General features: G+C 39.1%; 2 protein-coding genes and 1 non-coding gene across 3 annotated transcripts; 2 read left to right on the forward strand and 1 right to left on the reverse strand.

The window, feature by feature from the left end:
* The first annotated feature begins 1,360 nt into the window (after positions 1 to 1,360).
* Tlr4 (toll like receptor 4) lies at positions 1,361 to 21,028 on the forward strand. Its single transcript, XM_051163217.1, has 3 exons — positions 1,361 to 1,680; positions 6,546 to 6,712; positions 18,636 to 21,028. The coding sequence occupies exons 1-3, from the start codon at positions 1,591 to 1,593 to the stop codon at positions 20,887 to 20,889; spliced, it is 2,511 nt and encodes an 836-aa protein (XP_051019174.1). The 5' UTR covers positions 1,361 to 1,590; the 3' UTR covers positions 20,890 to 21,028.
* Positions 21,029 to 34,186: 13,158 nt separating this feature from the next.
* LOC127207718 (small nucleolar RNA SNORA17) lies at positions 34,187 to 34,318 on the forward strand. Its single transcript, XR_007832958.1, has one exon. It is a non-coding gene; the product is annotated as a small nucleolar RNA SNORA17 (small nucleolar RNA).
* Positions 34,319 to 61,566: 27,248 nt separating this feature from the next.
* Positions 61,567 to 61,804, reverse strand: LOC127207118 (cytochrome b-c1 complex subunit 9-like). The gene has a single exon (XM_051166455.1). It carries the CDS (start codon positions 61,802 to 61,804, stop codon positions 61,616 to 61,618), a length of 189 nt encoding a protein of 62 aa, XP_051022412.1. The 3' UTR covers positions 61,567 to 61,615.
* Positions 61,805 to 72,089: the final 10,285 nt, after the last annotated feature.

Here is a 72,089-nt window from a genome sequence, read left to right on the forward strand (position 1 = left end):
GGTAATCAAGTTTATTTCTTCTCAAGTCTCTGATGGAGTTGAAGACCAGATAGCTTAGTTTTACAATGAAACTTAGTTGTTTAGGAGTTAAGATATTTTTAGGTCTAGATAGATGTTTTAAGTTGATAATGACCAGATGTGATGGAGATTGATTTACATTCAGAATTTTACATGCACCGAGATACGAAAGGTGTTTTCTTCATTGTCAAATACGAATAGCCAAACACTAAGAATGTAATATGTATATAATTCCTGATTGTGTCATGGTTCTTCTTACTATAGGTAGTTTGTTGTATATATGTATAATAATATAAACATATATAATAAAATGTTTAATTAATAAAAATACTTACAATAAAAAAGAAAATTTCATCTCACAATGACTCATCCTGTGACAGCAATTTAATGAGATCGTTAAAATAAAACAATATCGCATGTGTCTGCCTTAATACAACATAACACTTTTAAAAGAGGTCATGGGCCAGAGAGATGTCTGCCATATGAGTCTGCCTATAATATAATAAAACTAGTATTATTTTTAAATGCTTCACATGCATGAAAAGCTGAAGAAACCAAAAACCCACATAGAAAAGCAAAAACCAAAAAACAAACAGACAAACAAACAAACTGGATGCTGTCTCATGTACCTGTAATCCCAGCACTGGAAGAGATAGAGATGGGTACATCCCAAGGATTCACTGGTCACTCTATCCAATGAATGAGCACCAGGTTCAGTTAGAGACTCTCACTCCAAAACTATGGTGGAGCTTTTTGAGTTTTCTCTCTGCTCATTAACCCACTCTTATTCTTGAGAATACTTTCCCTTTCACAATAAACTGTCTCTGTTCCTGTTTCTAATAATAATTAATAATAAGAAAAGAAGATTGAAAGCAACTAGGAAAGGCACTCAATAGGTGTGAGCTCTGGTTTGCACACACACACACACACACACACACACACACACACACACACACACACACACACACCCATCCTCTATGAGCAAACATGTACACATAGACAGGTAAGAGAAGAGATCAGAACACAGAACACGCGCTGACATCTTGATTCTGAGTTGTAGCCTTCAGCATTGTGAGAAAATACATTCCTTTAGTTTGAAACATCCCTTCTGTAGCGTGGAAGACTTAGAAGTGTAGCTGGAATAGTCTGACACCACTTTAAAAAAAAAAAAAAAAGCAGGAATGCGGATGTTCCTCCAGGCTTGTACACTGGCTAAAGGAGTATCTAGTTACTTGCCTGCATTCACCAAGCCCAGAGGTCATATGACTCCCTGGGATGAATGCCAGCTTCCTCTTGCTGTTTCTCTAACCGCCGGTCAGCAAACGCCCTCTCCTTCCTGTTCTCCTCTTCCTCCTCGGATGGGGCAGATAAATTCTAGAACAAAACCAAAAATGCTAATGTTGCCACTCTCACTTCCTCTCAGCCTTTAGGCAGAACGTCTTTCAATACAGTGCTTGCAGAGGGGCACCCACTGAGAGAGAAGAGGCTGGTGCCCCCGGGGACTCTGGCCTGCCACCGGTTCCAGTTCGTCATGCATTCTCAGGGCCTCCACTGGTTACAGAAAATGCCAGGATGATGCCTCCTTTGCTCCTGGCTGGGACTCTGATCATGGCATTGTTTCTCTCCTTCCTAAGACCCGAGAGCACGGCTCCCTGCATAGAGGTATGTGCCTTAATCGGCTCTTTTTCTGCTAGCCTCCCTTGTTTCTCAAAACTGTCCCCAGCTCAGAACTTCCTGCTGTGGGTTCTGGTTAGTTTATTTTGCACAAAGGAGCTAAACTAACCAAGAGCTCCAGAAGCAGTGGGAACAAAAAGACCCAGTATGAACAGGCAGATGGAGGCAGCGAGTGGTGTCTTGTTCCATTTATGACTTCTGACTCAGGACCAGAGACTTGAAATTCGTAAAACTGGTTTAAAGTCATTCTTCTGTGACCTGCCTAAGTGACTCCAAAGAAGTAACTGAGCCTCTCAGAGCCTCAGAGGGAGGAGGCTATCATTGGGATGTAAACTAAACAAATTATATTAATAATAAAAAAATTAACAAAACAAAGCAAAAGTCTTACTAGTGCTTACTAGAGGGCTTTAAGAAGACAGTTTCTGTGGGTACTCTGGACATGCAGCTTTTAGCAGTCATTCCTTCCTTTTCCAACTCAGATGAAAGTGGTTGTCATTTTTCTTTCTTATGAAGCATCTTTGAGGGATGGAGCAGTGGTTCAGCAGGTAGGGGCAGCTTCTGCCAAGCCTGATGACCTGTGTTCAGTTGCCAAGCCCCACAAGGTGGAAGCAGAGAATCTACTCTTTTAAGAACTCTGATGCTCCATATTTGACCACCTCCCCTTAGTGGGGAGGCCTGGTGGCACTCAAAGGAAGAATAAGCAGGGTACCAATATGAGATTTGATAGCCTATGACCATATAGTGGGGGAGGAGATTCCCCTCTGTCATAGACCTAGGGGAGGGGAACAGGGTAAAAGTGGGAGGGAGGGAGGAATGGGAGGATACAAATGATGGGATAACAACTGAGTTGTATCTGAATAAATTAATAAAATTAAAACTTAAAAAAATCAAATGTATACATCACAAAAAAAGAAAAAAAGTCCTCTGAGTTCCTAATGTCTGCCTTGGCAGGTATGTACATGCATGAACACACACACATACACACACACACACACACACACACACACACACACATACAAACACAAACACACACACATGAATACATGTAACAATTGAAAAAGTAAAAGAATTTCTTTAAAAATTGAAAGAATTGTCTAACTGGGATTTTTGGGATTCTGCAACTAATTCTAGAAGATAAAGATATGGGAGGGAGGAAGGGAAGGAGAGAGACAGAAAGAGACAGAAACAGAGACAGACAAAGCAGTGTAAAACATCAGCTAAAGCTACGACTCCCTTCCTGGTGAAATAATGACTACTGAGTAATCTGACTCATCATTATTTCTTGTTTTTTCACTGCACAGACTGGGCAATTGTCTTGGAAGCTCACAATAGAACTGGGCAAACAAGGAGGCAATGCAGGGTGAGGTAGGCCCAGAAGCTCAAGACAGGTGTTCTGAGTTAAGACTCATGGTGTTGACATAGGAGAAAATACTGTAACTTATAACAATGACTAACGCCTTGCCATCTCAGTGTCTTGTTTTCTGATTCCTCAGTTATATTGACAGAGATAAAGTTTCCAATCAGTGTCACACTGAGATAAAGTCCACTAGCCTTGGTGTCTACAGTATTCTGGGAACCCTCAAAGGCTGCCTGTTCTTTCCATAGGTCTGGTCCCAGTTTCCTTGGCCTTGTCTCTAGAGTTGATGACTAGTTTCCTAACTTACTTTCCTTTCGATAACTACACTTACTTTCTACTGTATTTGTTGTCATTGGTCCAGAGACTTGGATTTATCAAATTACTCCTTAATAACCTTTTGTTAATCCTTTGGTGTCCTGATGGTTGATTCGTCCCAGAGAGCCTTTGACTGTGTGTCCTACCCACACCATCTCTCCCCTGGATCAGCGCTCTCTTATAGTAAAATTATGAAATATTCAAATCTCCTAGTGGTCAAATAGAAAAATTAAGAAGAAGTAGATGAAGTTAGTTTTGGAGGTACTCTTTTGTGTAATCAAATATAATTCAACTGTTAAGATATTTTATATTCCATTTTTTTGTACAGAGTCTTAGACGATGAGCCATATTTTATGTTTACCATACATTTCTATTTATTTTAAGCATGTTTCACAGTTCCATTGCTGAGTGTGGCATATAGCAAACCCTGAAATATGCAGCTTTGATTTAAGGATTTATTTTTTCACTTTATGAAAATCTTTGGGTAAATGTGTGGTTTTTCTTGATAGCGTCATGTAGATCTTTGCCTTTAGCCTCATAGTATGCTTTTTCATCAGTCATATCATTTTGTATTTTTATCATTTATCCTGCCCTTTGTGTAGAATCCACAAGAGGCTAGTATCACTGCTTGCATTTGTTACTATGCACCTGGAGCTCAGTGACTGTCAACCTTCCTCATGCTCTGACCCTTTAATACAGTTCCTCAGGTTGTGGTGACCCAAGACCATAAGATTATTTTCATTGTTATTTCATAACTGTAACTTTGTTACTTTTTTAATCATAATGTAACTATGCGTAATTCAAAACAAATGGTATGTGACATCTGTGAAAGGATCATTTGACCCCCTAAATGCGTTGCAATCCACACATTGAGACCCACTGGCCTAGATCACAATATGTCTTCACTATGTATGTGTGAATCAAATGAGAGAATGGCTGCTGGACAACATCTAATGTCCATGGTCCAAGTCATCAAGTGTACAACATTTGAAAACTAATGTTGTAGGCAACACAAAATTGCCTGGCGATCACAATCTGTGAAGGAAATAAAAGGATGAGAGAAGAGTTTCTGCCTGGTATGTGACTCTATTAGATAAATTCTTTTCAAGGGTCCTATGATGAGTATCAGTTAAGCACATGTATGTGAAGGCACTGTATCTGTACAAATCCCCTGACTATGTGAGTGTTACTCCATCTCTTTTATTTTCTTCATCTTTAAAAGAGTTTTTAAATATTAATATAAAATACACAAGATCTAAGTAAAGTGCTAATAATGTGGTAAGGAATCAATACTAACCCATGATAATTAACATTAATATTTATCAGTTTCATTATAGCAAGCTTTGAGATAAGCTCTGATCATCTTAAGTCCTTTGAGAATTCTGTTGCTTTTAAATAAGAGAAAACAAAATTCACTGGGCTAAACAAAGCATTTTTTCTGAAAGAAATCATATAATTATCAAATTAGATGGAAGCTTAAGGTATAGGTTTTATAGTGAACATGAGAAAATAGATAAAATTAAGTGGGGACTGTGACAGCACAAAGCACTTGACCTAGAGTACTGTTTCCACCACTGGGATCCATGCACTCTAAGACTGCCTCTGATTCTTATACCAAGCTGTTAAAATCAATAAACTAAAGAAGCAAATGGCATTGTCAAAAAAATACAGTGGTAGCTAGGACATGTCTGGACATCTTTGTTGGTACTTTCCATGTGGCTGTAAATAATGAGGATAAGTAATTTGAATGACAATTTTATTGAAAGCAATGTACAAAAATACATGAATTTTATATAAAACTAGTAGTGTTCACTGAAGATAATATAAAAATATATGAGCAAAAACCGAAAAACTTTGTCCCACTCTCAGCATTCTTTAGTTCTTTGTATACAGTTAAGAACTCTTAAAAAAAAAAAAAAAAAAAAAAAAGAACTCTTGGGCTTCTTGCCGCATGAATTGTAGCATGTCTAGTTGCTGTCCTGAACATGTTAAGCACATGCTTAGTCAGTCATATTATTAGGACTTTATGGGTGTAGCTCTGGGAAACATTATCACAGTAAGCTTCCTGATCCTTTGGCTCTTACAATCTTTCAGCCTCCTCTTCTGCAGTGATTCCTGGGCCTTGGATGTGGGAGTTGTATTTTAAATGTATCTCTTGGGACTGGGCTCCAGAATCCTATATTTTGATTGATTGTCATTTTCTTTATTTTATTTCTTGTTGTTGCTATTGCTGTTTGAGAGCTAGTTTCTTTCTGTAGCCTTGGACACGATTGTTAGACCAGGCTGGCCTCAAACTCACAGAGAGCCTACCTCTGCCTCTCTGAGAGCTGGTATTACAGGTGTGCACCTCCACATCTGTCATTGTGGTTTTCTGTAATGGTCTCTGTTTATTGAGTGGAAGAAATAATCTTCCCCAAGGAAGAATCACACCAATTGGTGACAAAATCCAAATGGTCATCCCTGAAAATATATGTATGAATAATATTATACAAACTGAGCAGGTTGTCCTTCTATATGTCGGATTATATTTATATGCATAAATAAATATATATGTAGCAATTAATTAAAAAGATACCATGGATTTGAAAGAGGCAAAGAAAAAGGGGTAAGGGAGAATTTGAATGGAGGGAAGTGAAATGAAAGGAGAAATGATATAATCATAATCTCAAAAAATAAATTAATAATAAGAAAAAAACACCATTGTACCAAGTGGCACAGAACATCTGTTATAAAAACCAAGGTTTTCAGGCTTCAGAGTTCTTTAATACCTGATCCCATGGCTATCTCATTTAATCATATTTTTTGTAGTTGAAGGTTAACACATTGAGAATGCAGGAAATACATTTTTCTTCCTTGCATAGAGAATAAGACATTTTGTGAACATGAAGCGGTAGATAAAAGAAAGGAGAAGGATGGATGTGAGGCCATACATCTGTAATGCCAGCATTTGTGTGGGAGAGGCAGATAGATCAGTAATTCAATGTCATCTTTGGCTACATAGCAAATTGAAGGCCATACTGGGCTAAATGAGAACATGTTTCAAACAAAATAAAACAAACAAGTGAATGGATAGAAGGATGGGATGTCGACTGCCATGTGTATATGAGAGTTTCATCACCCCGTTATTTGTCTTTGTGAACATATGCAGTGGGAAAATACATTTACTGTGTGATATTTACAGGTGGAACCTAATATTACCTACCAATGCATGGAACAGAATCTCCACAAAATCCCTGACAACATTCCTTCTTCAACCAAGAACTTAGATTTGAGCTTCAACCCCCTGAAGACCTTAGGAAGCCATAGCTTCTCCAATTTTTCAGAACTTCAGTGGCTGGATTTATCCAGGTAATGAGTGAGCTATTATATGCTGCACAAAGTGAGATATTTATTTCTTACATCATTTGCACTCTTGGCTCAAAACGTAGCTAGTTTTAACTCAGCTTCCTTCACTCATTCACTAGGCAGATGTACTATTTGGTGTACATCCTTAGAGAAGCTACTTTTATTCACCAGGTTTCAGTTCGATGGAGAGGTAGATAAAAATATCTAGGGAAAATTCTACATTAAACTATGTCATCAGCTATTTACGGACCACATCTTATATGCTGCATTCTAAACCACAGAAAAAGAATTTATAAATACATAACCCATACCCCTAATTATTAAGAAGAATATATATCATCTTAAATTAGTTAATAAGTAAAAATCTTGCCCTCATTATTGAGCACATAGCATGAATCCAACAAATGTTAACCAACAGGTGTTTTACAACAGTAAGTTATGAAATATGTGTAAATAAAGGCAACAAATCGTGTTGTTTGGAAGAGGTGCTGTTTTGTTATCTGTGGGAGGGAATCACGAAAGATTTTAGATGTGAATAAGTGCAGAAGATGATTGGAATATTAAAGGTAGAATAGAGAGTAGAGAATGAGAAAAATATTACCTCTGAAGAAATGTGGGTTCCTTTCTCTGGGAGGCTGGCCTGAGAATCTGGTCACAGAGTTTTCTTCAGCCTTCTGGGGGATAGCTGAAGAAGACTTTGCCCTGAGAACCAGTCACAAAGAAGGCCTTCTGGGCAGGGAAGGAGCTCAGGACAGCTACACTCAGCCAGGGTTGAGACAATGGAAATCTATATCCCTTCCAGAGGGGAAAGCCAGATAACTGACCGACAGCACTTTATTAAAATAAAGACAGTCAAGAGTCATATAACTACATTTTAATTCACTAAGCTTAATGATAAAAGAATGACAAGGACAGAGATCTACTGAGGGAGAAATGGGGAGTGTGCTGCCAAACCTTCCAACCTCTGGGTTCTTAAACCAAGGCTACCTGAATAGCAGTAGACACAGCCAGGACACCTCCTGGGGCTTGTCTCCAGGGCATCTTTGATGTTTTTCTTTGAAGAGCCAGCTTTTGACCTCTTTTGTGTGGGTTGGGGTCTGCTAGGAACTAGCTTTTTAATGCATTTGGGTCTGGTGGGTTGTTATCAGCAGGGGGGTCCGCTCACCTCTATCCAAGCACTAAGCTTACCAGGAGGGAGTGTCTCCTCCACTTCCAGACAAGGGTCCACAAAGAAAGATGCCAAGGGTCCAAGAAAAATATCTGCTTTGGGCAAGACACAGTTGCTGACATTGTCTTCTCTGATTCAGGGCAGCATACCATTTGCCGGAACACATAAAATTTTAACCAATATTTTAGATGAGAAGTGAAATAGTGTTTATTGGTTAAATATGTTCTTTGGCAATTTTGTACATCTTAATTCCCTCTTACCCCTATTCATTTTGACTCCTCCCAACAGGTCTGCATTCTAAATTCATATCTTTTTGTTTATCCAGGTTCTCAGTGTGGCCATAGTAAGGCCTAGCTATTGGAGCCTAGTAAACTCAACAATTTAATAAACAGTTAATAAACAATGACTGTCTTTCCATAGGAAGGTCTACTGAAGGTAACTGCAAGTGTTGTGGGATCAAATTTGCAATGACTGTGTCATGCCCCACAGATAGCACCTCTTTTCCCTGTCTTATGTCTCTTACACTTCTCCTTCTTCTTCTTCTTCTTCTTCTTCTTCTTCTTCTTCTTCTTCTTCTTTTCTCTCTTTCTCTCTCTCTCTGTTATTCACTTTACATCCCACTTATATCTCCTTTCCTTCTCTCATCACAGTCAAACCATCCACCCTCTACCTCCATTTCTCCCTCCCTCACCTTCTTCTCAAAGAAAGGACTAAGTACATCCTCTTCTTTTGAGGCCAGACATGGCTATTCAGCTAGAAGAAAGTGATCCAGCAGCAGGTAACAGAGTCCATGTCAGGGATAACCACTGCTCCAGTTGCTAAAGAACCCAGATGAAGACTGAGCTGTCCATCAGTTCCATAAGTGTAGGGAGCCTGTATTTAGGCTGGTGGTTCAGTCTATGTGTGTTCCCATGGGCTTAGGTTAGTTGACTCTGTTGGTCTTCTTGGGCAGTTCTTGTCATCTCTGGGTCTTTCTATTCTTCCCCCCAACTCTTCCACAAGATTCTCATATCTCTGTCTAAAATTTGACTGTGGATCTCAGCATCTCTTTTGATACATTGCTGGGTGGAGCCTGTCAGAGGACACTTAGCTTGGATTATGTCTGCAAGCATAGCAGAGTATTATTAATAGTGACAGTGGTTGGCTCTCTCCCAGGGGTGGGTCTCAAATTGGGCCAATCATCGGTTGGCCATTTCTTTAAACACTTCTCCATCTTTATTCCTGCCCATCTTGTAGGCAGGGTAAATTTGGGGTCAAAAGTTTTGTAGGTGGGTTGGTGTCCCCTTACCTGCAATGGAGGCCATATCCCTAGGTGTTAGGAGTCTCAACTAGAGTCACCCCTTATCCTCCCAGGAGCCTGCCCTGTTGATGGTTTCCAGCTTGTCCCAGGGATCTCCTCCTACATCTGCTTCCCATCTCTCTCTCAACCCTACCTTCTTCTACCCCCACTTTCCCATAACTGGTCCCTTCCTCATTCCCCCCACCACCACACCGTCTCCCACTCAGTTTGCTCTCTTCATCTACTTCTGATGTCTATTTTATTTCCACTTATGAATGAGATTCAAGATTCCTCCCTTGGGCCCTCCTTTTTACTTACCTTCTTAGGGTTTGTGGACTTTGATATGGTTATCCTGTACTTTATGGCTAATATCCTCTTATAAATGAGTACATATCATGTGTGTCTTTTTTGGTCTGGGTTACCTCACTCAAGATGATCTTTTCTAGTTTCATCCATTTACCTACAAACTTCATGAATTCCTTGTTTATAACATCTGAGTAGTATTCCATGTGTAAATGCCATAATTTCTTTATCCATTCTTCACTGAGGGACATATAGGTTGTTTCCATTTTCTGGATATTATGAACATAGTTGAGCAAATGTCATTGTGGTGTATTGGAGTATCTTTTGAGTATATGCTCAGGAGAAATATGTCTTGGTCTTGAGGTAAAGCTATTCTTTATTTTCTGAGAAAGCACCAAATTGATTTCCAAAGTAGTTGTACAAGTTTGTACACCCAACAGCAATGAAGAAGTGTTCCTTTTACACCACATCTTGTCCAGGATGTGGTCTCATTTGAGTTTTTTATCTTATGCATTCTGACAGTGTTAGATGGAATATCAGAGTTGTTTGATTTCCATTTTACAGATGACTAAGGACATTGGACAGTTCTTTAAGTGCTTTTCAGTCATTAGAGATTCCTCTGTTGAGAATTCTCAATTTAGTTTTATGCCCCATTTTTAAATAAAATTATTTGGTTTGTTGGTGCTTAATTTTTTGAGTTTTCTATATATTTTGTATATCAGCCCTGTGCAGGATATAAGATTAGTGAATATTTTTTCCCAATCTGTTGGCTGCCATTTTGTCCTATTGATGGTGTCCTTTGCCTTACTGAAAGAAGCTGTTCTGTTTCATAAGGTCCCATTTATTGTTTATCATAGTGCCTGAGTTGTTGGTGTTCAATTCAGTAATTGTCTCCCGTACCAATGCTTTTAAACATTTTTCCCACTATTAGATTTAGTTCATCTGGTTTTTTTTTTTTTTTAAAGTCTTTGATCCACTTGGACTTGTTTTGTGCAGGGTGATAAATATGAATTTATTTCCATTGTTCTACATGCAGAAATCCAGTTAGAATAGCAGCATTTGTAGAAGATGCTTTCTTTTTTCCATTGTATGGGTTTGGGTTCTTTGTTAAAACTTAAATGTCCATAGGTATATGAGTTTATTCTGAATTTGATTCTTTCCATTGATCAGCCTATTTGTTTTTTATGCCAATATGAAGTGGTTTTTATTATTACTGCTTTGAAGTAATAATAAATCAGGGATGGTGAAACCTCGAAAAGTTTTTTGTTCTACATGGCTGTTCTCCCTATGTTGGGTTTTTATTTTTCCATATGAGTTTCTCTTTAGGTCTGTTAAAAATTGTGGTGGAGTTTTGATGGCAAAGACATTAAATCTGTAGAGTACTCTTGGTAAGATGGCCATTTTTACTATGTTAATCCTACCAATCCATGAGCATGGGACATCTTTCCATCTTCCAATAATCTTCACTTTCTCTCTTCAGAAACTTTAAGTTCTTGTCATACAGGTCTTTCACTTGTTTAGAGTTTCACCAAGGTACTTTATATTATTTGTGGTTATTGTGAAAGGTATTGTTTCTCTAACTTCTTTCTCAGTATGTTTATAGAAGAGGGCTATTGATTTGTTTTTTGAGTAAATGTTGTATCCAGCCACTTTGTTGAAGGTATTTATCAGCTTTAGAAGGTCTCTGGTAGAATTTTAGGGGGTAACTTATATATAGTATCATTCTATCTGCAAATAATGATATTTTGACTTCTTCCTTTCTAGTTTTTATCCCCTTGATCTCCTTTAGTTGTCTTACTAGAACTTCAAGTACTATGTTGAATAGATTTAGAGGGAGTGAACATCCTTGTCTTTTCCCAGATTTTAGTGGAATTGCTTTAAGTTTCTCTGCATTTAACTTGATATTGCCTCTTGCCTTGCAACATATTGCTTTTATTATGTTTAGGTATGGGCCTTGTATTCCTGGTCTCTCCAAGACTTTTATCATGAAGGGGTGTTGGATTTTGTCAAAGATGTTTTCAGCATCTATTGAGAGGGTCGTATGATTTTTTCTTTCAGTTTGTTTATATGGTGTTTTATATTGATGGATTTTTCTATGTTGAACCATCCCTACATCCTTGGGATAAAGCCTACTTGATCATAGTGGATGATGATTCAATGTGTTCTTGGAATCTGTTTGTGAGTATTTTTGCATCAAAGTTCACAAAGGATATTGGTCTGAAATTCTCTTTCTTGCTTGAATCTCTGTGTGGCTTATGTTTTGGGGTGACTGTTGCTTCATAGAATGAGTTTGATAATGATTCTTCTGTTTCTATTTTGAGGAGTACTGGTATTAGCTCTTCTTTGAAAGTCTGGTAGAATTCTGTGCTAAAACAATCGGTCCTTGGGCTTTTTTGTTTGTTTGTTTTTTGTTTTTGTTTTTGTTTTTGTTTGGGAGGCATTTAATTATGGTTTCTATTTCCCTAGGGATTATAGGACTACTCAGATTGTTAAGTGGAATTTATCAAGAAAATTGTCCATTTCATTTAAAATTTCTGCTTTTGTGGCATGTAGGCCTTTGAACTAAGACCAAATGATTCTCTGAATTTCCTAAGAATCTGTTGTTGTGTCCCACTTTTCATTTTGGATTTTGTGAGTTTGGATATTATTTCTATTCTTTTTAATTAGTTTGGCTGAAGGGTTGTCTATCTTGTTTAATTTCTCAAAGAATCAGCTTTTAGTTTTGTTAATTCTTTGTATTGTTTTCTTTGTTTCTAATTTATTTATTTCAGGCCTGATTTTGATTGTTTCTTCCCATCTATTCCTCTTTGGTATGTTTGTTTCTTTTTGTTCTAGAGATTTTAGGTGTGCAGTTAAGTTGCTGTATAAAATCTCTCCAACTTCTTTATGTAGGTGCTTAGGGCTATGAACATTCCTCTTAGCACAATTTTAATTGTGTCCCATAAGTTTTGATATGTTATGCCTTCATTCTATTTAGTCCTATAAAGACTTTAATTTCTTTCTTTATTTCTTCCCTGACCCAGTGGTCATTGAGTAGAGTTGTTCAGTTTCCATGAGTTTGTAAGATTTCTATTGTTTCTGTTGTTGTTGAAGCCCAGCTTTAATCCATGGTGGTCTGATAGGATACAGGGGTTATTTCAATCTTCTTCGATCTGTTGAGGCTTGCTTTGTAATGGAGTATGTGGTCAGCTTTGCAGAAGGTTCCATGTGCTGCTGAGAAGAAGGAATATTTTTGTGTATGTTTCCGTGAAATGTTCTAGATGTCTGTTAGGTCCATTTGATTCAATATATCAGTTAGTTTCAGTATTTCTCTGTTTAGTTTCTGTCTCCTTTACTTGTTTATTGGTGAGAGTGATGTGTTGAAGTCTCCCAGTCAATGTGGGGGTTCAATGTGTGATTTAACCATCAGTAATATTTCTTTTATGAATATGGGTACCCTTGCATTTGGGGAAAAGCTGTTCACAACTGAGACATCTTCTTGGTGTATTTTTCTTTCAATGAGTATGAAGCATCCTTCCCCATCTCTTTTGATTACTTTTGGTTGAATGTCTATTTTATTAGCTATTAAAATAGCTACTCCTGCTTTATTTTGGATCTCTTTACATGGAGGACCTTTTTGTGTGTGTGTGTTTATATGTATGTAATTGTCTGGGTTTCGCTTCTGTTGTTTTTGCTTGTGAGAAATTATTTATTTCCTGTCTTCTCTTGGGTATAACCCTCCTTGTGTTGTAATTTTCCTTCTAGTATCCTCAGTAGGGTTGGGTTAGTGGAAAGATATTGTTTAAATTTGCTTTTGTTGTGGAATACCTTGTTTTCTCCATTCATGGTGATTCTGGGCAGGCATCTGTGATCTCTTAGAGACAACATGATATCTACCTAGGCCTTCCTGACTTTTAATGTCTCTGTTGAGAAGTCTGGTATAATTCTAATAGGTCTGCTTTTTATATGTTACTTGGCCCTTTTCCCTTACTGCTTTTAATATTTTTTTTTTTTATTCTGTACATTTAGTGTTTTGGTTATTATTTGGTAGGAGGATTTTCTTTTTAGGTCCAATATGTTTGGATCTCTGTAAACTTATTGTATGTTTATAAGCATCTCTTTCTTTTTCTTTTATGATTTTATTGATATTTTCTGGACTTTTGAGCTGGAATTTTCTCCTTCTTTTATTCCTATTATTCTTAGGTTTGGTATTTTCATAGTGTCCCAGATTTCCTGGATGTTTTATGTTAAAAGTGGATATTATCCCAACACAAATGTCCTCTGAGAAACTCCACCAAGAGGCAAATTGGGACAGATGCTGGGACTCACTGCTGGACTCCAAAAGGAGCATTGAGAGAGAGAGATGGAAGAATCCAAAGGGTTCAGAAGCCCCACAAGGAGACCATAAAGGCTGTCAGATATGGATGGGGTAGGGGAGCTCACAAACTGTTGCACCAACCAAGCACAATGCATACAGTAAACCTAAACCCCCTGACAAGAGCTGGCCATTGGAGAGTTCATTCTCTATGGTTGTGGGGAGAGTGTGGACTGAGTCTGACATAAACTCTGGTGCCCCCAATTTGATTATTTTCCCTTGGTGGCACACAGAGGAAGGGAAAGTATGCTATCTGGATAAGACCTGATATGCTGTGGCCGTATGGTAGGCGAGGAAGTCCTCTTCTGTCAGAGCTCTAGGGGATGGGCAGAAGGTCTAGGGGAGAGAGCAGAAGAGGAAGGGAGGTTGGGAGTGGGAAGATACAAGTGAGGGAATAACATTCAGGATGTAATCTGAATAAAGTATAATAAATTAAAATTTTAAAAATAAGTTTTTTAGATTTAGCATTTTCTTTGGCTGATGAATCAATTTCTTCTATTATATCTTTTACTCTTGAGAGTGTCTCTTCCATTTTTTTGCATTCTCTTAATGATGCTTCTATTTGTAGTTCCTATTCTGTTTTCTAGGCTTTCCATCTCCAGTATTTTTTCAGTTGTGTTTTCTTTAATGTGTCTATTTCCATTTTCAAGTCTTGAGCCTTTTTATTCATTTCCTTCTCCTGTTTGATTGTATCATCCTATATTTCTCTGAGTGATTTATTTTCCTCTTTTAAGACCTCTATCATTTTAATAACATTATATTTAAGATGTTTTCTCTCTACTTCATGTGTGATAGGATATCCAGTGCTTACTGTGTTAGGATAGTTGGGTTCCAGTGGTGCCATATGGGTTTTGTGCTTATGTTCTTACACCGACCTCTAGCCATCTTATTGTCACTGGTGTTGGCAGACCTGAAGGTCCCTGATGGTAGTAGGCCTCTGGGATTGCAGGCACAGCTGGTGGTCCCCCTATGGTAGCAGTTCTCTAGTTTTCCTGTATGGGATCAGACCTCCTGGGATACAGGTAGAACTGGTAGTCCCTGATTGCATGTAGAGATGGGGCCTGGTAGTCTCTGATGGCTGATGGTCTTTGGGATTGCAGGTAAGGATGGGGCCCAGGAAACAGTGTGTGTAGGGGAAATGGACTACACTGCTGCTGGTAGGCTCCAGCAGGCTAGGAATGGGATCTTTCGTTTCTGTCTGTTCTTTCTTACTCAGTGTTATCTGATCCTTAGAGGATGTGCTATAAATATCCATTTTAGGGCTGAGCAGAGAAGTATTGTTCTTTTTTTCAGCAACTTGCACATCTAATAATATCTGCATTCATTACTGTTTACTATAAAGAGAAGTGACATTTGTTGATGGGTATATATATATAATTTTTACACAGAAGTCTTGTACCATTGCTAATTTAACTAAACCAAATAATCACCCTCCCCACACATCAAACATCAGGGCCATAGACCTCTCTAATTGATGTTTTTTTTGTTTTTTGTTTTTTGTTTTTTGTTTTTTGTTTTTTTTACCATGTTAACAGTACTATCCTTGGATAACCTCTTGTGGGATGGGACAAAAACCTAATCTAAGAAAGATTTGTTACCCTTAGAATAGTTATGCTGGCATTTCACCACAGGATATATCTTGCTTCGTAGACTAGCATTAGAGTTTATTGGGTTCATAGCTGGCTAAGACCATTAATGTCTTTTCTTTCACAGGAGCCTTCATGGCACCTTCCTGCTGAAATCTGACCAGCAGAGAGGGAACTTTACAGCTTAACTTCATCTTTACATCAGCGTGTTGTAATGACCATGGGCATCCTTAAATTTTGAAGTAAAAAAATACCTTATTTTTCCTGCAATGTGTGTTAAACTACAGGAGTATTTAATATTTTTATTCTAAAATTTCTTGATAAAAAAAATAACAGTATTAAAAGACTTCTGCAAAGCAGTCATTATTGTTAAAAAATTAGCCGCTACCCAGTGTATGCTGTTCTTTACTTGGGTATTGATATAGTATTTCAAAGGGGGAGGCATCAACTCTGTAGGGAGAAGCAGAATGAAACCCATTCTTCCTCCAACATTTACAACCATATGACCTGTTGCAGGTAATTTTCACAGAATCTCAATTTTCACTCCTATTAAAAGAAAATGATAAATCTCCCTCTAAGGTTAAATGTTATTAAATGATGTATGTACTAAAATTATTTAGTGCGGTTTACAAGTTTTAAAATGCTATTTTAATAATCCACGTAGATTGTACACTTTAGTTTTCTCAAGAAGATTTGAAGGAAACTAAGATAGATAGGCAGGTTAAAAAAATCAACAGAATAAACTCTTCTTAATAATGAGGACATAGTTTCTCATCCTATATAATAGAACATTGATCTACAGTACAATGTAAGAACATTCCTTAAAGACTTTGAATGTGTGCTCAGAAAGAAATCAAGTTTCTCATCCCTTACCTCACAGAACAATTTGCATTAGAGCAGAACAGACAAGCTATTCCCTGTGCCTTCCCACTGGGTGACTAATGTGTAGTAACTAAACAGGGCTCCAAAAAAAAAAAAAAAAAAAAAAAAAAAAAAAAAAAAAAAAAAAACCAATTTGAAATAGACCAGATAGTCTTCAGTTTTTCTGTAGAAACATATATGTATATATGTATTTTTTTGTATACAGCTAAGAAAACTGGGCTTTAAAGGATCTGAGTGATTTATCTCAAGTAATATTGCTTAGCTCAGCTGACTAGAGTCAAGATCACCGCTCTTGCTTCCAAGTTCAACGTTTTTTCACTCTATCATTTCATTTCTTTAAAGCTATGAGCTCAATACTATGGAGTAGAAACAGAAAAAAAATTTCCCCCATCTTCTATATATGGCAAGATATGTATATGCTTATGGGCTTTGAAATCATAACTGAAAGAGGGAACTTGAGAAAGAATAAAACTCAATTTTCTCATTTAGAAGTGGGATGATGGAAACCCAAAGAAAATAATGGGTTCCAAAGATCACACTGGGAGAGAAAGAAGCATAGACACAGCTAACTCTGGCTACGTGGCCTCCTCTACCAGAATTCTTTTTCTTATACCCCCACCATTTTTGAAATTACCATTAAATAAATAAAGCACAAACCAAAATGATTTTATTTCCTACAAATATTCCAAAAAGAATAAGAAAAGTGATAGTTATTGCACAAGTTAGTTGGGCTAGATTTGGAAACGTGTCGTTTGTTAAGTGTATCTGGCATACATCTGCAATGAAGTCTACCATGCATCACTGTTGGCTGCACATGAGTTCTGTTGTGAGCTTGCTCCTATGAATGCTATATATAGTTCAACTTACATTTATCTTGTGATAAAATTCAGAACCTTTTATTGGGCTTGTGAATCTCTATTTTATTGAAATCCACTCTGTCCACAAAATTATGTTAGTCTTCCTATTTCCTTTGTTGCCCTTCAGCCACAGAGACTGTGTTGTGGCTCATCCAGATGGCAGGCCTGCTGCCTACTATTGCTTTTGGATCTGCTGTTTACTTCACCTATTCTTCACATTCACTCCTATTTATCAATAAAATTTCCGCTTAAATAGTCTCAGTGAAGTCTGCTTTCATCCTATGAGAGAGGATCAATTCCTTTGATGTGCACATTCATGGGCCACTACCTTCTTCTTCCACAAAACTTACTCATGTCACCAATTATTAATATTTACCTGTGATAATGACAGATTTCAAATATCTAACTGTCATATATGAGTAACATTTTGTAAACATTAATGCCATCCTTGACACTTGGCACTTACAATTATTTGTGTCTTTGAAAGTGATGTTCTTCAGTCATTTATCATTACTAACAACTAATGACCATTCATATCTTCTATACCTATTGGATGAACAAGCAGGACTATGTGTGGAAAGAAATACCTAAACTTAATCTAAGGTTCTTACATATTCTGTCCAACAGTATGTGCCAAGTAGTTGATCTTGACTTGATTTCTTTATGAAGGATCTGCTGCCCTATATAGTCTGATAGTTTATCACTGTGGCCAGTGTGAAATGCTGACTCTGCAGAGCTTTTTACCTGCTTACACCATTGTCATCTGCCTTGCTTTGTATATTTGTCTCTTTACAATAACGTGGCATATCATATCTGTTTGTACTGAATATGAAATTGCTCAGACATGGCAGTTCCTGTACAGCCACTCTGGCATAATATTCATTGTCCTGGAGAAGATGGAGAAGTCCCTGTTGAGGCATCAGGTGGAGTTGTATCGTCTTCTCAGCAGGAACACCTACCTAGAGTGGGAGGACAGTGCCTTGGGGAGGCACTGTTATGATAATATAAAGTCTTTTTTTTTTTTTTGTCAACAAATATCAACTTGGATTTATTCTGCTTTCTTGTACAAGCCTTGAATTCATTGCTAATTTGAAACCAGATAACAAATTTTATATTTCTCAAATAAGTCTATGAAAATAATGAACATTTTATTGTACAGTAAGCCATTGATTTATATGAGCTCATGAGGTTTATACTTTTTTCAATTCTAAATATGAATGTAATTCCTGATTGTGTCATGGTTTCTCTTGCTTTAGGAAGTTTATTTTCTACATGTATAAGAATATAAATGTATATGTAAAAAATAAAAAAAATGTTTAATTAGGAAAAAGAGAGGTAGGAATCCTTTGGAGTGAGCCCTGGAAAGATGGGAACAAAAAGAAAAGAAAAGTATTTGTGACAAACCTTAATTATTTTTAGAGGCACAAACTGTAATAATGCTTTAATAGAAAGTCTTATTAAGCAAAAATATATAATTGGTATCTCTTTTTCCCATAGGTGTGAAATTGAGACAATTGAAGACAAGGCATATCATGGCTTACACCAGCTCTCAACCTTGATACTGACAGGGAACCCTATCCAGAGTTTATCTGTGGGAAGTTTTTCTGGACTATCAAGTTTAGAGAATCTTGTGGCTGTGGAGACAAAACTGACTTCTCTAGAGAGCTTCCCTATTGGACAACTTATAACCTTAAAAAAACTCAGTGTAGCTCACAATCTGATACATTCCTTCAAATTACCTGAATATTTTTCTAATCTGATCAACCTAGAACACTTGGACCTTTCTAATAACTGTATTCAAACAATTTACCACAAAGACTTGCAAGTTCTACGTGAAAATCCCCAGCTCAATCTCTCTTTAGATCTGTCTTTGAACCTAATTGACTTCATTCAGCCTCGATCCTTTCAAGGAATTAGGCTCCATGAACTGACTCTAAGAAGTAATTTTAATAGCACAAATGTAATGAAAACTTGCATTCAAAACCTGGCTGGTTTACAAGTCCATCGGTTGATCTTAGGAGAATTTAAAAATGAAAGGAATGTGGAAAGCTTTGATAACTCTGTCATGGAAGGACTGTGCAATGTGGCCATTGATGAGTTCCGATTAGCATATGCAAATCACTTTTCAGAGGATGTTACTGAGTTTCGTTGCTTGGCAAATGTTTCTGCAATGTCTTTGGCATATGTGTATTTAAAACACCTAGAATATATGCTTACACCTTTTAAATGGCAATCCTTAGCAATTTTTAAATGTAAGTTTAAGCAGTTTCCACATCTGGAACTACCCTTTCTTAAAAGATTGATTTTAGCTAGCAACAGCGGGGCTACCAGTTTTACAGAAATGTATCTGCCAAATGTCACATTTCTTGATCTCAGTGGGAATGGCCTGAGCATTATGAGTTGCTGTTCTTACTCCGATTTGGGAACAAACAGCCTGAAACACTTGGACCTCAGCTTCAATGGCATCATCAGCATGAGCACAAACTTCCTGGGTCTAGAAGAGCTGCAGTACCTGGATTTTCAGCATTCCACTTTAAAAAAGGTCTCAGAATTCTCAGTGTTCTTATCCCTTGAAAAACTCCGTTATCTTGACATCTCTTATACTAACACCAAAATTGGCTTTGATGGCATATTTCATGGCTTGACCAGTCTCAACACCTTAAAAATGGCTGGCAATTCCTTCAAAGATGACACGCTTTCAAATGTCTTCACAAACACAACAAACTTGACATTCCTGGATATTTCTAGTTGCCAATTGCAACAGGTGTCTTGGGGGGTGTTTGACACACTCCATAGGCTTGAGTTACTAAACATGAGTCACAACAACCTACTGTTTTTGGATCCATCTCATTTTAAACAGCTGTACTCCCTCAAGACTCTCGATTGCAGTTTCAATCACATACAGACAGCCAAAGGAATACTGCCACATTTTCCAAAGAGTCTAGCCTTTTTAAATCTTACTAACAATTCTATTGCTTGTACATGTGAACATCAGAACTTCTTGCAGTGGGTCAAGGACCAGAAGCTGTTTGTGGTGAACGCTGAACAAATGACATGTGGAACACCTGTAGAGATGAAGGACTCTCTGGTGTTGGATTTTAGGAATGCCACATGTTATATGCACAGGACCATCATCAGTGCATCAGTGATCAGTGTCCTTGTGGTATCCACTATAGCATTTCTGATCTACAAATTCTATTTTCACCTGATACTTATTGCTGGTTGTAAAAAGTATAGCAGAGGTGAAAGCATCTATGATGCCTTTGTCATCTACTCAAGCCGGGATGAGGACTGGGTGAGAAATGAGTTGGTAAAGAATTTAGAAGAAGGGGTGCCCCCATTTCAACTCTGCCTTCACTACAGAGACTTTATTCCTGGTGTAGCCATCGCTGCCAACATCATTCAGGAAGGCTTCCATAGGAGCCGGAAGGTTATCGTGGTGGTGTCTAGACATTTTATCCAGAGCCGCTGGTGTGTCTTTGAATACGAGATTGCTCAGACATGGCAGTTTCTGAACAGCCACTCTGGCATCATATTCATTGTCCTGGAGAAGGTGGAGAAGTCCTTGTTGAGGCAACAGGTGGAATTGTATCGCCTTCTCAGCAGGAACACCTACCTAGAGTGGGAGGACAATGCTCTGGGGAGGCACATCTTCTGGAGAAGACTCAAAAGAGCCCTGTTGAATGGAAAATCTTGGAATCCAGAGGAAAAAGGAGAGGAAGAAAACAATCAACAAGATACAGCAACTTAGACCTGAGGAGGACAAATCCCTGGGTCCAGTACTCATTCTGTTTACCAATACTATTATGGATTACCTCAGGATCTGCTGTGGACAGGTATCCCACCCTCACCAAGTACTACAAGGCTGGTAACATCATGGACCTTTCAGAACAGATGAAACACTGTACTATTTTAGGAGTGTGCTTTAACCAACTTGAGCAAAGAATCGTAATCTAGGAAGGAAGTCAACCCCTATCTTACCAACTGAAGAAGAGGCTAAGCGCCAATGAGATCAGAAAGGGGCATTAGTCTTCTGTTGGCATTTTGAATATAAAGTAAACCATGTACTATGTTTCAACTGTCTTAGAAGAGTTTTGGTAGTTTCAACTAGACTGAATGCCTGCTTAGTTCCTCCTACCCCACTGGCTCTTTTTGAGTGCCCCTGATTCAAATCTCATCTTCCATTTTACTTCATTTTCTTTTGTACCTAATTCTTCAAGAAAAATGATTAACACATGCTCACAGAGATCCTGGCCAATACGTAGTATGCTGTATTTCTTAAATAAAAATTCCTAATATGCTTTCATTTTTATAAATTCAGTTGTCGTATTTCATGCCATGACAATAAACTCATATCATAAATAAAATTGCTAGAGATATGCTAGGAATGTCCATATTTAACTACAATTTTTCAAGGAAGTGTGTAATATATACTCTGTCACTTTGTCACCGAGTGTCATTCTTAAATTATTACCTACTAAATTATGGATGTCACAGAGCCAGTGTTAAAAATAATTTGCTTGATAGGGATATTTTTAATATAGGGAGAATAGTGGAGAGGAGTGCCAGAACAAAAATCATAACTTGGTCATTTCTTCTTGACAATTACAGAATATAGACCCTCACATACCTAAGTGACAACACTAGATGTGCTGCAATTGATGTTCCTTTTCAATAAGAATGCTTTTTGATGGACTGGTAGATCCCTTCATAAAGTCATGAAGATCTGAGATCTTTTCCCTTCCGCTTCCCCATTGCTGGACATATTTGGGAGATGGGTGAATGTTGGGAGTATACATTGCTGCTATCACTTTATTCCAGTCAGGATAAACACTGTATATATAATGGCAGGTGCACAGTGGTGTGTGTGTGTGTGTGTGTGCGTGCACATGCGCGTGCATGTGTGTTTAAAGTTAAGGGGAAATAGATCACAGGACACGTATATATTATCGATGGGGATAGTTGAGACATTACAGAGTAGTGTGGAGGTTTCTTTGCTGCAGGATATTTGATCAACACTATCAACTACAAGACTGTGTTGTTTACAGGGGAATTTTTTCTAGTTACAGTGAGGCTCATCCACAGTGCATACCTTTAATCCAAGAGCTTTCTGTTTGAATGAAATGAAGCCAACCCTAGGTCAAGAGGCAGAAAAAGCAATCAGTTGACAGGGAGTGAACACAGAAAGAAAACCAAGCAGAGTAAGGAGAAGTCAAGAAGACGGATAGAGAAATGAACAGGATATAAAGGGAAGGACTTAAGTTTGAGGTTTTTAGCGGGAAGATGGCTCTTTCCTTTTGGGAAGCTCACTTTTGTGCTTTCTCTGTTTCTCCAAGCTAGCAGGCTTTCACCCTAGCGTCTGGCTCCCAAGTTTTTCATTGTTAAAATAAAATGTTTAAGATTTTGCCAAAAATAACATTTCATGGTAAAGGAAATAAAAATAGAAATATTATAAGATGCAGCAATAAAGATTTCCAAAATTTTTGATTTCCTTATCCATTATGGCAATGTTCATAGTATTCAAATTATGGAGACAACACACATATTCATATCAAGGTTAATACACAGAGATAGTATGATCTATCCCTGCAGTGAAATGTTGTTTGATCTCTGGAAAGAAGGAAATCTTTCTGTTTGTGACAAAAATAAAGATGGAGTTTTTTTATTCTAAGTGAAGAAGGCTAGCCGCAGAAGGAACTGGAATTTTCAAAACTTCTGATGAAGTAAACAAGGGTAGAAAGAAATGATATATAGAACAATAGAAGAAGACAAAAAAAAAGTAAGAAAGAAAAAAAAAAAAAAAAAAACCAAAAAACAGGCCTACAGTGCTTTCTTCACAATTATTTTAAACAATTTCCTTAAAAGAGAATGGAGTTAGTAGTATTAATTAAAGTGCCCTAAAGTTTTGTAATTCTCTTCAACTTGGAACATAGTCACCCAATTATTACTCTCTTATTAGTGAAATAAGGTTGCAGATCAGGAATTAATCTCTTCATTTTCCTGATCAAAAGCCCAACGTTCAATGCAGTAAACATCTTGTCAATCAGCTAGACTGCACACCAAAGGCAAGGCAACAGCCTGGACCTCCTTCCGTCTCAGGCAAACTCCTGTGCATGCTAGTCCATTGTTTTATGCATCATACTGGAAAAACAAGAAGTGAAACCCCACAATTCTCTATGTGGTTAATGCCAGTCAGGGTTTTTCAAGGTAAACTATGAATCATTAAGCAAATACATATGCATGCATGCATTATGCATGGAGTGCTTTATTTATAACCATAAAGGACTTGGGAAGCTCCCAGCAAAGTATACATGAGCAATGAGGTTAATCAGAAGTAGGAAATGTGGACAGAGGAAAGAAATGAAATAGAGATATGGAGAGTTTTAACTCGGCATTCCAGGTTTGATTCCAGAGAAACTGTCTGGAGTTTTGGATAGTGTGACTGTTGGAGAATTCCCAAACTCATTTTCAAAACTTATCAGCTGTATGACTTAGGATTCACTTGTTCGAAAGCTAGTCACCTTAAGAATAAAATGCAGATCAGTATATTAATATTTATCCCATTAAAAAGTAATAAGTAAAAAGTAAAAGTGCAAAGTAAAAATGGTGACTTTGTGGATAAGTATTCTTCTGGGACTTTCTCATGGGTAGTCAGAGAGAAGCACTGAGTGGCCTTTTTAGTGACAACATTTCTATCACATTTGTTTTCCCAGCCTATAGGATCATAGCAGTGCCTGTAACTAAAGTAGATACTTTCTTTTTCACTTGGCTTTTACTCATATGTGTTACCCGACTCTAGTTTCCTCTTGGACTCTACAGCTTTTTGTGAAATCACTGTCGGATTCCTGAAAAGTTATGTATGGACTTGAGAGTGTCCTCATATGTGTTCCTGGTGCTTTAGGGAGCCTGTGGGACACATCTCACCAGCACCTTCGCTTCCCTGGTGTTGAACACCATGCCTGAGAAAGTCATATGAAGAATAGATGACTCATTAACGCACTTTTCGTTGTTTGATGCTGCCTCCTGTAGCTCCCAGTTAAGACTCTAAAGCCCTACAAATCTTAACTGTCAATTTAGTTTTCACAGGTTTGGAGTACCCTGTCTGCCACTTGCATGGATGTTCTCAATTACTTCCTCACTTGATTTCTTGACACCATGTATTCAAACATTTTGTAGAAGTTGGAGGGAGGAGTTTTCTCTACAATAGTTTTTCTCTAGTGGACAATTTAAATACCTGCTCTCCTACTTTATTTATGATATCAGATTAAAGTTCTCATGCTATACCAATTTGATGAACATTCACATTAGGAAAATAAGGCTTCAATATTTTTATTAATACATCCAAAATACACAAGGCATTAAATACAGAATTAAAATTCCAACAGACTATATCAAATGGTTTCTGAATTGTTTTCTTTCAGTTTTATGTTAAGATTTAAATGCTACTGTACTCTTTTTTTTTTTTTTTTTTTTTTTTTTACTGTTTATAACTTCAGAACTCAAAACCGGAACTCGATTACTAAGTTTGTACCAGAGGATAGGTTCTGGGCTGAAAGAGGAGCTGTAGACTATGAAGAGAGAATTTGGAGTTAGCAACTTTCTCTGACCAAGTGTCCACACTTCAGCTCCCTTTATAATGGAATACACTCCTTTCCATGAGGCTTCCACTTATGCTAGTACATTCGTCCAAACAGCCAGGCAAATAGGATCAGCTGTTCCTGTCTTTATGGCAATTTCCCAACATTCTTCACTTGGGGATTTCTTCTGTCACATGTTTTTTAATTGGACATTCTTTCAAACCTTCATTAAATGGCCGAGACTTCACACTAGAAACCAATTCAATGAAACCATAAGGCTGATAGAATCTGAGGACACTGCTTTCTGCAATACACCTTGATATGGAATTTAAGCTAGACTGAAGCAGAAGGTATCCTTTTGATGGGAGTTTTCTAATGGTACCACTGTATCTTCTTTTAGCCTTGTCAAATTAAAGGATTCCAAGCATTTTAGTTTAGTACCCATAATGCAAGCAACGCACTGAAAGTTAAATGGTTGGAAAGTTTGTCTTATATATTTCCACCATCAGCTATTCTAGTTCTTACTAAAGAAGGAAGTTGCAAATTTGTTAATGATATGCTGAAGTGCCTTCTTTTAAGTCACAGTTCTTCTGGCAAACACAAAAAAGTTGGTCTACATTTGTATTATGGTTGTTCTATATCTTCACCTGGTAATTTAGAAAAGGGTTTCGTATCCCAATTTCGGTGTGTATACCTAGGCCTTGACAGTCATTCTCCACCCTCCACGGGGCTATTATGAAGACCAAAGAAATTGTTCCAGGAAAACTCGCAGCTCTTTATTCACTGTATTTAAGGGATACAGGCAAGAATGAGAGTGACCACAAGCCTGGCATGAAGTTGATTTAGTGGCCGGGGATCCTATAAGCTCCTAAAGCAACAGATCTTGTACATATGGTCTCAGCTAGTGAATCAACTCTCAGACAATAAGGAAAAACAGACAAGGAAGGTCAGTGATATGAAAGACACCAAGTCAAAAGTTCCTGTTTCCAGAATTTATAAAGGACAACGCCAAACATTGCTCATTTCTAGTGGAGTGGGAGCCTAGTACCCTGGAGATGTCATTCTGAGTGGAAGTTGTGATACAATTCTGGTTCTCCACTTATTTATAAGCTCTAGCTGGTCCCTGAAGTACTTAGAGTCCAGCGCTTAGGAGTGTCAGATTCCAGCACATAAAATGGACAATAACATTTTGGTAGAATTCACTTGGCTAAAATACAGAAATGGATGCCTGGAGAGAATAGATAACTTGCCCTGCATCACATAGCTTAAAATGCAATAATAATCATCATAATAAATTCCATCTGTCAAACATTTGATATGTTCCTGGACTGTTTTAATTTAATTACATAAATTGTCTTCTGATGTAGCTCTTAGCAACCTTGTCATTTCACATACAATGAACTATAGAGCAAGGCACAAATTGTCCAATTGGAAGGGGCAGAATCCAAATTGGCCTGATTTCCAGGGCTGCCAATTTTTTACCACACAATAGCCTGTTGCAATGTTCTGGCCTTTTTCACTTGGGATTGCTAGAACACTAATGGTAGAATTGTTTGGACAAGGTCAGCAACTCCCATACCATCTAGAAATTGAAGATTTTGAAAGCAGAGCATTCAGCTTTGTTTGATTTCTATGGAAATGAAGATGATCCCCCCTGTGACAGTAGTAAGTGATGAGTCTGAGTGTAAATGTGCTTTTTGGCACAAATTGTCCTGTTCTAATAGTGTTGATTATAATTATAAAATAATGTGTTTCTGAAAGGCTGCAAGCAATTCTGGGAATGACAATAAGGGTTTAGAAACAACATGGTATTTATGTGAGAAGTGTTTTGTTGAAAATTAAACCTGTGTTTAGGAGAAAGCATCATGTTGTTTGTGCCTAAGAAGCTATCACACCGTGTAATTAAATCAAAGCCAGTCAGTTACCAATTTGAGTTTTTGTCTTACATGAACAATATTGTATCACCTGTGACAAATAAGAAACACTGACCAGGAACAACCAAGCATGGCTCATTACCCAAATCCTGTTTGTCTGTCTTCTCAGGGTCCAGAAAGAAGATGGAATTGTGTGGTCAGGTTTCTCCTGGGCTGGGAATTAGCTTTGTCTGTAGTGTAAAGCCTTTCTTCCAGGCCATGCCAGGTCCTCAGTAAAGACTAGGCTTTCTGTTCAAGGGATTTTATAGGAGGCATTATCTGGAAATAGGCAAAGAGTTCAAACTCTGGAGAAGCTATCTTGACTTACATTCTTAGGAGGAAAAACAAAGTCCTTCTGTGAAGGTTGGGAAAGTCTTTGATGTTTATAGACCTCAAAGGTAGAAAAAGGTGTGAAGTGTACTGTAGTATATAGGTATGCCTCTCTTAAAATAAAATATATCATAATATGATCTCCAAACCTTTATTTTCATTGTATTTTCACAAAGGACATCAGAAAGTTTAAAGCATATCTTGCAAAGGAACTCATAAAAAAGGAAATATGTCAAGATGGGAAAGTTTACTAGGCTAAAGAATCCCTTGATGACTTTGGCTGTTTTTAATTATATATGTCATTCTGTATGTTTCTGATTTTATTAAATCTTTCTTGCTAGAAATTTTGATTAAGAATCAGAGTTTAGGAATCTGTATTTAAAAAATATTCTATATACAATTTTAAGTATAAACAGATCTGGGTTTCCTATTTTAATAGGAAACAGAAGAAAATGTACCATGTTTAATATGACCAAGGCTTTCATCCTTGAGATTTACTGCTGAGATTCATGAGCCAAAGCAAGGTCAACAGAATGGAGCACATGGCTAGGTTGAAAAGAAAAAGGTGATGTCTTACTTATCTGATGGTTTCATTGTTTTACACTGTATAGGTGATTCTTCACAATCCTATCAGATCAGACTCATGGCAAAGAATCTGTTCAGTTCTATCTGATCTTTCTCCATCTATTTAGAAGTTATAATATGACAGTCATTCACTTATCCTTTTTTCTATATTGTATATTGCCTTTAACATTCCCCTCTGCAGTTGAGATACAGCACAGGCTTATATCAGAAAAATTTCATGGTCTGTCATGAAAAAGCATCTGTTGAAAGGTTTCATTTACTGGATTATCAACCTCAAACTTAGCAATTGTAACTTACCTCTCATTTGGAAGCTCAGTATTCAACTTATCACTGACTTATAAAGATGCACCAAATGCCTTTCACTGTAAAACACTAGGATCTCCTTTTCAGACTTGCCACATAATTGTCAGTCTTCACAGGAATCCCTTTTCATTCCTTTTGAGAGGAGGCAAGGCAGTGAGCACTAACAGCTAAAATTCAGTCATTTTGCCCTTTAAACTAGCAACCCTGAGTCTTCTGGAGGAGTCTATGACTCCCCAGTGGGAAATACATGCTGAAGAAACTTACTACTTGCAAAAAACACTTTTGAAATGTACTGTGGGGATGGATCTCTGGTTAACGCTGTGCTCAGCTCACTGCAGGATCCTGCTGAGCCTTTACTCTTCATCATCTTCTGCAGCATTGGTTGTGGCCTGAGAGCCTGCACTGCTATGTGTAGGGAGCATCCCATCCTACCATCCACTGAATTAAAGGCTGTGAAATGTGGAGTTCTAGATGAAGATCAGCCACTGGCAGACTCCTTCTGAGCTTAAGTATCATATCTACAGAATGGTACACTAAAGTAGGAAAACTACTATGCAGGGTCTGGTTTGCTTGGAAATAAGATGGGTGTATTTTTTTCTTAATGGTTATGTGCTTGTTCATTCTACTTAAGATGATTTATGGCTAGTAAATAATGACATAAAAATATCTATGTGTTTATACTGTCAATCTATTAGAGGACAAAAAGGAAAGTGCATTAAAGATATGCAAATTTTTTAAAATGTGAAAGTATCACTAGTGAAACTGCCAAAGGGAAAGAAGCAACACACTCTAAGATGATGATATGCTTAAATTCGTGTTTCCCTTCTTCCATTCTGGCAGGCTTGCCTCTGAAAATTAGTCTTCTTGTCTGTAAAAATCCATCCAAGGCTGAAGTAAATTTCCATTCTCATAATATGATTCTGCAGTTAGAGTAGTCTCTCTGCCATGGACATATATTACTATCCCTATAACATGGTCTGGTACTTAGAACCTCATGGCAGAATGCAAGGAACAAAAGAGTCTTCATTAAGTAGTGAAGTATTCAAGCATTAATATTTTTCAGTCATCCATTCTTCAACTGAGGGACATGTAGGTTGTTTCCAGGTCCTGGCTATTATGAATAAGGCTGCTATGAACATAATTGAGTGTATATCCTTGTTGTGTGTTGGAACATCTTCTGGGTATACTCCAAGGAGTGGAACAGCTGGGTCTTGAGGTAGCCCTATTCCCAGTTTTTTGGGAAAGCTCCAGATTGACTTCCAAAGTGGCTGTACAAGTTTGCACTCTCAGCAGCAAGGAAGGAGTGTTCCCCTTTCTCCACATCCTTGCCAGCATGTGCTGTCACGTTAACTCTGGTGCCCCATATTTGACTACTTCCCCTTGGTGGGGAGGCCTGGTAGCATTCAGAGAAAGGATAAGCAGGCTACCAGGATGAGACTTGATAGTCTTTGACCATATGATGGGGAAGGTGTCACAGACCTGAGGGAGAGGGGTAGGGTGAAAGTAGGAGGGAGGGAGGAACGAGAGGAAAAAGTGAGGGGAAAACAATTTCTATGTAATCTGAATAAATTAATTAAATAAAAATAGTTTTCACTCCTTCCTCACAGTTTCTAGAAAGGGTTTAGCTAAGATCAGTTGAGGGGTAGTCAAAATACTATGGAAGCAGGAGTAAAGGTTCTTGGCTGGTGAATTGGTACAACTAGTGATAACTTGCTAACAAAAGTGAGTTCCTCAATCTCTTCCTCACATGTTCTTATTCTTTGCCTAGAATGTGAAAGTATTTATACAGCCATACGTATTGCAGCTTTGAGAGTCAAGTAAGACTGAGGATTCAAGAACATTCAACAGAGTGCAATTGAAATGCCATCAAGGAAATGTACCTCTTTTGCCAAACTGCAAAATCCTGGGAATACCTTCCATCATGCATATGCATTTAAAAACCTTGTAAATTAATCATCTGCACCATTTTTACAAGATTATCTCAGAGTTTAGCAGTTTTTATACTTGGCCACTTTGAATAATCTTAAGGAGAGAAATACAGTTTTCCTAAATCCGAGCACGTCTTGGACTGCTGCTTGCAATTATCCTTGTTTCCCACATTTGACATTTAAAGTGATATATCACAGGCTCTTACATTGCTAGCTATGGAAGCCCCATCCGACCCCTTGTGCCTCTCACCATCTGTGAATTCTTGTCAGCTCAGAGGAAACTCTGAATAAATTTCACCATTGGAGATTAGTGAGAGCAGAAGGCTCGGCTATATCTTTCTTCCTACTTTATTTCTTTAATGCCATCTATGATTGCCCAGACTATGAAAAGTGCACATGGGCCCAGGCCAGGCTTCCAGGACCCATGGGGACTTCCCTTCCTATGCCCTTTCAGAGCTATGCCATGGGCCTTCAGTCATTCTTCCTCCTCAACTGCTCTGTGTTCCGACTCTTGCCACTCCCTCTGCTCTGGCAGCTCTCTCATCCAAGAACCAGAAGTTCAGCTGTGTTCTCTGGCCACGTGTCACCACTATCTTCATTTCTTTATACTTATTTTTCCTGCTTAAATTTACGTAGTGTGTATGCACATGCACTCATGTGTAGACAATTTATTGAAATCAGAGGATAAAAGTATCATTTATGGGAGTTGATTTTTTTTCCTTCCACCATGTGGGTGCGAGGAATCAAATTCTGTTTGTCAGGCCTGATAGCAACTACATTGACCATGTGTCTGACCCGCTTTATGCTTTTGTGGGCACTAAGTTGGTTCTTGTTTAGTAGTCACGCATTGTCTCTGGCTTACATGCCTATCCTTCTCTTTCTCTCCCCTATTACCCTCACCCCCAAAGCATGAGATTTCACACTTCACTGTGAGTAGGTGTTTGTTGTCTCATTGCACTTTCCCTTCTCTTTCTGATTGTGAACTCCAGTAACCTTTTCAGTATGGGGTATCTAATATGTATTTTGTTTCAGTATGTTGGAAAGGGTAATCTCAGCTCTGGGAATAAAGCAGGTCTGTGCTGATTCCATGTCTAACAGTACGTGCTTTCTCGCCTCTCCTTCTGATACAGATAATATCTGCCTTTCAGTTTTCTTAGCAGATGAATGCACCGATAAAAGAGTCCCACTCTTTTTTTTTTTCCCCTCCGGGAACCTTTTCTTTCCTTTGCTCTTTCTGCTACTTAACATTTATGTAGAAGCTGATGTGCTGCTAGAACAATACAAGATGCATGTAGAAGCAGAAATAAACGTCAAAATAATGCTCCCAAAGCTTTACAGAGTTTCGATAATTTACACACACACACACACACACACACACACACACACACACACACACGTTTTATGCTAACGTGAAGGCTTTAGTGGAAATAAACATTACAGAGAATGTTGTATTCGATTTGCGATACTGTAATAATAGCTCTGCAGACAGGCCATCTTAGAATAAGAAAGGGAATTTTTAACCTGAAAGATAGCATGAGTGAAAAGAGTAAATCTGAGAAAAGGCAAGCTGAAATATGTTCATAGTACAGATCTAATAGAGAGGACAGTATAAATAGTTGTGTAGCTGCCAAGACTTGTTTGATGTCACCTGACTCTGACCTTCATTTACCATTGCTATGCCTTCACTTGTGAGCCCATGAGTCAAAGATAGTATATTGAATACTTACTTAAGCACACAAGAGAAGGAGTAAATTGTCACTCAGAAATACCATTTTTGATGGGCTAATTTTATGTAATGTGCAAAATATAACATTACTAAAAGTAGATTTAGCAGTAAGGTTTGTTTGGGGGTGGGGGCCCCAAAATTGAGTAAGAGTGAGTTTTTATCTTGATATTGATGTGAACTGGCCATGTGACACTGAAGAAATGCTAAATAAGACTTGAAAGTAATACGAGTTATTTGTTTTGTTTTAAAGACTTTCTGGGAATTGAGCAACTCCACCCTTTCCAGAAGTAGGCAAACATTCTGACCTCTTACAACATCAGAGTTGGAGAGTCACTGTTGTAAAGACTGTCTTATTGCCTGTAATGTTGCTGGCAGTTGTGTAATAGGGTAACACAATAGCTCCTTTCCCCATTTTCATGACTCAAATGTGAAGATTTGTACCGTGGCAGTTGCGCTTTCCTAAAGTAGATAATGCTGTTAAACAGAATACACCACTTAGAAGTCATCTGCCATCATTTCAGAAAACTGATTTTTTTTTCATTTTTAAAGTGGTAATCCAGATGGGAAAGGTACAGAGAGATGAAACAATTATCCCCTGTCCCAGGGAGACATGAGTTGATCTACAGGGACAATGTAAAAACTCTATAAAATTGAATGATCTCTCGCAACAGGCACATTGGCACAACAGACGGAGCAGACCATTGACATCTACCTCAGCTAGCTCTGTGTTCTTTCTCATGTCGTGAGGGTGGTGAGAGACATGGTTTGGGTCTAAGGCAAACCTGTCTGTTCCTATGCCATGATGCTAACTTTGAGTAAAAGAGTGGGGAAATGATAATGCTCATGAAAGTAGCAGCAGTGAAATGGTATCAATTCCATACTTTTGATAGTAATAATAACAGGAAATGGAGGAAAAGGATAGAAAGGAGTGAATCCAGTGGAAGAGTACTACTTAATCTGTTTTAAGTCATGTAAGTGTTTCTAAAGGCTTATATCTATGATCATCATTTTAAGCTATTTCAGAACATTTATTCCTTTCTGTTTTGTTTTGTTTTTAGATTTTACTTCATTATAATTTATTCAGATTACATTCAGAAAGTTATCACTTCACTTGTTTCTTCCCACCCTCCCTCCCTCTTCTATCCTATTTCCCTTCCCTAGACCTCTGAGAGATGGGGACCTCCTCCCTCACCATATGGCCACAGCATATCAGGTCTCATCCAGAGAGCCTGCTTCCCCTTCCTAGCCAGGCCTCCCCAACAAGAGGAAGTGATCAAGTTGAGGACACAGAGTTCATGTCAGAGTCAGTCCCTGCTCTTCCCACAACCATGGAAAATGAGGTTTACTGTGTGCATTGTCCTTGGTTTGTGCAACAGTTTGTGCAAGCTCCTCTGGGTCCAGATCGACCAGCCTTGATGGTCTCCTTGTGGGGCTCCTAAACCCTCTGGGTCCTTCCATTCCCCCATTCTTCCATACCACTCTCAGACTCCAGTCGAAGTCTGACATCTGTCCCGATCCTCTGTTGGGTGGAGCCTCTCAGAAAACATCTATTTTGGGCTAATATATAATGTCCTTAGTCCTCAGGGAAATGCAAATCAAAATGACTCTGAAATTCCATCTTATATCTATCAGAATGGCTAAGATAAAAAAACTCAAGTCATAGCACATGCTGGCCAGGATGTGGAGAAAGGGGAACATTCCTACACTGTTGAGGGGAGTGCAAACTTGTACAACCACTTTGGAAGTCAATCTGGTACTTTCTCAGAAAATTAGTAATAGTCCTACCTCAGGACACAACTATACAACTCCTGGGCATATACCCTAAAGATACTTCACCATACAACAAGGACATTTGCTCAACTACATTTATAGCAGCATTATTTTTAATAGCCAGGAATCTGGAAACAACCTAAATGTCCCTAAACTGAAGAATGGATGAAGAAACTGTTCTACATTTACACAGTGAGTATTATTAAAAACAAGGAAATCTTGAAATTTGCAGGCAAATGGATCGAACTAGAGATGATCATCCTGAGTGTGGTAACCCAGACACAGAAAGAACATTTGTTCTTTGTTCTTTCAAAAACAGGGATTTCTTCTCCAATCATAAAATATCAGAAGTAATGAAAAAATTATTAAGGCTACTCATACTAAGTAAGTGATCCAGTCTCCTGTCTCGGAGCAGATACCATGTTCCAAGCACAGTGTTTCATGTTTTATACACGGTGTCTTATTTACCCACAAAGAGAGTCCTGGAAATTGGTGGTCTTAGTGTTCTTATTCCACAGAGGAGAAAAATCAAGGCTTAGGGAAGTTGAGCTCATTTGTCCAAATGACTTTACCAGTAGATATTAGGCAATAGGATGTAACATGGAAACCTATGTGTGACAGAATGTAGAGTCTGAGATGTTACACGTTAGCTAGCCTGATTGCTTCATTCTTGACAAGACACTTGACATTTCCTGGGAGCTGAGAAATGCTATATGGATGTGGACAAAGGTTTCTTACCCTGAACTGCATGGGAATGGTTTCAGGAGGATCCATCAGCATCTTTGCAATATGTTGAACTTGAGCTACTATAATAAAGGGTTGTTTTCACGAAATAACATATATGTAACACAATGAATACCATGCCTACATAAAACTTAAAACTTCTAGAAGTACTGAAATAAGACATGGTGGAAATGTTGCCCCTAGAAGCATTGCAGGTATGGCTGCTGTGTCACATATGTGTCGGTAGGGGACAGAGAGAACAGAGGCTATTTCTAAGCTCAGTGTTCTGACCTATGGACATCTGAATAATTAACAGCCTAACATTGCCTGAAAATAGTGAGTGTGACACTACCGCCAGTCTGGAACCAGGAGGCCCAGACAGAGAGCTAGCTTGAGACAGCCACCAGTCCCATGACTGTCAGGCCTAGCAAGGCTCTGAGGATAAGAAACAAGTCACAAACTAGAAGAGCCCCACTTGGTACCATGTGACCCCAGGTGGGAGTGACCCCAATATAAATGATCCTCCCATGAGGCCATTCAGGTGGGCCAAGAAAAGAGTAAGCCTGAGACATCTACCACACTGGCACCGTGGATCTGAGATGGCCATCAGTTGAACATCAGAAGTAATAAAAATTACTAAGGCTACTTATACTAAGTGATCCAGGCTCTGAGCAGTTACCACGTGCCAAGCATGAACCCAGCCCGGTGTCATAATGCACAAACAGTCCATAGCATTCCTGAGACTACACTAGACACTTAGATACCCCAGGCGTTACTGAAAGAAACAAATAAGTGGTGGAGAAATGAAAGAGAAACAGAAACAGAAAGATATGGCTACAATGAATAGAGGCGGAGCTGGAGACTTAAGGATAGTGAGGAACAGCCTGATGTGAGTAGCCAGTGATGCCACCTGGTACCCTGATGGGATCCTGGCCTCTGCTTCACCCAGGGGCATGTCTGGGTCCATGGCCTGGTGGCAGCAGGGTGTCAGTTTCCACCAAAAGTCATGTAGATGCCTCTGGTCTGGGCTGCTACCCAGGGGCACGTTGATGTCTGGGGGCTATTCATAACTGGCCCCACCCCTCACTGGCTTCATGGGGGCATAAAAGCAGGTGAGCTGACCATAGCCAGCTGGAATACATAGGGGAGCAAGCCACACACATTACAGGATTGTGGGTGAGCCAGCCATGAGGATACTGGTCTCACAACTTGTCTGTAATAAAATAACACAGGTGATGGACAAATGTCCTCCTACCACCATCCCGCACACCACCTGTGGCAGACAGGAGAGCTATTCTAGAGGTCATCAGAGCAGGAGAGCTGTCCCTGGCCCTCACCTGCTGCAACCCTCAAGTGAGAAGGCCCTCTAACCTCTGTGCAGTGCAGTAGAGATGATGTGGGGGTTAAGGGTGAACCCACCTCTGAGGGCATTAGTGTGGGAGATCTGTCCCCCCCCTCGCATCATCTGGATAGCAGGGTAGAAATGGTTGCTGATGAGCTGGGTCCTAGGGCAAGACAGCCAGAAAGCCAGCCATCTGAGGAACTCAAATACCTCTCAGGCCCAGATCCAGGGTTTTGAATTGGTCCACCACCAACATCTACCCTATTTATGAACTTCTGGAGCACATGACGGGGAAGCCTTACAAATACAGAACCAGAGGAACTTGACACACAACAACAGGATATCTCAGAGGAGCCCCAATGAGGTTCCAGTATTGATAAAGTAGCAGAAGCAAGAAGCCTTGTACCAGACCAATGAGTTACTGAAAGGAGCATTGGCATGCAATGAAATGTGGCCAAGAGGTGTATGTGGGACACACTGTGACACACTACAGATTCCACAATGAGATTTTTTTTTCTGTTGGGGGACGGTTACAAGGGTAGAGGGCAGGTATGAGAGGAGGGGGGATGAATGAGATTGGGGTGCATAATGTGATATTCACAAAGAACTGATAAAAAAATTAAAAAAGAATAGGGGAAATATTTTAAGATATTTGTATAGGCAATGATTTTCTATACAAGACACTACAATCATATGAAATAAAATAAAAATTAAATTGAAAAAAGGATAATATCAAACTTAAAAGTTTCAGGAAACAATAACGTGAAGAGACACTCTAAAACTGGAGAAAATATTTGCTAGTTATTCGTGTTTCAAAAGCTTAATATACAGCAATATATTCATGTCAATTTAAAGTAATAATAATAAATTCAGGTCACCCAATTAAGAACAGAGAAAAAATTGAAATAATTAAAAAAATAAGCTCAGATGTTCAAAAAATAAAAAAAGGAAAATGTGTTTCATATCAGTACATATCAGAGAATGAAAACTATATTGATATTTTATTTAATTATTATTATCATGGCTGTTATCAAGACAAAACTAAAGTAAAAAAACAATAAATAAAGTAAAAATTCTACACAATTAAAGCAAATCAACCAGCAAACAAATGAGGTAAGGAAGTGAAGAGAATTATTTCAATCCTGTTGAGACTGTCAATTAATTATTTTTACTATAAAATAAGTATAGGGGTTCCTTAAAAAAAAAAAAAACTAAAATCATACTATGAAGTGACCTATCTAAACCATTCTTAGTAATATATCTCAAAGACCCCTGTATATTCATGTTTATTGTGACACTAACATAATAGCCTAGTATGGAACAGGTAGATGTCCATGTGAATGAAAGGATAAATAAAGCATGGCATTTAAACACAAGTCAGTGCCATACAATTATAAATAGGAATAAAATCTTGTCATGTATAGTGGAATGCATAGAACCGGAGAAAACCATGTTAAACAAAATAAGCCAGGCATAGAAAGACAATGTTTCATTTTTCTCATATATAGAAAGAAAATAAATTTAAATTTTAAGTGTTAGTTGAACAATTACTAAGAAATAGAAAGTTCTTAGAGGTGTAGCATACATAAGAAGAAAGCTGCATGGGGAAATAGAAGAATCCAGTGGGTCCTACAAATCTACAAGAAGAGCATTATAACAGGCGGATCTGGGCCCAGGGGTTCTGCTCAAACCAAGGACAATAAATGCAGTAAACATTGAACCCCTACCCAGATCTAGCCAATGGACAGGACATTATTCACAGTTGAGTGGAGAACGGGGACTGACACAAACTCTGTTGCCCCATATTTGACCACATCCTCTTAATGGGGAGACACAGTGGCACTCAGCAGGATAACAGGCTATCAAGAAGAGACTTGATATCCTATGATCATATACAGGGGAGGAGGCTAACTTCAGTCAGAGACATAGGGATGAGGAATAGGGTGAAACCGGGAGGGAGGGAGGAACAGGAGGATGCAAGGGATGAGATAACAATTGAGATGTAATCTGAATAAATTAATAAAAGACTATTAAAAAATGAAGAAGAAAGCTGAATGGCTACAGTCAGTTCACCCAGCGTATTGTTCACTTGGAAATGCCACAGTAGACCCCATTAATCTTTTTAACAAAGAAATTAACCAAAAGCTATTTTGCTTAATTTCTTTATCTCTACTGTCCTTCAAATGGTTGAGCTTAGCTCTCTATGTTTGGAAGAAAATTCCTTTGTGTATGCATCTCACATTATTATCCTCCGGTGTTCTGATTTTGGACATTGTAGAACATGTTTTATGTGCTTTTCCCTCACATTTCCTACATTTTATTGAGCTACAGAAATCATGTTTTTCTATACAACATGAAATCAAAAACAGTCTAGTAGGACAAAATAAAACAAGGGGGAGGAGAAAAAAACAGGGGGCTTAGAGCCTATAAGGTAGATATGCTCCGTGTTCTCTCTCTCTCTCTCTCTCTCTCTCTCTCTCTCTCTCTCTCTCTCTCTCTATATATATATATATATATATATATATATATATATATATATATATATTTGATGTATGCACATTATACACATGCATCATATAAATGTCCTCATGTAATACTGTAACAAGGACTGTGAAATCATTGCAATTACATCCTACCATGTTCATAATAAACGAGAAGTTGGGTGAAGTGAAAAGCAATCATTTTTATCTCTATCACTGATAAGTGTAGGATGTCAGAATAAATTGGAGGACAAGACTCAAGCCAGTCAGTAGAACAGGGAGACTACCTTTAGTAGCTCTCTTGGTTGTCACAGAGATTTCTGATCTTGCGACAGAAGAAAGTTAGAGTTTGAGACACTGAAATCTTATAGCTGTGTCCTATAAAACAAAAAGTAAGACCTTCAGGGCTAAAAAATGCAATCTGTTCCCTTCTGGTGAGGAGGTAGCAACTGAGAGGTCTCCTATGGCCTGACCCAACAACTTGGGCTCTACTCATTTATCTCAGTAACTAGAGCCCTGGATATTTATAGAGAGAGCTGTGATGACAACAGACAGAAGGTAATTTAATTTGAGCAAAGGCCCCCAGTGAAAAAGACAGGATGGCTTACCAAGTGGGTTGTCTAATGTATGCAACTTTTTTTATTCTTTTACAAATGCTCAGTCTTGTCACACCTCTGGTAGCATTTAGCTGAACAGTGGGGGTGGGGAGAGGAAAACAATCTAGGGCAACCATGATGAGAAGAAAGAATTCCTTTTCAAAAAAAGAAAAAAGAAAGAAAGAAAGAAAGAAAAAATTTACCTTTTAGTTTTTTGAAGGATTCAAAGAGGACAGTGAAATTCTCCTGTTCTCCACTTCCTGTGAAAGGACAAGTCATCCTCTCTTGCATCCTCTGTAGTCCCTGTAGACTATGTTAACCAGTGGGCAGGAGAGCAGGATCACTGTGATTGTAATAAATGCCTGAGCATATGGTGAGTCAATATGCACTTGCTCTCTTCTTTTCTACCAATGTACTTCCCTAGTATCTTCTGCAAGGGGCTGCTCTGTAAGCATTTTATCTGTGTGTTTACCTAAGGCTTAATCCCATATCGCTATGCTTTTGAGATACAAAGACAAGTTCACCAGATTTCTAGTCCTGAATACAATCACCTCATGCTCAGTTAGTTCTAAGAAAGTGAAACCACCTCTTAAACTTGGTGGATTCACATATTGTCATTTGAATATGAAATATCCCATACTGGCTCATGCATTTGAATAGTTAGTCTCCAAGGGTTCCTATTACTTAAGACAGGCCTTTACCTGGGCCCTAGCTGGAGGAAATGAGTCACTGGGCAAAATCTTGAAGTTGCTTAGGTCAGTACCACTTCCTGTCCTCTCTTCATTTTGAATGTAGACACCATGTGAACAGCTGACTCATATTCTTGGTGCAATGCCTTATTCACCACCCTGAAATATATCTCTTCTTACATTGTAAGCCAAACAACTTCTTTTAGGATCTATTGTTTTGTTTATTTGAAGCTAATTATACTTCATTTGATCTTTTAGATGAGCAGTGTCATTCTCTCCTGTTGAGGGTTCATGTGTAGCTGTAGCATTCAGGAAAGTCAAGGTGTATATTATCAAAGTTTGCAAAGACTAGACTTTGAAAGGGATTTAGGAGAAATTGTCTGTTTGAGAATGATAGTTTGGGCCTTGTGACATCAAAGTTAGACCTAAGACAAGAGATTATAGCAGTTTAGGAAAGGACACTACACAAGCATCAGTCACCTGGAGTTCCATGAAATAATCTTCCCTTCTCATCTTACATGCTGTTTCTTCAGCTCTAGATCCCTCCCCTTTTTGATTTCTGGTATCCAAAGCTTACTCTTGCTTCAGAACTAAAATGTCTAAGTTGCCACACTCTCTTTTTAAATTTATTTTCCAAATGAAAGTCATGGACTCTTCCACTGTTGGTGTGGACAAACGGGTCCAATTATTTCCAAGCACCATGTGCACAGGTGCTGGACTGGAAGAAATGTAGATTAGCTTGGCAGGCGAGTCTACAGGTTCCTAGTCCAGTTGGGTGGTAATTGACTGAAAGGGGAAAAACCTTCTCTAAAACAGATCTTCTCTTGTTATAGTAGCACATTTGGGTGGGGAGGGGGGGCAGGGGGGGAGGAAGAATAAGGGATATACAAATCTCAGAAGAGATTGTAGGGGTTTTCAGGGGAGTGAACATCATTGGCTGGGCCTGAGGTGCTGGTAATGCTTCGTTTGCATAGAGAGAAATGCTAGGTGCTAAGCTACATGACTACCTCAAGAATTGTGAGGGTGGAGCTGTGGTTCTGTGATCTGCTTCACCCTGGGGTGCCCGTACACCACCAAACACCAAGACAGAAAGGAAGAAGCCAGAGTCTGGAACCAATCTGTAATCCCCAGCATGGCAGAATTCTTTGTGCCTCCTGAAACATTTTTTCTAAAACACTAGGATCAGAATTAACTAGCAGAATATCATCCATGTAATGGTATATGATAGATTGAGGAAACTGCCTATGAATTATTTTTAAAAGTTGTTGCACAAAATACTGGCATAAAGTTGGGCTATTCAACATTCCCTGTGGAAGTAGCTTCCAATGATATCTCTTCATTGGAGAATTACTGTTCAGAGTAGGTACTGAGGAAGCAAACCTTTCCCTGTCCTTCTCATGTAGAGATATGGTGAAAAAAACAGTCTTTTAAATCAATTGTAATTATATGCCAAGACCTAGGTAACAAGGAAGGCAAAGGAATTTCAGGTTGAAGCGAACTCATGGGTTGAATCACCTTGTTTATGGCCCTCAAATTCGTTATCATTCTCCATTCACTTGATTTCTTTTTTACCACAAACACTGGGGAATTCCAGGGACTGGAAGATTCTTCGATGCGTTGAGCCTCCAGCTGCCCTATCACTAAACCGTGAAGCACCTGCAATTTTTTTTTTTTTTTTTTTGTTAAGGGCCACTGCTCCTACCATACAGGTCTGTTTGAAATCCATTTTAGGGGCAGGGCAGTTGGTATCTCAGCAGTGGCCCCTCTCATAAATTTTGACACCCTAAACCTGAAGAGTTTTGAGGTTGGACAATGGGCATAGCTTGTGGTCGCCCCTGATCACTTACATTAATCTGTTCCCCAGAAGCACGTACCAAATTACCCATAGTTTCAACCTTGTTTATCTTGGTATTTCTCGGACTAGTAATCTGAGTACCCCATTGTTGTAAGAGGTCTCTGCCCCATAGATTTATGGGAATTTCAGCCACATAGGGTTTCAGCCTCCCTATCTGCCTGTCTGGTCCCACACACTCAAGCCACTGTATACTTTGTTTTATTTGAGATAACTTACCAATTCTTACAATTTCTGTATAAACCTTCTTAAGTGCCCAATTTTGGTTCTAAGACTTCTGGCAAATGATGGAGACACCGGCTCCGCTGTCTACCAGGCCTTCTATTTTAACACCATTCAACTGTATAATTAACTTGGGTCTCTGATCATTAATTACTGTTTGTCAGAACACACGTGTCCCTGTGCTTCTGAATGCACCAGTCCTTTCCACTGGAGCGGCTTTGCCCTTAATGTAAGGAAACAGTAGGAGTTGAGCAATTCTATCCCAGGCATCTATTTTTATCCCCTTTTTTACACATACCATGATTTTTATTTCCTCCTTAGAATCTCCATCTATAATACTGGGATGTACAATGAAACGATGAGAAGTCAGCCCACTTCTTCCCAGAACCATTCCTACTGAACCTGAAGGCAAAGGTCCGAAAACACCAGTACTTAATTTGTAACATTCAACCTGGGGAGATAGGGTAAGAGACATGTTTGAAGTCAGATCCAAGGCTGCACTGCCTTCAGTAGCATGCATTACATCCCTAACACTCAGGTCCCATTTTCTTGTGGGTTTGTCACTTTCTGACTGGCCAAAGAAATTTGGCTGGCATTGTTTATGGGGGCCTGAGCCGATGACCCTCTCCTGCCATTTCCTGTTGTCAAGATATTGCCTTGCACATCTCTCTTAGACTGACAGTCCCGATACCAATGTTTTCCTTTTCCACAGTGACTACAGTACCCTGGGAGTCTTGGTACCGCATTACCATCATGACCAGAACCTCCTTGTTCTCTCCTGTGAGTTATGTTTTCTCCTGGGTTATTGTGCCTTCTATCTCTACAGTTTCTTTGCACATGACCAATTTTACCACAATTGAAGAACTGAGTATTATGATATCTGGGCTCTCTGGCTAAAGCTTGTCTCACAATATTATTTTGATTCTCTTGAGAGTATTAACTTGAGAGTATTAACTGTCTCATTTACCCAGTCGTCTAGTGGAGCACTTCTTTCCTTTAATAGTCTAAGCACCCTCTTACATTCAGTATTTGCATTCTCATAAGCCATGATAAGTTTTAATGTCTGTTTGTTGTCGGAATCTGCCAACATCTTATCCATAGCAAATTCTAATCTCTGTAAAAATTCTGTAAAGGGTTCCAGAGGTCCTTGGAACATTTTAGTAAATGGAATAGTTGTTTTCCCAAGTTCCTCTACCAGCTCCCAAGCTCTCAAGGCTGCCTTATGACATTGTTCAATCACTCTATCTTTAGCTTGCATTTGTTTTCTTATGTTGTATATTGTCCTTCATTAGGCAATTGATCTCTATTAATATTTATTCCCTGTGTCGTATTTTCTTGTTCTATTTTTATAGCCTCTGTTCGCCACCATGATAACCACTCTAACTGTTGTGCTGCTTCCAATACCGCTGAAACTAAATTTTTCCAATCTTGGGGAACAAGTCTATTTTGTGTGGCCCAGCTGTTTAATATTTGTTTAACGAAGGTAGAGTGTATACCATATTTGATGAAAGATTCCTTAAAATGTTATAAATCCATCATGTCTACAGGATGCCAGGCCATTTCGTTATAACCCTCAGCACCATTTTGCACGGGCACATGTCTTACAGTGACTGGAAAAGCTGAAGGTGTCTGGGTGACTGTGGAGATGTCCTCCACTGGGACATTTCCTCCAAAGACCTTTTGGTCTGTCTGCCTTCCCTTTTTTCTGGTTTCTGACCTTTTCCACCCTTTTTAACCAAAGGTGCCTTTTTTTCTTTCTTTTTTTTTTTTTTTTTTTTTTTTTTTTTTAGCCCTTCCAGGTTATTTTGGCTTTTGCCCATTTGTTCAGTCAAGTCAGTAATTTTTTTCCAAAAGGATAGAGCTTATTGACTCTTCCAGTTTTTTCTGGCTTTCTAGTCTCTCTATTTTTTGTCCTTCATCACTCCCAATTACCAAAAATTTTATCCGCTTTCCAATCCCTTCAGTTTTTTTCCTCAGCCTTTCCATCTGTCCAGTCAAATCTGCAATTTTTTCCAAAAGGATAGAACTTACTGACCCTTCTGGCTTTTCTATGCCATTAGCCTTTCTTCTAATCCTTCTAAGCATGAAATATTGTAATAAAAGGATGACAAAAAAACAGAGAATTCCCTCTAAGTATAAGGCAGGAAAGAGTTTACAACGGCAGTTGCAACTTTGCTGATACCCTGAAACAGCATTTCTGTACCTTTGAATTCTGAATCTTCCCTCATACCATTAGGGCCTATGGAACCCACTGGGCCCCACGTTGAGCATCAGTTGTAGGCTCTGTTTCTTAACAATTAAACTTTATTACACAACCCAACTAGCTTACACAAGAAGGAAAAAAGGTTAAAGGGAAAAAAGAGTGAACTTTCCGGTATCCGTTCCATGGGATGGGTCCTTTGGTGTCTCTGGCCTGTGTGCTGGTCCAGCCTGTTCACTGATCCACGTGTGCTCAAGCCCCATCTCAACCTGTTGTTCTCTCCTCCCCGCCTGCCTGAGTCATGTGTGAAGGGCAGTCCCCTTTTCCTGTTGAGGGTCAATTAGAAAAATAACAGTCCAGGTGGAGTCCCTAGGTCTGCTTCCTGAATTCCAGGCCCAGGATGGCTCCACTCAGTCTGTCACAAGTTATTCATGGGGTACCCAAGGGTAAAGCCCGCCAAGACTGCTTCTACCTGTGACAAAGCTTAGTCTTTCCCACAGCCTTCTAAGATGAGGCCTGAGTTAGTTCATGAGGGTGGAACGCTGGCATATCAAGGGGTTGAAGAAGGCTAGGTCTCAACTCAATGACTGACTAAGATGTGATAGTGGGTTCTGTCACCACACCATTTTTAGGAGCCTCAGGCTCCCTTTAATCCACCAGCTACACCATCATATGATGGACAGATCAACTAATTTCTCTCTTCCAAGAGTCAAATGATCAGTAGTCTAATTCTCTCCTAGAACAGTGGGCTTTATTATTTTCCTCCACTTGATTTCTGTCTTTTCAAATCATTTTAATTTTTTAAGCTTTTGAGGTCTAACTAATACTCTATCACTCCTCAGACCAAAACAGCTGGTGCATTGTGCTCCAGTTGGATTTGTGGCCTGCTGAGGCCTTTCACATGTGTTCTAAGCATTTTCAAGACGCCAAGTCATATGCTGTCTTACATCCTAAGAAGACACTTTATTTTGTTGGCTGTTAAAGCAAACAGTGATGGATAAGCATTGCAATGGAAAGGCCAGGAATGTTTTGAACAGAATTAAAGTTCTCATGGGAGCTATACCTGACCAATGTTTGAGAGCATCTCCCTGGAAGCAATAACTTCAAGCTGTGCTCAGCCTTGATTATCAGTGAGGCCCCTAATGCTTTGGAGCCAACAGCCCAAGGGCCGGCCTGCATGGGTCTGTCCTGCACTTAGAAACACAATATTGCAAGATTTTGGTTTATACATTTAGGCCAGAGTTAATAAACGGCTATCAATCCAAGCTGATTATCAAAGTCTAGTAGATAAGAGTGTTTTGAAAAAGAGGTGCCAATTCTCTTTGTTTTGTTTTCCAAGACAGAGTTCCTCTGTGTAGGCTTGGCTGTCCTGGACTTGCTTTGTAGAATAGGTTGTTTTTGAACTAAGGGATCTGCCTGCCTCTGCCTCCCGAGTGCTGGGATTAAAGATGTGTACCACCAGGCTCAGCTTGGATTCCAATTCTTAAGAACTTCAAGATACCTTCTAAAATAAGAACGGAAAGCATGTTGTCATTTAAAGCTCTTGGGTGACTTAGGACTGTAGACATTCAAGAAGCACAAAGCCTTTCACCTTTTATCATAGAAGGGGGTATATATTCTCAGTCTTCTTCTATCCTAAGAAAAACTCAAGTGCCCCTCCAGACCATGCCTGGGTAATCCAGTAATTGAAAGTTTTGTCTCACTTAATTCCCTAGGATAGTCAGAGAGGAGGCATTGGTTTCCCTACTAATGCCTCACATACATAGTATCAGGCTCCCAGGTCTGGTTTCTATCTAGCTGTTCTCCTGGAAGGCAGTGAGTAAAGAATAATCTTCATGTCACAGGAACTCTGCAAATCATTTGACCTGCATTGATTTGCTGGGTTATATGGACTTCCTCTGAGAAGCATTCTTATTGCCCTCATTTTACAGATAAAATTGCAACTGTGAAGTTAATTGATTGGCCTAAGATCCTTGTAAGTGGCAAAAACGAAATTTAAGCACTGACAGGCTTACTCTAGAAACTGTTCTCTGCATCGGAACTAGTCTCAGATTCAGGAATTTAATACTAGTTGCTTAATGGTTGTTGCCAATTTCAAGTTGTGACATAGGTCATACATAGTCATCTTCAATACCTTGATTTTCCATTAAACCGTTAAGAGCTTTTCCCAAATAAATTAATTTTACTTTTATGATAATGTAATCTTATTATTATAAGCATGGCTCTTTATATAACTTTGAAAGAAAGCAAAATTCATTTAAAAACACACCATTTGCCCTTGCTTGTAATATAACTAAAATAATGTATTTTCCTAAACAGATGTGGTAAAAGCATTGTTGTTTATCCATTAGCCCTCTTGACATGAGATACAGAGACTAGAAGGTTGCAATAGGGTTTACCAAGTTCTTCGCTAAATACCCATTATGGCTAATTTCAAAGTATCCATATGACATTAGTTAAAGTTGGAATGGAGGAAACATGCACAATTTTCATAGAATAAAAAAAATTATAGAATATGTTCCACTGTCTTTTGATATCTATCTTGAAAATATTAATTTTTAACATGTTTAATTGTGTTTATATGTGTATTAGGTTTAGGTTGTCATGAGTGTAGGTGCCTTAGAGTTCAGAAGAGAGCATCAGTTCATCTGGAACTGGAGTTATAGGTGGATGTGAGTTGCCCAACATGGGGGCTTAGAATTTAACTTGGGTCCACTGAGTGAGCACTACATTCTCTTAACTTCTAAACCGGATCTCCAGCTCCAGAAATCCTTTTTTTTTTTTTTTTTTCTTTGTATCTCACATGCATTGCATTATTTTTCCAGATCCAATTTCTAGGTAAATGCAATCATAAAAACCAACGTTTATGGAGTCATCTGTATACTCCAGTCTTGGTTTAAAAAAAAAAAAAAACAATGATATATTCTTTCCCCCTACTATTTGTATATTTTTACGTCAAAGAATTGGTGTGATGTTTTATCTTGACCATCAGCTCATTGGCTTGAGAAGCACCTACAAGATTATTTAATCTCTGTTTCCTCTTGTGGAAATGCCTCCATGAAGACTTAACTAAGTATAAATTTGACCCTGAATGGACACAGCATGATCTCACAGGTTGAGAAGCAAATAGGAAAAAGGGGGGAAAGGAGAAGACAGCACAGGGATTCTTTCCTTTTCCTTCATATCAGCCTTCTTGTGAGCACTTCTACTCCACTGCCCTCTTCCAACTATGGTACAGTGAAACTTCTGAAACCATGAGTCAAAAATAGCCCCTTTCTCCTATCACCTTCTTTGCTTAGCTATTTTATCTGATAAATGCAGGCTGCTACTGGAATTTCTAACTCTAATGGCTTTACTCAAGTCGTTGGCGTATAACCCAATAAGTTTGATGGTTGCAGAAGATAAAAAGTGAACAGATGAGTTTGTGCTTAGACACACTGCAGGCATCATCAAACTTCCAGCACAATTAGATATAGCAGCTTAAGCAACATATTTTCTCATGCATCTGTAATATATGTCGAAACATGCTGGAGTGCAAGAAGGATGGAATAAAAAATTGTATGTAGGCACGTTACAAATGATCAGTAAATATTAGTTATCAGCTCCAAGTTCCTTTATGAATCATTTATATTTTCTCAGTTCACATTGTTTCCTTCTTTTGGGCTTGTTGCCACTTGGTCCACCTTTAGAGGCCATATCTTTTATTTTCTACTTGCATTTTATGCCTGCTACTGTGACTTGTGATTTTTCTGTCTCAGAGATACTGTTTCCATCCTTAAAAACTTTCATGTTAAGCCTCTTGGCTTTTCTACTTTGTGTTTCTGAATTTTTTCTCTTCATGTTGTATCTTCCTCAGAAATGCACTGTTCTTTTTGGAATGTGTACTCCATCACCAGTGGGACTTAACCATCTCCACACTGTGTTTTTTCCTCCATTAATTTCGAATAATAAACCTCCCATTGCTCCTCTGTGGGTTTCAGACAAAGATGTCTTTACTGGTGTGTGTTCTATTTGCTTCTCTCTATAATGGAGGCCTTCACTGCCCTCTTTACTTCCAGTATCACACACATCCCATGCTCCTCTCCCCCCTCCCTCAACTCCCTAGTGTTTCCTCTGGTTCAGCATGAAATCCACTGCTTTTATCTTCCCATTTTCTCCCTGAAGATTTGCCATTCTTTCTTACATCAGCTCACTATTTTTGTTTCCCTTTCATTTTTTTTCCCTGAAAATTCTCTGGCTGTGTATACTTTCCCCTTCAGGATGCAAAAGACTGAGAGGCAATTTGTATTGATATATCTATTCACACCAGAAGGGTAACATTCTTTTTTTGAGGCTGTGTACTCAGTTCTTGTCACCGACTTGTGGGAAAACAAAACAAAACAAAGGAAAACACTTCTGTCTCCACAGTGAAAGCTCTTTAATGAATTTCTACACAATATAACACTGTGGGATAGAGGAAAGAGCCCAGAAGTGGTTCAAGTTTCAAAGCCAAATAGTCAAAGATGAATGACTATTAGGTAAAAGAACTCACTTTAAGGTCATAGTCTCAACATCAAGCAAATGAATGGGCAGCATAGTGGAGCTTCTGAAAATGGAGACTTAATGATGCCAAGGTCAATACTTGCTTTGTAGCTCATTTTACTGCTTGTGTAATCTCAGGATACCCTCATTATGGACCATGGGATTCTTTTGAATAGACAAAACTCACAGGTGAAAGGAGGATTCCAAAAGATTGAATACTTAAAATTTTTGTGTGTTGTCTATCCAATTGTAAATACACAGTATTGCTACTTATTCCTATGATACTCTCAGCTTTCTCTGAGGTGACATGACTTCTCATATGTGTCTGACTTTGCTAACAGTATTCTGCTCCATCGGTAATATTCTTTTACTTCAGGCATACTTCTGAAGTGTAATTCTTTATTACATACTTTGTAAATCCTTCTCCCATCACCTCGTTGCTGCAAATAGACCCAGCCCTTCTCTTTGTGTATCTCAGAGGACGGTTTCAGACTGTCTCTGGGGCCAACATCTACTGTGCAGATATAAGTTAATTTACCAGTAGGATTTTTGCACCTCAACCTACATCATGTGCTCCTAGGAATGTAAACTTTGACTTAGTTTCTGATTACCAAAGTGTTCCACAAATGCTCTAAATACGTTTGTTACTGAATGAATACAGAGATGAGAATGATTTTAAGCTCCCATTGTAGGGCTGTAAACAATGACTGAGTGAGGATGAAGAGAAAATTCCTTCAATGAAGCCAATAAGGAAGAGCACATCCATGGGCCATGTGGGCAGCAACCCAGTATGACCAGGACAGACACATTCTCCTAAGCTCCAGCCAGACTGTCTGCCTTCTGAGGCTTTAAATTGCTAGTCTGGCACTTATCACATTTCACCAAGTAGGACTCAAGACTTTCCAACAACTGTGGGATTGGTTGGAATGCCAGCTGAGAGTATAAGCTCAGTACAGGGTGAGAGACCAATCAGTATAGTATTCTAGTTTACGCAATTTTCTCCTAAGAGAAATTCTCGGAAAAGTTGGAATCTTGGTGTACTCTTATGCTTTATTTCCTTAATCTTATACTTATTTTCTTATATTTATTAAAAAACACAGGGAGAAAATAAAATGTGATGGAAAATTTTAAAGTAAACTGAAATTATCGACTCTGTACATTGTTTCTCATGCTTTTGAGGATGAGATCAACTTCTATCTTAGCTGTACCAGGGATTTATCACATGCTATTCTGTTTCTAGAAAGATGTTTTATATTCTTTTCTATATTCTTATTGAAAATATATTTTAATGCAATATATTCTGATTATGGATTCCCACCTTAAATTTCTCCCAGATCCAGCGCACTCACCTACATATACAAATCCATAAATTTTCTTTCTCTTATTAGAAAAAAATAGGCATCTAAAAACAATAAAAATAAAATTACCTAAAATAAAAACAGACAGAATACACTCAAAGAAAAAGCACAAGGAACTGATAAATGGTATAGATTTAGAAACACACATGTGCAAACACACAGAATCCCTTCAGAAAACTCAAAGCCTGGAAACCCAAGACCTGTAAGGTAAGAAACAAACAAATAAAAAAACTCTGAAAACATTTCATAAGGCAACAAATCTTCAAAAGCACCATTGAATTTAGTTTGTGTTTGCATCTATAGCATGGCATGGGGCCTGTCCATAAAAGTGGTTTGTATACCCAACGAGACTGTTCAAGAAATCTATGTTTAATTTGCCAGCAGTTATCCATTGTAACTAGCTTCTGGGATGGGAATGGGGGTTGGTGTTTACTTCCTCTCTCCATGCTAGGAAATCATCTGACTCAGACAAAAGCAAGCCCTGTGCATGCAGCCACAGTCTCTGTGAGCTTAGATGTATGTTGATCTTGCTGGATTTAGCAGGCTAAGTGTCCTTGGTGTTGTCCATCCATCTCGCCCTTAGAAATCTTCTGCCTCCTCTTCTGCAGTGTTCCCTGAGGCCTGAAGGGGGAATTTGATGTATATACCCCATTTAGGACTGAATGTTCCAAAATTGCTCACAGTCTGCCTACTATTCAGTTGTGGGTGTCTGTATTTGTTCTCATCTACTATGGGAGGAAGCTTCTCTGATGATGTATGAGCAAAACCTGATCTATGATTATATTACAATGATCTTAGCAGTCATCTTATTGATTCATTCATTTAGCAGAACAGTAGCATTATTTTGTTTTTCCCTAGTTTCCTGACCTACCTTGTCTGTGGCTCTTAGCCACCCAAGCCGTGTAGGGCATGGGCTCCATTTCATGAATGGGTTACTCTTACAAGGTCTGTGCCACTATTGCACTAGTCCTTGAGACAGGCAAATCACCATTGTAGAGCAAAAGGATTGTATCTGGGTTTTCATTTTTCTCTCTATCAGTGGTGGGTAGAGTGGGAAATGCTGTTCCAAAGAACAGTCATTTGTAAACACGAGGGCTCATAGTAGACACCAGCTGAACTTCTCTGTATTTAATGAGTTGTGAAGATATTGTCTTCAGCTGTACGGTCTAACCATCATACGGAGAGCAACCAATAGTCTTGACATTAGTCTGGGTGGTTTAAAAGTTTCTGTGGAGTCTCTTTGGCAACAAACAAACAAACAAGCAGAAAACTCCATTAAATATAACCCATTTCTGGAACTGGAGGTTTCGTTTGGTGACTTAATCTAGTTGGGGTTTTGTCTTCTCTGTTAGTTGGTGATTCATTTTAGATTTCTTTCATATATGTATATATTCCTTTCATATATGTATATGTTTACTGTATTGTTTCCATATGACCTCTCAAATGGCCCTTAATTTTAGCTGTCCCTCCCACTGTTCCCTCTTTTCCCTTTCTCTACCCAGTTGACCTTCTTGTTCCAGCCCCCTACCCATGTAACACATAACTATATATATTTCCCTTTCTTAGGAATAATCACCATCCTGGCCCCTGGCCCCTGGCCCCTTACATTCCACCTACCCTCTGTGAATATAAGAATTGTAGCCTGATTATTGGAGACTTAACACTGAACATCCACCTATAAGCAAATACATACCACATTTTTCTTTTAGTGTCTGAGCTACCTAACACAAGATTATTTTCCTAATCTTATCCATTTACTTGTAAATTCTATTTTTAAAGAATATTAAAAGCATTTATTGAAATACATCATTGTATACACGTACACGATTTTAATCCATTTTTATACTTTTATGGATGTCTTGTCTGTTTCCACTTTCTGACTATTATAAATAGGCCAGCAATAAACATGGTTGAGCAAGTGTCTCCACAGTAGAATGTAGTGTCCTTTAGGTATATGCCCAAAAGTGGTATCACTGAATTTTGAGGTAAATCTATTCCCAGCTTTCTAACAAACTGTCCCAGTTAGTTTCATACTGACTGTACATGTTTGCACTTCTAGCAGCAATGGATGAGTGTTCCCCTTAATCCACATCCCTGCCAGTATGAACTGTCACTTGTTTTATTGATCTTAGCTATTCAAACTAGATTAAGTTTCAAAGCAGTTTTGATTTGAATTTCCCTGATGACTAGGGATGTTGAACATTTCTTTAAGTGTTTTTTAGCCATTTGAGTTTCTTATTTTGAGAACTCCCTTTAGCTATGTACCCAATTTCCAACTTTTTTCTTACTGTCCAATTTGTTAAGTTTTTATCTATTTTGGATATGAGCCCTCTATCATTTATGTAGTTGGCAAAAATTTTTCCCATTGTACATCATGATGCTTTGGTCAAATGACAGTGTCCCTTGCCACACAGACGCATTTCAGTTTCATAAGGTCCCATTTATTAGTTGTTCTTAGTTCCTACACTAATGGTGTTCTGTTCACTAAGAAACTAATTCTAATCTTCATTTAATAATCCTTTTAATGCAAAGTATGTATGAGGTACCATGTGGCATATTGAGAATAATATGAACTGACAGCTTGATGGACAGTCCTAAAAGAGAAGTTAAGAACTTGGAATTCTTTTTTGGTACTAACTGTAACAAGTCCTGTGGATCCCCGAGCCTCCATTCTTGCATATCAGCAATAGATTGTGATAAGAACTTCCATCTCTGTGATTCACAACACTATTATAAAGTATAAGTTTATACCCTGCTGCAGAATATCAAAGCTGAGAAGTGTTGCAAAATTACAAGGACAGGCATGAGGAGTTTCAGCGAATTTTCTCATCCAGTTTCACTCCTTCCATTTTGACGAAGCTGGTATAACCCAAATGTGAGGACCAATAATGAAATCTGCAAGTGAGCACTAAAAGCCTCCCTAAGTTCCCGCTCTGGTATGGCTCCTGTGGTGCATGCTTCTGTCTGGAGGTGGACAATAGACAAGAGAATAGTGAGTTCAATGTTAGTCCAGGTGACGTAGCGAATTTCACACTAGTCTGGGTGAAATAGTAGGGACCTGTATCAAACCCATCAAAATACAAAATTAAAATATCACATTTTTAGTATAAAAAGGAATACAGTATTATGCAACATCAGTTATAAATTAATTTTTAACGTTAAAAAAAAAGCATGGTTGGCTCTCTGAAGGTATCTTGACAGTGTACCTGCTATACAGGATACATAGGTTTGCCATTTCTTGTATTTCTTGTGTCTTCTAAAAATGGTGGTGCATTTTACTCAGAGAACATGTAGTCTGACACTCAAGGGAAGTTTGATTTTCTGTGTGACGTGTATTTACACAAATTCATCAGAGTAGACATTTGCACTGGTGTGGCCCTTGCTGTGAAAGGCTGTTGTGCTCACTCACTGTAAGACATCCAAGAGAGTTTCTACACTATACTTACTAGAGGTTAGCAATACATATGCCCCATTTTTAATATTCAAAATAGCTTTGGACGTTTCCAAGTACCTCTTGGAGAGAAAAATTATGCCTGAATGAGAATCACTATTTTAGATCGTTCTTTCTAAATAAAAACCATATAATCTCCTGAGAGCGTATAACAAAGACTCCATATATGACTCTTGCTGAAGTTGTCATGTGAATCTACAGGGATCTTTCAGTTCCCATCTTAATTTCATTTTCTACTGCTATTCCTACTGCCTATATGTTCCATTGTCACTGTCCTCCTTGCTATGTATGGTCTTACTGGGCCTTTGGAATTTTTCCTACTTTGCAGAGGACACTCTCTCAGATTATCCATTTATTTAGCTCTCTTATCTGTGTTCTTGTTCTATTTAATAATTTTCTATGTAACACAGTCTAGCCTCACCAGACTTTAAGAAAAAAATTACAGTCCAGACCCTTAGCATTTTTCATTCTCATGTTTGATTCCATATTTTCTGTCCTCCTCTTTCCTTTCTCACTTCAATCTCCATTCTTGTTCTGTAGATTTTTTTAAATTTTTCTATTAATTTATTCTTGCTACATCTCAATGGTTATCCCATCCCTTGTGTCCTCCCATTCTTCCCTCCCTCTCATTTTCTCCTTATTCCCCTCCCCTATGATTGTTCCTGAGGGGGATTTCCTCCCCTTGTATATGCTCATAGGGTATCAAGTCTCTTCTTGGTAACCTGCTATCATTCTTCTGAGTACCACCAGGTCTCCCCCTCCAGGGGACATGGTCAAATAAGAGGCACCAGAGTACCTGTGAGAAGCATGGGAGAATAGCAAAGTAGAAGGATCCAGAGGGTCCTAGAAACCTACAAGTAGAACATTATGATAGGCAGATTTGGGCACAGGGGTCCCTCTCAAACTAAGGCACCAGCCAAGGACAATACAGGCAGTTCTGTAGATTTTTAACTGTGTAACCTTCTCACAAATTATAGTGTATTTCCTTCTAGAATACCATGTTGTTTATACTATTTAAGCATTTACTATATTTATGATGTATGGCTTACTTCTGCCAGAACATAAACTTCAAAAATGTAAGGCTCTTTGTCCCGCTGTTTTTCCTTTGAATATATTTCCTAACTTTTACATAACAGATGCTGAATTCACATGTGTTAGATAGGATAACACAATACTAGCTGTGTTAGTCAGAAGATGCTCTTCTTTCCTCTTCAGACTCTGAAATTGTAGCCTTCAATGTCCTTTGCCTTGTAACTATTCCCACTACTGGTAAGGTTTCTGTTCTTTTTCATCATTCTCACTCTGAATGACCATGTTTGTCTTTATACCTGCCTCTGCCTCTTTGCCACTGGGCTGCCCAGAGCAGCATAAGGGAAACTGAAGATCTGAAACAGCTGATTCCTCAATTCCTAGAGTCATTCTATCTGTGACGAGGAAGGATTTAAAAGAGACTTGAAAAATTCTGACCTTGCATTGCTGTGAGCTAAATGAATACCAGAGAGGACAAAAGAAAGCCTTTCAAATCTTCATGTAGGGAATTATTTACCACCAGAGTTTCTAAATAGAAAGGCCAGGTTGTGAGTTGCAATGCCGTCCTCTCTGTATTGTCTGGGGAGACTAAGGGAAGGTATCTTTGCACCCAGGGCTGCTGTGTGGGGACACCAGGAACCCGTGTCTTGCCTGAGCGACAGCTCTTGCTGACCCAGTTTCAGCACTACAACGCCTGACACAGCACTGCAATCCGCAACTTTAATAACTTGGTGACATACAAAGCAGTCTTGATGCAAAGTAGAGCTGACAGGGCAGCAGAGGAAAGGCTCTGCCTCTTGCTGAGCTGCGTGGGGAATCCACTCAAGGTGACTGCAACCTTCGCAGCCCAGCCACAGTCCTAGTTTGTGCTGTGAATTAAAGAGGTTTGGCCTGTTTTCCAGGAGGGCATATGTAGGGGTTGCATAGAGCCAGAGTAAGGGGAATATCCTTGGAAGGTCAGGCTGATACAATCTATCTCTTCTGCTTTGATATCATGCCCTTAATATCTCCACCCTGCTCCTTTTCATTCCTCTGTTCATTCAAGCCTCTATCAGTGGTTATTTTAACAGCTACATAGTATCTTCCAGGCCTGAAGCCCACCCCCCACATTCTTTCTTATTCATAGACAAAAATAAATAAATAAATAAATAAATAAATAAAAGCCATGTTCTAAGAGTGTTACAAAACTCATGTCACTTTCTACCTCAAGTCCTTTCTAAGCCACCCATTCCTGAAGAGGAACTACGAGGGAAACGCTCAGTTATATGCGATGAGTTCTTCAAGCTACCTTTTAGTTTCTCCCATTCAAACCTTTGTATTCCAGTTCACCTCAAGTTTCTACTACCTTCATCAAATCAAACCACAGTTTCCTGATGGCAATTTGTTAAACACTAACATAACCATCTAACTGCTTTTGGTGCTGGGAAACTCAGTATTTCCCACAAGAGTCTTTTCTAATATTGAGAACCTCTCAATCTCTGCATGCCTTTGTGTACAAAGCAGACTTCTCTATAGCTTTAACATGTCACTATCCCTCCACTTCCCTCACTGCAAATGCTCTGTAGGATGAACCTCTTCTAAAAAGCAAATTTAATAGAACATCAGTTCACCATTGTCTTTTTTGTGGCAGAAGTGACAGGATTTTTGAACCATTTTTATAAGATAAGCTTTTTCTCATCCCAGGCCCATCTCTTCCCTTTGTGCCAGGTTCTCCTTAGAATCAATGGAGAAGGGGGGAGTTATACCTTGTACGTGTGAAGATAATCATAATAATGGGAAGCTTTAATAATAGCATTTGCCAGCTGTTTTTGGTCCATGGAAATGAGTGTTTTGACCTAGGTTGTATGATTTGAATAACTTATTCTCACATTTAATCATTGACAATAAGGGTACACAAAGCAAAATACAGTGTTGTGTTTGTGTGTATATTGGAGAGAGGTGAGGAGTCGTGTAAGATTCAATCACAACACAGTGTGACAAAACGTAAAAATGAGCTATTTGACTACTGAGGAGACATCCCTCCCCTACCATGAGGCACAAAAGGCTTGAGAAAATATTGTATATAAATTACTGTCTACATAAAAACTTGAGAACTTAGAGGAGCTCCCAGGCAAAAAGAGTGGGCAAACACAGTTTTGGTTATATACACAGGAAGAAGAAAGGAACAGGAATTAGATATCATACAGTGTTCAGCTGTCTCAGAGGACTGGACATTTCCTTAACAGTCCAATGTACATGGAGAGGTCAAATCCTGTGTCCAGACTACTTCATATAGAGTTCTAGAAGACTGAGATTACTAAAGATCATAATTATCAGGACAGTCTTTCTGGAAGAGTCCTTAGGTGGGTCCAGAAGGGAGAATACATTATGGGTACAGCACATAGGAGGGGAGATCCATATCTATATGCAAATATGTCCACACACGTACTTCTACTTCATATGCATTTAAACCTTAAATTGACTTTCACTTGCCTTCTACTTTGGTTTCCATAGTAACCTTGGCCACTTATTTTTCTTTTAACCTCCTTTTCATTGTTTCAAGATGAGGTGGGCTGCATGAGGGTTAACCAGTCAGGGAAAGACAAGAGATTTTAAAGCAATTATTTGGATTTTTTTTTTTTTAAAGAAAACTGCTAACTTTGCAATTTAATGCAAACAGTCTCTGGTATATTTGCCCTGAAGGATGCTGTAGGGAGAAGCAGGAGCCTTTTCGTTCCCTCCTCCCTGACTTCTATTATTACCGTGCACTTACTGCTAATACAGCATCTAAACTTGCAATCTCGGTAACTATGGCAATAAAATGGGTAAGATTCCTTTCCATTATGACTAGAATTGTTAGGACTTCACAAACAGCACGTGCGTTTGCACAGGGGAGGAGAAAGATGTACTCTGGGGAAAATAGTTATTTCAACTCTCTGTGGTGCCTTGGACATTCTGGTCTATCAGTCAAGAGCCACCTGGAGAATTATCACCACCACCTCATGCCAGAAGATATAGACATAGGACTTGGTGGATGTTGTGTACATCCTGAGCTGGAATGGCACACCTGTGCATGTAGGGTCAGAAAGCTAGGTCTGTGCAGAGCTTAGGGGATGGCAGGTGTTAGGTGAGAGAGCAGGAGACCAGCAAACTTTGTCTCTGAAGGACGAAGTAGTAAGTCTTGAGGCTTTGAGGGTTTTAAGGTTTTGGTTGCTGCCATTCTCTCAGCTCCTGCCTTACTAAACCAAACCAACCAACCAAACAAAACATCTCTGATGAAACAGCAAGGAGTATGTAGCTGTTTTACTCATAGACATTGATATCCGAATTTGGAATACTTTATATTTGTCACTGTTTCACATCATAATGAGAGTACAAGAAACTCAGAATAGTGAAATCATGACAGACTTATTCTGTAGATTCTGAGCATCTACTAGGACATGAAACAAAAATGGTAGGCTTGCCAATTGCATCATCAAAATTCAGATCTCCTAAGAATCTCTCTAGTGCAATTAATGTGATGATCCAGAACCACAATAGTTTATTTTGTAAGGAACTTATACTATGGTAGTTCCGTAGTCTCCCTAAACTTCTCTTGGTTCTAGTGTCTGACTTGGCATTTATTTTGAACAAAGTAACTCATTCGTACCAAAACGGCTTGCACCGGTGTTGACAGTTTACCCTCATGTACCACAAATTTCCTACAATTGGCTGCTATTCTCAATCCTCCTATGCTTCAATTCTCTCCCACCTCCGCCAGGACTATTGGGGAGTGGTTCTGGGAACTCCTGTGGCTTAGTCAGGATAGAAGAACACCCTAGGGCTGGAGGAGGAGGATCATTGTCTTAATCTCCAAGGAGGCAAAAGATGTTAATTATTCAGGGCAGGTGTGGAGAGAATAATGAAAACTGTTAACAAAATTTAGAAAGTGGCCAACTTACCTCCTAAAAGCTTATTCTAAGTCACTAAATACATGTTCCCCATGCAGCTGTGATGCTGCCCAGAGAGCTAAGTGGAATCTACAGTTCTCCATTGAGAGTTCAATTTGCTTTCTTTTAAATACTTGGGTACTGCTTGGTTACTCAGTGACTGTGGAATAAAAAATTTGGCACCAGCTGCCCTTGACTTTGGGGCAGGTGATATGACCTTGGAGAAACCAGGTACCCTTTGTGGGCATTACTTTTTCTGTAGGAGCCATGTGAGTGGATGTGTTCCCTAGCTTTAGAAATTAGCCTTTACCATTCCTCCCACATTCCTCTTCAGGAGCAAGCACATCTGTTTTCTGGATCCATTACTTTGTAACCTTTGAGGAGTCTCTCTCTCTCTCTCTCTCTCTCTCTCTCTCTCTCTCTCTCTCTCTCTCTCTCTCTCCTTCCTTCCTTCCCTCCTTCCTGTCCCCTGTCTCTCTCATCCCTTGGAAATTACTGCAGTTCTTTCTTTGGAAAGAACATTAACTAGCCCTGTGCTAAGTACATGCATTCAGCTTCTCCCTATCTGATTTCTTCTTTTCTCATTTGTCAGCAAAGGAGAAACCTCCTAGCCATTAATCAAACTCCTGGCTCTGGATAGCTTTAATTGCAAAAACCATAGCTAGATGAGGAATGCTCAACTTTTCCAAAGAGAGCCAGCTGCCTAGCACAGATGAGAAACAATTAATTACCTGCTTTTCCTGTCCACAACAGAAATGCAGATGAACTAACAATGTTGTTGCTGGTACTGAATTTTCCCTACCCAAGGTGGAGGGGAATGTCCAAGATGGCATTTATGAAGTGGATACCCAAGTGGGAGTTCATGTATCAGACTCTGGTTGGGCCGACACATCTATCTCTGTCTAGCATCTTTATGTGAATATGGATGCTAGCTTGCTCCATCCTTTTGTGAGAAAAGTGGCTGTGGTATTGTCTAAAAAAGATGTAGTAATATAAAGATGTTCGATTCAGAGGTAAAATATTTAAAGTAGAGGGACATGTATAACTTTTAAAAATAAAAATAAAGCAGATCAGATTTATTAACTGCTTTCCAAATTACATAAAACTTTTGAGGAGTGTTCACATTTTCATAAAGAAGAAGGGCCTTTGTTTCTTGTGCTTTCTCTTTGCCTATTTGGTATCTGATGGTTTTATACAATACTGTTGTGTTAGTTTACTTTCTATCGAATCATAATTATCATATCATATCATACAGTTAGCCCTTAGAATCCTATTGGTTTTCTACTGAGAGATAAAGAGGATCCGGAGGGGAGGTATGAAGGAACTAGGACAAATAGAGAGAGGTAACCATAGTCAAGATATATTACATTAGAACAAAATGTGTTTTCAATAAAAGGAAAAATAAAATGCAAAAAAAAAAAAAAAAGATGTACTATCTGCAAGGTAAGATTGCAACATTATGGAGCAGAGTTTTTCTATATACAGTGACACTCTTACGTCAACACATGCTCAGGAATTTCTAAGAAATCTTTGTACTCAATGAGAAGTTTATTGAAACAACATATGATTGTAATTTTCTTCTCTTTTCTTCTTTTATTTTCTCTTTCTTTCTTTCTTTCTTTCTTTCTTTCTTTCTTTCTTTCTTTCTTTCTTTCTCTCTCTTTCCTGTGCGCGCGCGCGCGCGCGTGTGTGTGTGTGTGTGTATCTTTGCTTGATTGATAGCTCTTCCAGATTTTTATTTGACAGACAATATAGAGGCAGTGATGGAAACAAAAAAAATTTCATCTAAGTTTGTAAATTTTTGTCAGTTCAGATCACAGCTCTTGCTTCAAAGATTATACGAGACAGTTGATTCTGAGCATAATATGAGTGACTATGGCCCAGGAACAGGAGTGAGATGGTGCAGAATAACATGTCTCACTGTGATAGCATGTTACATGAACTTTTGGAAGGCACAGAATAAAAAAGAGTCATAAATCAAGCAGGGTCATTGGGGGTGGGTAGATTACAAAGCACTGAAGTCTCGCTATACTCTCTGCTGCAATCTGATGACATTCACAGCTTCTGGCCTGGTAGAGCTAGTGATCTGCTAATACATATTAATATATTCTAAAATTTCTGATAGTCAAGAGGATGCTAGGGCAAAAAGCAGGATGTATGATAAAGGCTCTTAAGGTGACTAAAGACAGCTGAAGATTATTTTGTCTGGCCACTTGCAACATCCCAATTCTCTACAATCATAGAACTTCTACTCAATGACAATGGAGGTGGCACTGTACAGATGTATAGAGACAATGAGCCTGCATGGACTTACTTGAATCTTTATTTACTAGGTGAGTGGACTCTAGCCAACTGCATAAACTTTCTGTGCCTCAGTTTCCTAACCGTGCCCGATAGAGGACTGAATGACAAATAACAAACGACCACAATGAGAATATAATGAACTAAAATATGTTTTCATTACTGAAAATTGTGCTAAGTAATGTGCTATGCATTTTGCCTTTATTTATGTCTATCTGCACAATAGCATTAAAGATATACTTTTTATTATTTTTAATTTTGTGTATGAATATGTGTGATTATGTGCATGTGTGTGCAAGTGTCCACCGAGGTTAAAAACATTAGATCCCATGGAGTTGGAGTTATAGGGAATTGTGAGCCACCTAATGTGGTTTTTTGTTTGCTTGTTTGTTTTTATTGTGTTTTGTTTGTTTTGGAGACAGAGTTTTTCTGTTGTAGCCTGACTATGCTCGACTCACTTTGTAGACCAGGCTGGCCTCGAACTCACGGTAATCTGCCTGCCTCTACCTCCTGAGTGCTGGGATTAAAAGTGTGTACGACCATGCCCGGCTGAGCTACCTAATGTGAATTGAACTCTTATACCCTGGTAAAGAGAGGCACTTGCTTTTAAATGATGAACCATATCTCTATTTGTATTTTGTTATTGATTTCAGAGCCAATAAATTCAGCAGTTTATCATTGTACATAGGGTGGCACGGTGAGAAAGCAGTAGCACCAGTGTATATGGACCCGCAGCATTGGTCACTGTTCATCTCTCTTTGGTCAACACTGGGCATCATTTGTATATTACCATGTCTTTACCTTGTCTGCCACTATTGACTGCTTTCTTTTTTCCCTCTCCTTTCTGTCTCTGCCACACAGATGAGCGTTTAAACTGCTTCTTTACTATGCTGCAGATTCCCAGAATCCTGGGAATCTATTATTGTTTAAAACATTTTCCAAAAGGCCTTGAGTTTTCTCTATATTCAGTTGATGCCATTCCTGTGTTGTGTGGATAAATAGGTAATGACATTGTTTATTTAATATACATTCACATAGGCATCTGTGGATCTTTGTTAAGGCTCCCATCTTTACAGTCGTGAATTAAAAGTTCACTTAGCTGTCCTCCTTCATTCATTTCACCTGTCTATCTACTTAAAGTTTCGCAGGCAAAGGGCGTGTTCTAAAACACACAGACTGTCTTTAATGCTACTTTCTAGTAATAGATGCTGTGTTGTCCTGAGTATGTCAGCTAACCCCTTTTGTAGTTGTTATTCTCATCTGTGAGGTAATTTATCAACTCTTTAGTAGATTTCTTAATGAAGCTGGGCCAGGAGCATGGTCTACAGGGTCTTCTTGGGGGTGAATGAATGTCACACTTACTTGTCAACTTTCAAGGATCCTAAGAAGGAAATGTGGTTTCCTCTAAGAAGTCTCCACAGTTCTTTTTTTTTTTTTTTTTCTCTCATGGACAGTTTATATTTATTTGCGGACAGTTGTAGTCAGGCACACTTCACACTTCACACGCAGCTGGAGTTAGAGTCTATCCGGAGGGCGGAGCCATTGTTTGCCAACATGCAGGTGGTCCGCGAAGAGGAACTCGACATTCAGTCTTAGGCCGAGGCCCCACCTCCAGTGATGGGTGTGACAGCTGGCGGATGGGACTGTCCCTTGAGGCCCCTTGCGGCCAGGGATCACTCCTTGTTCTCATACTTGTGTTTTATGTGTTTCCACAGCTTCCCTTCATTGATGTGCTCGTAGATCTCGTCTGCGCCCTGATCGAAGGCGCGCTCGAAGAAAAGGGCGCCCACTATGATGGTGAGGGCGAAGGTCTCCCGGAACAGCAAAGAGTATAAGCAAGAAGCGATTGTTGGAGGCGCCATGTTGCCTCACTGCCGAACTCGTGTCCTTCCACAGTTCTTGTAGGTCACTAACCTTCTTTTTTCCCTGGTTTGTTTTACATCAATTCCTAGTAGGCCCCAGATATCCATCTTTCTCGGAAATAGCTCTTCTTGTTTTGAGACTGTCATTAGGATGTACTGAGCCAGATGTGGTGGTAGAGAGCCTTCCCATTGTGAGATTTGAACTTCATTTATTTTTTTCCTTGAAAAGTTTTAGGACTCATTTCTTCTCTTTTTTCTTCAGCGAATCCCCTGACTCTGTGGGTTGCTGTTGTCTTTCTTTCCTTTCTTTTCTTTTTCGTTTTTCTTTCTTTCATTTTCTTCTTCCTTCTTTTGTTGCTCCCTTATTTCTTTTTTTCTTTCTTTCCCTCTTTTCCCCACTCCCTTGCTTGGATCAGCCAAGCACAAGAGAAAACTTTGAAGAGTGCCTTGCCAGGAGATCCCCTGTGACCACCATGGCACTGGAGTCTGTACTGGGGTGGTAGTTTCTGAGCTGTTAGGGCCAGTCTGCTTACTGCACTGTTCTGCACAGGGACCCTTCTCTACCAGCGCCCACTGGGCAGTCTGTTTGCCTGCAAATACTTCTGAGCTGCCTTTCAAGTCGCTGACAGCTTTCAAAACGAGACTTTGAAGGGGCGGCTCCCCTGACACTGCCAGCTTTGCAGGCAGGGTTCGCTGGCTCACACGTGCCTCCTCCATGGTGCAGGCCTGCGCTGAGGAGACAATAAAAGATGGGGACAGTCTGGCGGGTGCGCTGGCTGTGGGACTTATTTACCACAGGCGCTGGACTCCTGGAGTTCGCCAGGCCATCAGGATGAATGAGCTGTTTGATGTAAAAGCATTGAACGATTTTCTTTGGGATATATATATATATATATATATATATACATATATATTTTTTTTTTTTTTCTTTGTTTTCCCTCACCCTCAAAGACCGTGACGCTGTTTTACTTAGGGATCAGATACAGCAGGGGATGGGCACTCAAATACAGAGAACATTAAACGGTATGATTCAAACCCTCTTTCAGGCTGGGAATCTAATTTCTATTAGGAGGGAGGAGTCCCTGCTATGCAGACCTTGCAGCTTGCTCCCCTCTGCAGGTCTGCTGCTTGAATGAGTGGGCAGTCATCCAAAGCCTCAGGAAAGGAGATGGCAAGATTTACTGGGGACGATGGGACTCCACAAATAGCCAGACTTTCTTAGAGATTCTGACAATCACATAATGAGGTAGGAAGGTGTTGAGAATGTGGTGGCCTCTCATCCCCTCACCAAACACAAAGAAGTCCAACCTTGACATTTGTGTATTTATGTGTACTCCTCTTGGTCCTGAACACTTCTCACTCTGCTGAGATATAACTTGCACAGAAAAGCTGTACAAACTTATTGGGAGGGAAAATGTATTTCCTAAAATCCATCACTACTGTGGAGGCCAGGAACTTCTCTACTACTCTCTCAAAGTATCCTCTTTAGACCGACAATTTTTATTGTTGTTGTAAACTATCATTTTAATTGTGTTCTTCTGAGACAGGGTTTCCTATAGCCCAAGATGTCCTTGTGGTTGCTATGGATCAGAGGATGGTCTTGAACTTCTATAGTTCCAGTTATTATGGGCATGTGGTAAGAACATAGCATTCTATTGCTGTCTTGGTCATATCCAAGTATACCATATGCTTCACCCAGGAAGGCTGTCATTTTCAGCCCAGGAGGGCTGGAGGGCATTATGCCAAGTGCACTATGCCTTGGACTGCTGCTGCTCCAAGGTCAAGTATATAGCAGCTAGCTGATATCCAGTGTCCTCCTCCTCATGGCTCCTTTCTGTGTTTTTCCCCTTCTTTCAGCAAAATCACCCAAATATTTTTATGTGTATTTCTTAAACCTAACTGGTTCTGTGGCATCCCACTCCTTAGTACACCGGAATTTCTGTGTCAGAGGCACAGTTCCACATGTGGGGCATCCAAAGCCATTCTGCAACCCATACTGAGGTAGAAAGCAAATGCAAGTCTTCTGCTTGAGTAGGTAGATGGTGATGTACTTACACTTCTGTGAGAAGGTTATTATTGCTTCACTATGAGCCTGGAATAATATATGGAACGAAAATTTCCCAGAAAGGCAATACAGCGTCTTCATAACAGTCATTAAAGAATGTCTTATTTTCTGATTCTCAGGAAAAAAAAAATGTGAGTTTGGGGACCTTTTGTGGAGTCCAATGAAAACACAGAAAGTGAAAAATTCAGAACAAAACAAAATATATGTTTTCTGGGTTTAAGTGGACATTCTTTCCACTACAGTACACAGGAAAATTGCCACCGTCCCTCTCCTCCTTTTCATCCCTCTCCCTGGTTTGAACATTATCTCTTAATTCCCTTCCTCAAACATTTGTGTCTTGAAGCCTTATCAGGCTGTGTCAGGCAGTCTCAGGCAGACAGCCCATGCTGCACACTGTGACTGCAACAGTTTCTGTTGTCGCACACAGGCCATGTTGTAAACACAAACCCTTCCCCCTTTAGCAAGAGGGAACTGTTAATTATGAGACGCTCAAGGGAGCTGTGCTCTAAAAGACTCAGCGCCTGTCTTTGTGTCTAGCCCAGCCCAGCAGAGAAAGGTTAAATTGTGTTTGAAAGCCTTACAAGCAGGACTTTAATTGAGGCATAAAAGCATGTGCCTTGATCTTCCTGGGACCCATGGTTCTCCCATCACCTGCATCCTACTCCTGACAACACAGGTTGGAGCAAAGCCTGTAGCTTGATCTCTGCCAAATGCACCTAGCAGGATGCGAGTTGGAAATTTTACTGTGTGTAATTTATCTATCAGATATGTGAGCTGCAGCCCAGCTGTGATTTCTCCACTCTTCTTCCCATGCTATAGTTCACAAACCTGTGTCCTCAGCCTTCAAGTACTTCTATGAGGTTTTTCTCCATCTTTTCTAAAACCATCCACACCTGTTTAGTTTTCTCCAGCCTGCTGTAGACCCTGTTCTCAACCAGTACCTCACTGATATGGCTTTATTTCATGTTTTTCTGTTCTACCACCTGAGCTCCTCTACTCACTCATTCTGATAATTTCCCCTTCACACATTTACCTGTGCATTTTTTATTCAGCTATTTATATGTTTTAGTATTAATCATTGACTGGACCAAAGGAGATTTTCTTAATAATAAGTGGAAAAATAACCCTAAAATAATGGCATAAAATCTGCCTAAACTCTGAGAAGTTGAAGGGGAGAACGCAGGAGTTGTGTACTGTGAAAAGATCGTATACTGACCATGTCAACCCTGGCTAGTGGAGAATAAGTTAGATTGGGCGTAAAAGAAAGACTTGAGTTCCAATCTCAACAATGTTCCTCATCAATGTGGTAAATTGGGTAAGATCAGTAGTTGCTGAGAACCCTGTTTTCAAAGCAGGGGGAGGGAGGAGGAAGGAAGGAGAGATTCAGAGACAGAGACTGAGACAAAAACTGAGACAGAGACTGGATCTAGGAGATGCTGTTGATTGTAATGTGCTTCTGATAGTCTCAAGAAGACAGAAGTTTGGTTCCCATAATACACATAAGAATTTCCAGGTCTCATCAGGACTGCCTGCGTCCTCTTTCTCTGTGGCCTGGCAAAGATGCCACACCAGGGATGAATGATCTAAGAGCAAGCAACAGAGTCCATGGCTGAAACAGCCCCTGCTTGTAGGGAACCTATTTGGAGACTGTGATGCCTGTTGGCTACATCTGAACAAGGGGCCTATGTCTTCTTGATGCATGATGTTTAGTTGGTATATCCATCTCTGCAGCCCCCACCCACCCTCTTCCAGCGCAAATTTGTTCAATCTATTGGTCTTTTTATAGAGTTCCTCTGCCCTCCATGGTCATTCTAGCCTCCAACTCTTCCAGAAGACTCCAAGAGCTCTGCCAAAAGTTCAGCATCTACTTCAAATCCCCGGCTTGGTAGGCTGGGCTCAGTTGATAAAGGAGGTGGGCTCTTCCTCTCTGAGGACTAGAGAAGGGGCATCAGGGCGAAAGAGGGAGGGAAGAGGAACTGGGAGCAAATGAGGGAGAGGGCTACCATTGGAATATAAAGTGAATAAATTTTGGAAACAAATTGCCAGACATAGTGGTAATCTTATAATCCTATAATTGGGAAAATAGAGACAATAGATCACTCTAGCTCTCTAGCCAGCCAACGTAGATGATTCATCAAGCTCCAGCTCAATGAGAGTCCCTCTCTTAACCAACCAACCAACCAAACAAACAAATAAACAAAAAACCAAGATAAGTCATGTGGTGGATCTTAACACCTTTAATCACAGCAATCTGGAGGCAGAGGCAAGCAGATCTCTGTGAGTTCAAGGTCAGTCTGGACTACAGAGTGAGGTCTAAGACAGCTAGGGCTACACAAAGAATCCTGAATAAAAAACCGAACCAAAGAAAACAAACAACCAAACTAAACCAATAAAAAATAAGATTATGGATCCCAAGGGACAGCATTTGATTGTCCCATGATACATGCTCACATCTGCACAAATACACACACCACCACCACCACTACCACACCACCCACCCAACACCACCACTACTGCCACACCAAAGGAAAAGTCTGTCTTTCAAATTTGTTATTAGAATAGGGTGAATGTGTGTCAGTGAATAAGTGCTGGTATGGTGTGGTGCTGTGGTATCATTATTATTCCAGCTGTAGTTGCTCATTTCTAGAGAGCAACTATATACCATCTCCAACAAATGCCATGACACTTAGTGAGTCAGACACCTGAATACTTGATTGATTAAAATCCAATGAGCTATATTATATAAGTGCTGGTTTATTGGAATAGTATGAGAGGGAAGGGGAAGAGAGTTGTACACTTGGAGGAGGGGCGGGAGGAAAGAAAAGAGAGAGAGCAGGAAGGGGAAAGAGGGTCAGCAGAACCAACATGTCTGGGAGAGGGGAAACCCAACGCCTTGGTAGAGGGCAGGGTATGCCAGCCACATTCTGCAGCAGGACGTAACAATACCCTCGTGGGATAAAATCTGGGAAATGGGGCTTCATTGAGGAAACATTCAGTGCAAAATAAAAGTTCTGGTGATTTGAACTTCTATCATTTGATTGTCACATGAGGGAAAATAATGAGTCTTTGTCTCTAGGACAGCAGTGGGGAAATGTGTGGGAAATAAGACAAAATCATCTGAAAGTGCAGATAAATACAGTATCCTTATTTTGATCAGCAGTTCCCTACCTCATTGCTTCTTCATCCCTTGTTTAATGCATCCATCTACCAATCCATTCAACTGACTTTTCTTCTTTCCTTCCTTTAGTCCTTTTGTTTGGAGCATACTTGTGTTTGATCTAAGGTCACTGGGCTACTGGATAGTCAAGAGAGGTTTGTCCTAAACACCCCCTTTATTGTTATTGATTTCTATGGTAAATTAAAAGGTATTATCTTTTCATTTACTTTTCTTGAAGAAGCTCTCTTCTTCTCAGGAGACGTCTTCGTAGAAAATTCAATACACAAACGAGATAAGAGATCTTTTTAGATGAAGCTGATTATCACACTGATCCATTTCCTGTCTCTCAACATAAGCAGGCTGGCAGGGATTCTATCACATAGAACTAGCAACTTCACATAGCAACTAAAGATATCAAGACACAGCAGGACCTTCACCAACATACAGGAGCACCTTGGTACAACAGAATTGAAGTATCACCCAATCATGCCAAAGTAATATAAGTGAGCATAACAATAATGGCTGGCACATTTGTCCGCCAAACATTTATTTTGGCAAGAATTTTGATGCAAGAAGTAGGGTACAGTTTAGAACTGTGGGGTTAAGGAGGCCTAGGTAAGGAGAGCCTTGAATTCCTCTCCGTACATGAATCCCAGTCTTCCCGATACTTTTCCTCTTCCACTTCCATCAGCATTGTAGTGGGATATAAAAGGGAAGGATGTACTCCCAGCTATTCAAAGGGGCCATCTTTCCTTCTTCTTATTCCTTATTAGTCACATAGTTTCACTTGCCCACTATGTGTTTTTGAAGCATAAGTACCCTCTAAGATCTTCAGATAAACTGAGAGATGAACAACAATTTCTTTTCTAGACGTAACTAGAAAGAAAATTGTAGAGACTCTGACTTCTCTAGCACATCAATCAGGAAGCTGACCAAGGCAGAGCAAACTGTAGCCACCAGAAAAGCTTCCAGAGCAGGAGCAACCACCAGCTTAGCTATTTCCATATTGAAGTTGGGCAAAACAGACGTTTGGGGGATGCTTTCTCTATTTTTTCATTTGTCACCACCTTTTAAGTGAGAGAAAAGTCTATACAGAAGAGAGGAGATCTATGTCTTCCTGTAAGGAACAAGAAGGAGAACTATCCCATCCAGTGTGAGGCTATGGGGCATGTATCTTCTTATTTGGGTTTGTAAATAAAAGGAGAATCTTAATGTTAAAAAAATTTCTTAGTGTGGAATTGCTTCTTACAACCTGAGTAGATGGCTACATGAAAATGAAAAGGTTTTTGTGTATCCCTTCATTTTGATAGTAATCATCTCTTTTATACAGAAAGAAAGAGGTTCCAAGTATATGTGCAAAGATTCCGAGTTCTAAACTGTAGTGTAGCAGGATGGATCCACTGTACAATTATTGTTTTTACTCATATTTTTCTTTTGTAGTGCTTGCACATTGATCCCAGACCCTGCCAAATGCTAGGCAAGTGGTTCTACCAACAAACTAAGTCCTTATTTCCTAGTTGGGTGAGTACGTTTCTCTACAGTATTCACATACACACATATTTGTAAAAGTTATTTACAATTGACTTCAGTAAATTTTTAATAGTACATTCGCTATAGAATTTTTGAAGGAATGAGATCAGTTTCTTATCCACTCTCTTAATCTTTCTGATTTCCAAAATATTTCTCTAAGTCAGACTATGATATAATGGCATTTATTTTCTTTGTTTTGTTTAAAACAGAAAAATGTAAAACTCTGATGAAGATTACATGTTACTCAAACATTCTGGGGCTTTTTATTTCCTAATAAAACAGTTGTCCAAAGGTATTGATGACTGGGTAGGTGGGCTGAGGACAGAGAAAGCGTGCAAAGGAAGAGGAAAGCAGTTTAAGGTGGTAAGGATGGCCTCTCAACAGACCACAACCTTGTTTTTGTTGTTCCTTTTTCAGGACAGTTTCTGTAAGTGAGGTGCTGCTGAGCTCTCTAGGAATACATGCCTCCTGGTTTTCCACTGGGGGCAAAATCAAATCAGTAGCAGACTGGTCACATGGGATCGACTGTATGCCATAAGGTGCCTGTAGGATGAAGTCAAATCATTTAGCAAAGAACTTAAGGCACTTAACATCTTGACCCTAATTAACCTTTCTCTCTTTATCTCTTAGAAACACCAATTTCTCCACACACACACAAAAACCAGCTTTCACTTTTTAAAATCCTGCTCTCCCATGACTTTATCACGTTATTGATCCAGTCATACCAACCCCCACTAACTCCAAGTCCTAGCCTACTCATCTTTGTATTATTATTTTTATTATTGCTATGATAATGAAGATGATGATGATGATGACTGCTCTCTTCACATATCTTGATCTATATCTACATCTACTATGCAGGCTTGCCTTTTGTCATCTAGTGATTTTTCTCTTCCATTTCCTCGTCTTCATTTGGGACACATATATTATCTGTGCTGGCTTTAATAAAAACCCCTTGGCCTCTTATATTTGACCATTTTGTGCCATTATTTGGGGGAGGTAATGGAGAGGTTCCGTCTTGATAAGAGAAATACAACACTGACTGTTGGGCTTTGAGAGTTGATAATGCCATCCAACTTCCAGTTTACTCTCTGCTTGGTGTTTATCATTGAGGATATGGTCTCCCAGATTTGTGCTCTAGCTTGCCTGCTGCCATGCTTCTCCAACAGTATAAACTGTTAGCCCTCTGGAACCCAAAGCCCAAATAAGCATTTCTTTCTATAAGTTGGCTTAATTATAGTGATTTATCACAGTAAAAGTGAGCAATATATGAGCCCAAGACTAAGTTTCTTGTTTGTGTTCTTATTACTAAGACTGATCCTTGAAGATCCCTACCTAATGTGACTCCATTTGTCAGCAGGCACCATCTTGAGTCTGTCCCTATGTTCACTTCTGTGGTTGGAAGAACACATACTGTTCCAGGAAGGAACCACGCTAAAGTATAACCAATCAAGTACCTAATGTCCCCAGATGTGTTAGCTAGATTCTGTAAGCGTTTGTCTGTCAGGCTTGACCAATCCCCTAGCATCAACCGAACCTTACTAAATGTTAACCAGTCCTGTAACTGCCAAACTGGAAACTTCCATTCTTTGCTGTGCCCACAATAAAAACCTTGCCTAACATGGCTCATGGCTTTTGATACCATTCTGCTGTGTAGGTGAGATTCAAGAGTCTGAGCTCAAGCCTGAGTAAAGTTTCCTTGATTTTGTATATGGCTTCAGCTTCCTGGTGGCCTTTGGAATATAGTGATCTGGCCTTAAGAATCCTCACTTGGTGACTTATAGTGTGTTTCATTATTCAAGGGGTAGATTTTTTTATCTGGAAATATTATTGATTAATTTAATTATAATTACTTATTAGTCATACAATAATGACAAACTGAGGACCTCAGTGCACTTTTAAAATTACTAAGCAGATTCTACTTTCAGTGTTGCCTATATAAAATTTATTATTTGTGGTTTCCTACTACTTCTTGGCTACTAATAACTCTACTTGGAACTTTCCAACCTCTTCAGTGTAGTGGATGTAAACATGTTTTTGTTTTGATCCCAAGTGTGAAACAGGCTTGAGTGAGTGTGTTCAGTGTTTGTCTGCTGGAAACAGACTTGTGAGAGAACACATGATGCTTGTCCAATAGAAGAAGAACTGCTTCTGTGGGAGGCATGGTCTTTGCCAACTGATAAACATCCTAGTATGGATTCTGAGAGAATACACACAGACAGACAGACAGACAGACAGACAGACACACACACACACACACACACACACACACACACACACACACACACACACGTATATGATCCCAAAACAAGATGCTTGGCTTTTTAGGTTTGTTATTGCTTCCCATACATTGGCTGTTTACCAGGTTGCTTCAAGACATTCCTAGAGAGAAATGCTCCAGAAAATGCTTCAAAGTCCTGGGTTCTGGCTGCTGCTCCAGATTCCACTGCTCCAGCTGAAGTCCCCTTTGCTGAATTTCTGCTTTGCTGTTTAACAGGTCTACTGGAATCCTTGATGATGAGTCAAAAAGGAACTGAGTCTAAAAAGGTCTACTTCTTCTTTTCCCATTAACCTCTTTTCTTTCGTATCTAGGGCAGCTAGGTTGGAAGGGAGGTATAGGTATTGAAGAACCCCCTAATAAAGTAGGTTTGTAAATGTTCAAAGCCTACACTTCAGTGGGAAATTAGTTCATTATTATCACCACTCCAAATACTATCTCTTCTAAGAATCCTTTTAAGTCTCAATTTCAAGTGATTACCTTCCCAAATCACTTCCTTGCCAGAATTACCACCCTCAACACAGTCACCAGCAATAATAAGTTGGTGGAAGAAATGTTTATATGGTGTTTGCCAATTCATTTGGTGTAAGTATTCTTACTGTGGCTGATTTCAAGCTGCTACTCTAATTGGAATATACACACAAAGGGCTCTTACAACCAAGCATGAGCTGTCACCAGGACATTCTAAGTATTTATATTCAATCTTCATCTTTATTTATTTTCCTGCATGTGTGGCAGAACATTAGACCTCTTTCATTATTATATATGATTTGCTGTTACACATCTATGAATATTTATAAATGCCCTTATGCTCTTACAAAATGCTGGACTTTTGTAAATCTTTTTTTCTGAACTAGTAACATTCCTTCTTCAATATCCCTAAGCCTTTCCTTTTGTCATTTTAAATAATATACATTCAGTCTCATTAGACAGTCTCATTGTTTTGCTATTCCTTTGAATGGTTGAAATCTTTATACTTAAAAACAAAAACAAATCAGAAAGTTGCCATCCCACCAGAAAACAAGGACTGTTACTTTTCTCTGCTATTTCATTGTCTCTAGTTCTGTGACTGGCACATGGCTAAATTTCAAATTTTGCCCATTGACTATAATGTTGCCTTTATAAGTGCTTTTTATGAAGCAACTGATTTTCTTTCTTTTTTATGAATTCATTTGACAGTATTCTCAAAGCTGATTTAGCTGTTTGGGTAGAATAGTTTTACATCTAGACTGCATATCTTAGTTCTGGTGTTTTT

This window comes from Acomys russatus, chromosome 2 (assembly GCF_903995435.1).
Source record: "Acomys russatus chromosome 2, mAcoRus1.1, whole genome shotgun sequence".
Classification (NCBI taxonomy): Eukaryota; Metazoa; Chordata; class Mammalia; order Rodentia; family Muridae; genus Acomys; species Acomys russatus.

What these genes read in the sequence shown, in the direction of transcription:
- LOC127207118 (XM_051166455.1), bottom strand. Translation starts at nt 61,804, where the DNA reads ATGGCGCCTCCAACAATCGCTTCTTGCTTATACTCTTTGCTGTTCCGG.
- Tlr4 (XM_051163217.1), top strand. Translation starts at nt 1,591, where the DNA reads ATGATGCCTCCTTTGCTCCTGGCTGGGACTCTGATCATGGCATTGTTT. An exon ending in GCACGGCTCCCTGCATAGAG is followed by an intron (nt 1,681 to 6,545) that starts GTATGTGCCTTA and finishes TGATATTTACAG; the next exon opens with GTGGAACCTAATATTACCTA. An exon ending in CAGTGGCTGGATTTATCCAG is followed by an intron (nt 6,713 to 18,635) that starts GTAATGAGTGAG and finishes TTTTTCCCATAG; the next exon opens with GTGTGAAATTGAGACAATTG.